Genomic DNA, 72,089 nt, shown 5'->3' with positions numbered 1-72,089 from the left:
ATCTATATCTTGTATGGATATCGAATGCTATCCTTCAAATTATTATACAGAACTAGCATCTGCATCAATAAATTCCCCTCCCCCCTTTCCCCTTTTATCATCTTCCAATCCCGAGCCAAAAGAATCTCACATAACCAAAAGAATTGAGAACCCCACAAAAAGGGGATCGAAAAAGGAACAAAAAGAATAACAATAAATACCGAGATTCAAAAGGCCATTTATACAGAGCGACATTTAACTAACCAAGCTCCAGTTATATACAATATTCAATGTTGAGAGCTCACTGCAAAACTTGTTTTCTTTGTCCCTCTCACTGGAATCAAAGATCACACCGATTCCTCATTGTCATCTCATATTGCAGCATTGAGGCCTTGTCTGCCTTTGCAGTTTATCCCACAGGCACACCATCTGCCTAGGCGATTGGTAATGGGCAGTGTAATAGTCTTCAATGCAACCAAACTGGCAGAACTTGAAGCTATGTGAGTAGTGTACTGGTTTTGAGCTGTTAAATTGCTGTACCCACATTCCCATACTCACATCTTCCATCTTAAACAACTGCATAAAGAAGAAATCAAGGAAACATTCAACCAAACAGAATTTCAAACGAAAGAAATTCAAGTATACATGAACGAGAAAGGTGCAATATATATAAAAATGTTCATTAACCCTTAATTTATGCATTTCAAATTCAGATACAATATAGCGTGCAATATCTGATGACAAGATATAACCCGGTCCATTTGCATAGGGTGGATAATCCTCTTCTGGCCACTCCTGAAACAACAGGCAACAAATAAATTAATAAGATACAGTATTTAAATACACCAAGATTTTTCCCGCACGTTTAATGTGGCAATAGTAAGAAAGTGAGGCCTAGTTAAATTAAGCACAATATGGCAAACACAGTCAAGGACCATGGTATACAGTCCATAAAAGAAAAGTGATGGTTGAATGCACCGCACAATACGAAGTGGAAGGGAAGAAGAAAACAAATAAGTTTAGGCATTAGTTGGATCAGAATATAAACTAATTGACACTAACATGAAAAACAAAATTATGATTTTTTTTTCCAGAGAACTCCCAATCCTTAATTATATACAAAAGCATCGCAATGGGCAATGGGTTCTGATTACCTCGTATGTCACTGCCCATTTCCCATAGCGCAAGGGTTTGTGGTAGTAGTTTATGTTCCCAATATAAAAGCTCATATCATCTGGAACATTCCTTGCTTCATTGATAACAGCATCCACCCTAACGAAAGTGTCATCATCACCTTTCATGATGTACTTACCAGAAACAGTATGAACCTATGAACAATAAAGCACATCTTATAATTCATAATAGAAAAAATAAATCTCACACATCACTGAAAAATGAGTATTTTCAATAGTCAATTTTTTTAATCAATCAAAAACTCACCCCATATTCACATATGGCCACTGTTTTCAACACAACAAGGTCATAATTATCCAAGTAAGGCACTATAACAATGTCACCAAAATATTCTGCTTCCTTCCTCAACTCTACATTAATTTCTTGTCGTGGGTGCTGCCAAATTTGGAATTAAATCTTAAGAAACCCCAATTGAAACACCAGAAATAAAATCATAAAATTTAAAACAAAAGGCCTATCAATTAGTAACCATTACCAGTGCCACAAAGAAACGAGAAACCACTAGTCCAGATTTGATGAGCCTATGCTGCATCCATGACTTCCTTACAGCCATCCGCTCAGCAAAATGGTTTCCAGCCGAGAGGACACCAATGAACAACTCTACACCAGAGCCAGGAAGTGGCAGGGCACGCCATCTGGTAGAAAATTCAAGGTGGCGCTGCGGGGCAAAACTGGGATGCGACGAAGGCAAAGAGGCTGCAAATACGGAGTGAACATCAATGTCTCCACTCAAAGAAAGCCCAGTGGCATCCTCAAGAGTAAAACCCTGTTGAAATTAAAAGGCAAAAAATTCAAGCAATTGCACAAATCAATCACAACTTCAAGCGAAAGTATACTCAATAGTTATTACTCACAGCGCGATAAGGAAAAGATGCCACATGCCTCCCATCAACAGTAACATGATACCCCTCCAACCCAGCACTAATAGTTAGAACAAATAGCTTGTTCTCAGAAAAGGGGAATGGCCAATCAACCGTTACTTTCTTCGAGCGCCCTATCAGTCTATTCAACCACCACTTTGCCTTAGACTCCTCCAAGTGATCTTCACCATCCTCAATCCACTTTTCACACTTCACCATCCTATCAACTGTACCCATTGCAACAGACAACTCAATTAATTCAAATAATTACAACTTCACAATCGAACAAAAAGTCACCAGTCAAAATTGGAATATCTCGCATTTCTTAACCGAAACAATTATCAATCCAAAGATGGAAAAATTAAAAAAAAAAAAAAAAAAAAAAGAACACACCCTTGAATAAATCAAAGTTACTAGTAAACTATCCACATCACATAACATTTCCTAATAATAACAAATTTTTCACGGTTCAGTTTCGAAACTCACCGGTATCTTCATCAGCCTTGGATTTCCAGCCATCGCACCTGAGAGCGGAACCCCACTGCATCCGGTAACACGTGTTGAGTTCAATCACCGGTTTCCCACTCCAATCACCCTTCAACCTCGGGTTGAAGTGAAAAACCCTAGGAGGCTCTTCACCATCAACCGTTTTCAACCCTTGCAACTCCACCACGAACTGCGACACCATAACGGCTTCACCGTCCTCCGTCACCACCGTTATCTTCGGCTCCAAATCCGGCTTAGCCGCCAACGGCTTTCCAACGACCGTTACGTGGGACCCCAATGTGAGTCCACAAGGAAGCGCCACCACGCCCGAAATATCCGAACCGGCCAGTGATATCGAAGCGGGACACGAACCGGACCGGTTCTCGGGCTTCGAAATAACGCTTCGCGAGTTGCCGGATTCGAGGTCTTCCCAGAGGTTCAGCCCCACCTCGCGCGCGTTTTTCACTAGCTTGTATAGCTCCAACGACCCGTCGTTGAAGCTGAGGTCGAACGCGGCGTCGTTTAAGACCAACGAAGAAACGATGTCGCGGCGGGCGAGTTGACTCGGCGAGGCGGCGTTGGAAACAGTTTTAAAAGGGCGAGTTGGGGATTGTCTTTGTTGCGAGTCCTCCTCGCTGAGAAGCCTTGGAGGGCGAGTGGTGACGGTGGTGAAGTCGGTTTTGAAGACGAAAGGGATTTCGACCGTGACAAGGATGAGGTACAACAGAGCCACTCCTATCAGAAACTGAATCGATCTTTTCCGCGTTAACCACATCAAGTTTTCGAGCTTCCTCTTCATATCTGAGATCTTTCTATTTTCGTTTTGTTTTTTTACAAACTGCTGAATCCTTAAAGATTCCCTTTCTCTTAATCTCTATGGAACTGTGTTTCTGCTTCTATCACCTCAGAGTTGAACGGTGTTGCGTTGTGTGCGTAGAACAGAGACAGCACAGAGGGAGATGAGAGAGAAGGAGGTGACCGACTAGGGAATAATATAATAATGGAGAAGAGAAACGGCGATGGAATTTGAATTTTTGAAAGGGAAAAAATGTTAATAATAATAATAATGTGGGCTTGAAATTTCGTTGAAGCGCCCTAGGGATGGCCCATCCTCCATTAAACTTAATGGCCAACGGATTCTTTTACTTTAACGAGTTATGTGGCGTATGAGACGACGAAATTTGCTGTTGTTATGATTTAGTGATGTCACTCACCAATTATAATTCGCCTAATACATGTTTAAGGATTTCTCTAATACGTTAAAAAACTACCCCACCCCAGCTAGGGATGGCAATGAGTAGGGTATGGGTAGGGTACTACAATACCCATTCTCATACCCGCGTTTTAAAAAAATACTCGTACCCGGTCCCATACACGCATGGGTATGAACATTAATCCCCGTATCCGTACTCTCTGGGTACCCGCATACCCGTCTTGTACCCATTACCCGCGCTTGTTTGAGAAAAAATATTTATAAAGAAAAATATGTTTATATAATTTCACATAAGTAGCATAATAATACAAAAATTCAATATGTAGTTGCCAAACAAGGTACAAATATAGATAAAAAACAAATATTCAAAGATCATAAATGTTAAATGTATCTTAATATAATAATTTTCTAAACTAAAATTCTTAGAAACAATAAGGAAAACTAAACACACAAGTTACTTGTCAGTGATAATCCTATCTTGTGTGAGATTTGATTGTTGGTAATGTCAGAACGACAACGAAATAGATTTGTACAATGGTTATCCCTTCGTGTGGGATCACTTAGTAACCTCATGTGACGACATTAACAACTAACTCTAATGAATAACATTTTATAGTTTTATTAAGTTTTATCGAGACAGACATTGAGAATGAGAATAGAGTTAGAGTCGAGAAGTTCAATACTAACAATAGAAAGTTGATACATAAAATATTTTTTTTAACTTTTGAATTTGAAATTGTAAGAAAAATAATAGATTTAATTAAAATAATATAATATAATTAATATATATATATATATATATATATATTAATACTAGTATTTTTTAACTCATATACTATACGAAAGTATTTTATCAAAAATATAAATTTTTGAAAAATTATTTTAGTGAATTAAATATTTATAATGTATATAAATTAAAAAAAAAAGAATTTAAATAAAAGATAAATAGTTACAATAAAATTTTATAATAAAGAAATATACGTGTATATTAAAAAAATTATACTTTTTTATCTTAAAAAAATTAACAAATAAAAATTAATAATAATTTTTTATATTTATATCTTTTCAAAAACTTCTTTGAATGTGAATAAATAGTAAGAATAATATTATTTAGATTCAACAGATTATAGTTGTGCTTGTAATACATATGTTACATAGAAAAATATTATTTTAAATTAAAATATAAAAATAAAATTTAAATATTATTAATAAATAATAAGTTTACGGTAATAGTAGGTGATTGTAAAATTTATAAAATATTTATAATATATTTATTATTTATCATTCACTTTATACTTTAAACATCAATATGATTTTATTAACAAAAATATTTGTGTAAAAAATATTTTATGTGTGTCATATATAAATAATATTTTAAAAAAAGTCAATCTTATATTAACTATGTAATAATTAAATTGTGTTAGCCTAATTAAATGATATAAAATAGTAAATAAATTTTTCTATTAAAAATATAAACCAAAATAAATTTTTTGGTTTATTTTATTATTAAATATATTTTTATATTAATCTTATATAACTTCACATAAGTAATATAATAATACAAAAATTTAATGCATAATTGTAGAATAAAGTTCAAGCATATATATATATATATATGTGCGGGTATGGGACGGGGTGGGTACATAGATACCCATACCCGCACCCATCCCCATTAAAATTTGTGGGTTTTTACCCACACCCATACCCGTACCCGTATAGCGGGTAAATACCCTACCCATTGTGGGTAAATTTTGCGGGTGCACATCGGGTACTTTACCCATTGCCATCCCTAACCACCGCGTCAATATATTTGCTACGGTTATTATTCTATATCTTAACACGTTATTTTACTTTTAGTGTTTAATGTCCTTATGTTAAATATTTTTTAAATAATTTGTTATTCACAGTGATTCTATTTTATTTGAAAATTATTATTTTTCATAAAAATCATTTGTAGTAAAGATTAAATATAATTTAATAAATATTTTAAATTATTACAACACATATTATTAATTTTTTTATAATTTGAAGATAATAACCCTAAATTTTCTTTATTCTTTTATTGCTTTTTAAGTATTTTGTGTTGTTCTTAAACTTGTAAGCCTCATTAAATATTAAAAAATTAATAAATATTTTTATTCCATAAAAAATTTATTTTTAACTTAATATCATAATATACATCTTTAGTTATATTAAAATAATTATTTTAATTTAAAAATTTGTATTTTTTAAAGAAGTATTTTTATTCAAATAAAAATATTTATAACATAATACTAATAAAAAATACATGAATTTTTAATTAAAAAGCATACTTTGTCTTATGATATATACAAAAGGAAATTTTATATTTTGTATCTATAAATAAATAATAAAAATTAAAAGTATAACGGTTTGTTGTATTTTACTAGAAGAAATAAAATATTGGATAAAATGTATGTAATATTTTAATATTATTTGTATATAAATAGTCAATAGATAACTTAAAAATTGAAAAGTAGCCGTATGCTATGAAGTATAAGAATTTTTATTTGTGAAATCGCATTTTTCTTTCTTTAATAGTTAATGTGAGAATGACTAATAACTCCTACCGAGAGGTGGGAATACGCCCAAATTGACAAAATTGTGAGTTGGTAGATGGCAGCATTGTTGAATGAATAGTGCTAATTTTGCTTATTACTGCCATTCTGTGAGAGGCAAAAACTTGTTTCACTTTCATTTGTTGTTCAAAGAGTTACATTAAATTCTTCAAAAATATTATCAGCAAAAATGTTATTTTGAAATAATATTTAATTGCATTGTTTAATTTAGTGTAAATTATTTACAAAACTCTTGTGAGTGTGTGTGTGTGTGTGAAAAGGTTGTAAAGCAGGTCAACATGGCATCTATCTCAGGCTAAGTACCCTAAACTAACCACTCAAGCCATTTTCCTCGTTGGCATGTTAAAATTTGTCGTTAATAATTTAACTATAACTAATAATTTTTTCATTCTTTGCACATATCTTTTATTGAATTAAAAATTATTTTTCAATAAATAAATAATTAAAAGTATTAAATTATTATTCTTAAATTTAATAATAAGTTTTTATAAATTTTAAAAAATAAACATCATAACTTATTAATAATAAATATTTTATTACATTAAATAAAATTAAAATAAATTATAAAAAATGGAATTTAATATTAAATTAAAAATAAATTATTTATAAATACTCTTAAAAATTTTATTTAAAAATATTTTCATTCGAGAATTAGTGTTTATAAATTATATATATTAGTTAGTATTTCGTATAATATTATTTTATTTATCATGATTAATTATAAAATGATTTTTTTAAATTATATATAAATTATTAATGTCATTATTGTTTAATCCCATGGGATTGATCAACTAAAGTAGAGAGAATAATTAGAAATAAAAATAGGTAAATTTAAAAAGGTTTAATTATTTGAATAGGTAAGATTTAAATTTAAAAAATTTTATTAAATCTAATTTTTACAATATATTAAATAAGTTTATATAAAAAGTATAATATAATTCTATATTAACTAAATTAAATTTTAAAATGAATAAAATTTTAAATTAAAAATTCTATTTTTTTTATTGGAGTTTGAGAATGTTTCTCTTAAATATCTTTAAGATAAAGCGTTACTTGATGGAGTTTTTTGGATTATTATTAGTTGATGCATTTTTTTCATTAATATATTTATACTTTACTTCAAAACAATATTATTATTTATTGATTTTATATTTTTGTTTGTTGCATTCGTTAATTTTAAATCTAAAACTTATTTAGTTATATTGTGTTTGTTGATTTAAAGTTTGAAACTTTATTTTATTACTTTGCTTAATCGTTTATATTTTGATGTTCATTTAATTGTGTTTTTTGTATATTTAATGATTTACTTATTTAAATTAAATATATAATTTGAAAGTGATAAATAGAAATATATAATTTTATCATAGAGATTTAAGGTACTGAACTATTTTTAGCTTATTTAAATATAAGCTTTATTATTTTTTATAAAGACATACTTTTTTAAATGATTTGATATCTTATTTATATAGCGGTTTAATAGCTTACTAAAGGTTTCAATTGTTAAAAGGTTAATAAGTCAAATTAAACTTTTAAAATTTAAACTTAATAAAAAAATTATGATAAATAATAAGTTAAATTCAGGTTTCAAAATCATTAAATAGAACAAATTACTTATGTAAAGCCTAACTTATTGTCATTTTTAGTAATAATCTAAAACATTTCAAAATGTTAAATTAATCAAAACAAACCAAAAATTGAAAAGCGTACATTTTCTTATATAATTTAATTTGTCAAATCAAAGTTGAATTTATATTTGTAACATCTTCAAATTTTTATTTAAAAATAAAAAAATTTATAGTAAAAAAAAAATAGAAAAATTTTATTCTATTTTATAGCTTAAAAAATTGAATAAATCAAAACTTACATTTCTTTTATAAAATTTTATAAGATTCAAAACTGGTTAAAACTTTCAAAAGTATAATTTTGAGATTTTAAAGTGATAAATAAAATTTAAATTTATATCTAACAAATTTTTTGTTTACAATACATACGTATAAATCTAAAACATGATAAATAACACTTCTCAAGAGAATAAATTTTGTTATTTAAAACTGATTGTGAAATACCATAAAATAACTAATTATCAATGTTACGGATACACTCCAAAATTATTAATTACAAGAAAATTTATTAAAGTATTATAAATTCTAAAATTGATATTTAAAATATTTACAAAATTTGGTCAACTGAAAATGTAAATATAATAAAATATTACAATTAATCAAATTATTCTAAACCCTACAAAGTAGTCCTTCCTTATAGTCCCACTAAGAATATAACTCTAGATTGGGTCAATTTTCTTTAATTTTCTTCGAAATCTATTTCTTGAAAATAGTTAGTAAGGGTGAGTATGTTTCATCCCACTAAATCCCTTATTTGACAGAAGAATTATATAATACTGAAAATATTATCTAATACATTTTTAACATACATTAGCTGACAATAATACACAAATCATACAAATCATTATCACAACAAAGCACATACATTTTCACACTAATTTGTATATCATAATACATGTATTATATCACATTAATCAATATGTCACAATACATATGTCTTAATCGCACCCATCGATGCATTACAATACATAGATCATAACAACACCAATCGATATGTTACAACACATATATTATAATCACATGATTATTATACTATTTCACATCTATCATAATTTTACAATTATTGCCTCTAGGATCCCTTGAAAACTTTACAGTATAGATAGTTGTTGGTTAGTCAATGCACACAGATACAACGTGTGCCAACTCAACCTCTTTTAGCAAAAGTGTAGTCAAGGATTTTAGCAGGAAATGATTGTGAGGCCTGTGATGTCTTTTTCCTATCGTCTTAAGGGTTAAGATTTCCTTGAGTACCACAAAACATAAAACTTTAGATCAAAGAAAACTGAGAAATAAGAATGAAGTTGAAGAATTAAGTTCCAAAAAACTTACTTGAATCTAAATGGAATAGACGTTTGAGCTCGGATCTAGAAGAGATTCAGAGTTCAAAAGAGTTTTCTTTGAGAAGAGAATGTGAGATGACAGAGAGTAAATGAGAGGGAAAGATGTTTTGATAAGAAAAATGAAAGTTTCAGTGTTGTGGTCCTTTAAATACTCCTCTAGATTGCGTGCTCTCACTTGAGCGAGTCCTATTCTCACCTGGGTAAGACCTTCCTAAGCTAAACGAGAAAACCAAACAGTAGTTTTTACTCAATTTTCTGCTATATTCTCGCCTGATCGAGAGGCTTTCACGCCTGAGCGAGAATGGGTCTAGAGAGCCCCCTGTTTTTCTGCGACTCCTTGCCTAAGCGAGCTCCATCTTTCCTGAGCTAAAGATTAGTTAGGGCAACTTTATCCTATCTCACTTGAGTGAAAGACTCTGCACCAAAATTCCTATATTTCATACAAGGGCAACATAATTTTGAGTGTTACAATTTTCACTTATGATTTATAATTTAGAATTATAATTACTAATAAAATTTGCTATTTTTAGTAAAGTTATATATTTGTTATTAAACAAGTATTATTTTTTAAATAAAAAATTAGCCACTAAAAATTATATATTGACATGAGACTTGTTTTACACTATAATTAATTTAATTTCATTTATTTGTTTAAAAAAATGAAATAATAAATATAAAACAAATACTAATTTTATTTTATAATTAGTTCAAATGGCTTTTTACTATAAAAAATGATTCAAACAAAATTGAAAATATCCTTAACAATGTAAACTTTTTTGCAACTAATTTTCTAGTCGAATGATTTTTCTTAATTTAAAATGAAGCTTTACCTTTTCTTTTGAAACTTTTGTAAAAAAAAATATTTTTATTAATTTTCAGGAATTTATATTCTATAATTTATCTATATCATATACATGTAAGATTTCACTACTGATATTTGTGAAATATACATATATATATATATATATATATATATTAAAATTAAAATAAATTTAAATTTCAAATCAAGATGAAATAAAACAATCAAATATTAAATGTAACAAAAATCATGTGATGTAATTAAGAAAATAATAACACTCAATTAAAATTTTTTAATTAAATATCACTTTACATATAATTTATGACCACAAATACTTAAACAATAAACATTTAATTATATAAATAAAAATAAAGATATAAAATTAACATTAAAAAATTATGAAAAAATCAAATTTTAATTTAACATTAAATTTTAAAAATGCTTAATGTACCCAATAGAAACCTACTTGAAATGATGAAAAATAAAACTAAACCCTAAAAGTGCTGTCATTTGAAAAAACATGAAAAATGCTTTTTTTTTCAAGAATTTATATAGATAATTTATATAAAGAGATTGATAAACTAAAAAAAATGATTAATGATTAAAAATCACTTAAATGATGAATACATAACTAATATCTAAAATTGCTCTCATTAAAAAGAAAAAAAATCCTTTCATTTAAAAAAAATACATATACATTAATTTCTAAATTGAAAAAAAAATACAATTTAACAAGAAAAAATAAATACTAAACGTAAAAAAATCACATTATATAATTAAAAATACAATAATACTTAATATAATTCTAGGAAAAATTAGTTCCATCTTTCAACTTAAAGGTTAAATTCAATTTTGTCTTCAAATTTTATTTTAGTTTATTTGAGACCTCTAACTTTTACAAATATTTTAAGTAATTTATTTTTTTGTTAAAAATATTAACATCATAAATATTTACTATCTTCTTCTATTACACATACTTTTGCACTATTTATTATCTTTCTCATATCTTTATGCATAACATTATCTTCGTATTCAAATCAATTGTAGTTTTCTCCTGCACTTCTTTTTCCTTCTTGCCCTTCCTCTCCTTCATCTTTATCTTCAATTTTTTTTTTCTCCCATTTCTTTCTTTCTCTTCAAAACTCTATATAGTATGAGAGGCCGTGATTATCACCCTAAGGCGTCACTATCCCAAGAGTGTTAGTGAAGTGCAATGAGAGAAGGAGGTGATGGAAGAGAAGGGGATGATAACAATAGTGGGAGTAATCGCCTAAAAATGAGGTTAATAAGATTGAGTGTATGTTAGATGTTTGCGGAGAAAGAAGGGAAGATGAGGAAGAGAAAGAGAAAGGAGGTGGAAAGAAAGCTAAATCCGTAGCTCTGATAATGAAGACAATAATACGCAGAGACTTTAAAAGAAGACAATGAATAATATACAAATAATATATATAAAAAAAGAAAAAAAAATTAATAAAGGTAACATTTTTAAAAGAAAAAACTTATTTAAAATATTTTTAAAAGTTAAAGAATTAAAATAAACTAAAATAAAGTGAAAAGACAAAATTAAATTTAACCTTTAAATTTACAAGACGACAACATTAACTTATTCATAACTTTACGTATTAATTTTTATATATGATTTATGAGTGTGAATTTTTTAACAATAAATATTTTCTTGTATTTAATAAAATTATATAAAAATATGAATTCTAAAAATTAATAGTAAAATATAAAAACTTAAAATTTAATGTAATATTAAATTAAAAAAATACTTAATCTAAAAAAAAAAATTGAAATGATAAAAATCAAAGCTAGTTCTTAAAATTGATCTTATTTTAAAAATACATAAAAATTTTATTCAAAAATTAATACTCATAAATTATACATAAAGATTGATTTTTTAACACTCTTTGTATTTAATTATGTTTCAAAAAATAATTTGAATTTTTTTTTTACTGGACAAGTACCTAAAACTGTTCCACCATATAAACATATATATTACATGGCTATCATATTTTTTCCTTCTACGTTTAAGAAACACTATTATATATTTGATTTTTATGATTTTGTTGTAATGCAGTGTTATATTCTGAAGTAAATGTCCCCTTCTTTCGTGCGTAAAGAAACCTTTATTTTATCTATGTATTGTAATAATAATAATAATAACATTTAATGATCTGGGTCTTGGTCATCAAAAAACAAAACTAACAAAAAGGTCATCAAAGAAGCATCGTTATGTCATCCGAAGTGGATTCGGGTTGGCTAGTTATTTGTACCTGTCCCTTAGCCTGCAAATCTTATATTTTTAATACTTCAATCCCCCAATTCGCTGTGTGCCAAATGTTATTTATAAACACAACAAAAGGAGTATATATGATTTATATTATGCAAAACATCAAATTATGCGGATTCTCACCCCTTCAAATATGCTGCTGTGCTGTGCAGATTCATGTGATTCAATCAATAACTTTCTTATATTTTAAATCAAAATCTTTTTTAAAATTATCTTTAAAAAGTTATTAAAAAAGTATTCTCTTCATTATTAGAATAAGTAATTTTTTGTTGGAATTTACTTTTTAATTATTTCAAATTTTTTTATTTTAAATTCTGATACATTTTATCACTTGATATGGTAAAGGCATAGACTATATTTAGCATTGTCTTTTTTATTTTATCTTAAATTTGAAGTGATAAAATTATTTTAGAATTTACGTAATAAAAGTTAGTATATATGTTTAGTTTATATTAAGATATGTAATATATAAAGGAAAAATTATTAACTAGTTAATTCAATTGTAAGTTTAAAAGTTATATTTTTGTTTTTTAAATCTAAATTATAGGCATCCTCTACTTAAAGCAAAGTTCTTTTTTCAAAGTTTTAACATAACTGCATTTATCAAATTTGAAGCTACAAATTAAACTAAAATAATTTTCTACTTCCACGTACTCAATGGTTTAATATGTGTAATTTGACTTCATATAATTGAAAATATTTTCAATCTTAAATTCAATGCTCTAAATCTTTATTTATAAAATATATAAGGATTCAGAGCATTGAATTTTAAATATAACTTTGTCTCAAAATTAGCCTATTAAAAAATTGATGTTAACACTTAATATGTTTGAAAAAATTATTTATTAAGATCCATTGTAAAAAGCAAAACATACTTAGGCTTAACATTTTCATAGTGTTCAAAGCGCTTTAATACTCGTGAAGTATTTAATGGTAAGATCATTTTAATTATAATCAAAATTTCTTTCTTTAATTAAGAAATTATGTGGTTATTCTTTTTGCTAGAAATTTTTTTAAATCTTAGACCATATTTAGTTGCATTTAAGTTGTCAACGACATTTGTTGGGATTTCTTGAGATTAAATTTTAAAGTTAAAGGCAATAATATTATTATTTTAATAATAAGAAATGAAGGATGCTTAAATTGAACCATTCACAAATTTAACTTTTTTCTATAAGTATCGTCATAATTGTTTGATGCCATGAATAATAATTAATATGTTGAACCTATATTTTCAATCCTACACTATTATTCATCTTTACATATCTCTGCTAATTGCATAAATTTTTTTTCCAAGCACAAAGTCTTGAACAATTATGTATTTGTTATGATTTTTTTTTAGTTTTTTCAAATTTTTGTTTCTAAATTTGATTCAATTTTTCAGTGTGAAAAGAATGATGTTCCAATGTTATTATTATTAATCATAGAAGAAAGTATTTCACTTGCATCATAACTTCTTTAAAACAATGCATAACATTGTTATTAAAATATTATAATTATGTCATTAGTAGAGTTGTTAAAATGGGCTACTCAGTCCATTTAAATTGATCAAGTTTAGTGTAACACCTTAAATTTAATTTCAATTAAATAATAATTTCACAAATCGGATAACCAAATTTTCATAAAAGATTTCGAAATAAGTGAAGAGTTACAATCTAATATCAAATAACTGCTACAGGACTAGTTCAATTATAATAATTTTAAAATAAAATCTAAATCCTATAGCAGTCCATTCGTCCCTTCACTGAGTTCGACGTTGATCGTTTTGATTACCTGAAAAATGAATGTAAGGGTGGGTACTCTATACTACCCAAAAACACACAGTCAACATAGAATATCACCTCTAGTACTTTTCCAATACATTAAACAATTACATTCACAAGTAGTATTCCACATCCATAAGTATAATTCATAAACTCATGAATATGCACGCCAGCCATATTCACTGCAGCACTGTGATCACAGATTTATACCATGAATGGTCGCCGGTTATCCCCGCCTCACGGATACCACATGGGCAGTCACGGGTCGCTCAACAAAGATAGTAGTCAGAGGTCTAGTTAGGAAGAGAGTGTGTGGCCCGTGGTGCACTCGTTCCGCAGTCGGTGTCACCACCACTCCTTCTTCCCCAAGGTATTTCTATCGTCTTCATCTCCCACATCTCCAGTGTATCGCTGAACCATTCCCAGCACATTACAACGGCGCTAACACGCCCATTCACACATATCTCATTCACGCATGCAATAGTTATGCTTACACACAGCACACAACCCACATGGCACTCAAATACACGGCACTAGGCCCACATTCATTTCACATTACATGGCACATAGCCCACATTTATTCACAATATCATTAATTCACCAATCAATGACATTTCATCACACACAATCACCCTCACGGGGTCCAATTATTCTATCACACATCACATTGCATATCAATTTCCATCAAACACACAATTTCTATCTTCTATCTCAGCCACATTGCATTAATCATCAAAACACAAAAGAATTACAATACATTAAGATAGGGTAGAGTCCCCCCTTACCTTGGATTGACGTCCTACATTCAGATTCGACTACAGACGTGCTCTATACACAGATTTCGACCTAAAACACGTGAAAAAACTTCATGAGAACTCCAAGAAATTGAGAAACAGAGAAAAAGGGATGAGAAACGGAATCCTAACCATTAAAACTCACCTCCAAATGTTCCCTACACGGATTCAACCTTCAATCAAGCTCCCGAACGACTTTGGAGGTAATTTAATCGGTGGAAAAGGGTTCTGGGTCAAGGGATTTGAAGGGATTTTTGAGAAATAACTTCTCAAACCCAAACTCCCTTTAAATCCTTTTCTGGTCGCGACACTCTCGCTACAACGAGATATTTAAACGAAACTGTACCCTGGTTTCTGCAAAATCTCGCTATAACGAGACCCTCTCGCTACAGTTCTCGCTACAGCGAGACTACACCCAGAAATGCACCCCAAAATGTTGCTCTGTCACTATAGCGAGAAGGCGACAGTTCTGGTCCTTCCTCCCAGGCACGCCCTGCACTTAGGCACTTAGCTCATCTCAGCTCTATCCAGTCATGCATACACATAAATACACACATCCATATACTTAATGACATAAACATCATTATCAAATAAATCAACACACATATGAATATATATATAATAATAATAATTAATATTACCAAAATTCGGGGCATTACATTTAGAGTTTAGTAAGTCAAGTTAAAAAAGTTTAAACATAATTTAGTTTGTAAAAATAATGTCCTAAAAAAGATAACATTTGAACTTTTTAGTCTTTTATGAGTTTTTACAGGATAAGCTCAGATCAAGTTAAAAAGTTCAAATGTAATTAAGGCTTAAAATTTAAAATCTAACTCTTACATTTTATAAGACTAGTTTGAGTTATAACACCTTCAATTTTGTGACTCTTGTATAGAAAAATATGAGTTTTGGGTGCAGGGTATCTTTCTATAGTGAGATATCTCTTTTTGTAGAGAGATATCTCTTGTTTTAGCGAGAAAGATGCATCCAGAATCAAGCATTCTAATGCTCTCTCACTGTAGTGAGGAGCTCTAGCTGTAGCTAGAATGATAAACAACAAAGAAAAATTGTCTAATTTTTTCACTACATCGAGAGAAGAGCTCATTGTAGCGAGAATATCATAAGTTAAGGAGTATTTAAGGGCATTCAACCTAAGGAACTTGGATTACAATCCAAAACCTTGATCTCTCCCTTATTCTCTTGACCTCTCACCCTCTCTTATCAGAAATCCTCCTCTAAACCTCAATCTTCCTTCGAATTGGAGCTTGGGAGCTCAATCATTTAGATCCAAGTAAGTTTCCTGAGCTTAATTCTCTAACTTCATTCTTATTTCTCCATTTTATCTGATATAAAGGTTTGTACTTTATGATACGCAAAGAACCCTTAAGATAATATTATCTACCGAGACGTTGTGTCTCTCCCTTGGATCTCTAAGAAAACTATCTGAAAGACCCATTTTCAAGTAAGGGAAGTGATTTCAAACCTTAACTTCTCTTTGGTATTTTGATTTGAAAACCCTATGATTATTTTCAGAACTATCTAAATATAAATTATAGCAAAAGCTCTGAAAAGAACCGTTTTGAGAATATTAAGATTTTACTAAGAAATGTGATTTAGAGATAGTAAGATTACTATTTTACATTTTTAGAATGATAAACTTACAGTGAATATTGGATGATGCCAAACTTTAGGATATGCGACTTTGTTATTACTGAGAAAATGTGTATGTTGAATTGTATGATTGGGCTGAGTCCAGAGGTGTCCGACCTTTGACATATTGTATTGGCTTATGTGGTGTGAAATTTGTCACGACCCCTTTTTGTAAGGAACCGAGAACATTGTTTGTACATCACATACTTATTTAAGATAAATAAATAATAGAGAATATAAGTATGAAATTCTCTTTCTCAATTAAAATAAAACAAAGTTTCTTACAACAAATATCCAACAGAACATAATATTACATTTAGTTCATAATATTCAAAATACCCAAAAATTATACTACGTAGCTCCCTCTACATGAGGTCTCAAGATATAAGGAAAAAGGACTTTGATGCAATATTACTCGACCCCAACTTCAATCATTTCTTCACTGGCCCCTCAGCCTGTGAAGTAGATGTAACACCTGCTACATCTACTCACGTACCACCGTACGATCATCGCAGTACACACGCACACAACGACATATAAAGAAATGCAAGGGTGAGCTTACCAAACTTAAAATAAAATCATATATATAGAGCAAAATATTTCTCACAGCAATAATTCCATGCATTTCTAGCCCATCTAATGCACAACATGAAACCGGTTCACAGCCTAAGTAATCCAGAAGGAAGCGAGCCGGTCCGGGAGCGACCCATTCCGATATCTGGATCCAGACAGCACAACACAGCAGCTCAGCATGAACTTACCGTTACACATCTACCCACCTAAACATGTAACTCAGCTCTATAATAATGCAAAACACATATCTCAGCATGATGCACACCGCCAAAATTATTTTAACAGCTCAGCTAAGGCAAGTTTATAATAGATCAGCCAAAATCTCAGCATTTTAAATCAATTAACAGCAGTTACAGCTTAGAAAATAACTTTTATTCAATAGATCTAATAAAATCATATCAAAACATCTTGAAATAGCATATTAAACCGTTCAAAACATAGTTCATAGGTTAAAGTAAACTCCCCTTACCTCAGAAAAATGATTCACATTAGATCTACTGAATATTACTTGTTTTAATGTAAGATTCACCGAAGATTCGGCTTTAGAACGAAGTTTCTCCTAAGAACACTATGAACTTCTATGAGAAAGAGAAGGAAAAGAGAAACGAATGGTAAATCTAGCTTCAAACTTAAAGAAACTTACTTCAAATCCTTCAGAATAGACGTAGAATCTCAGATCTGACAAGAAATCTAAGTTTAGGAAGGTTTAGTATGAGAGAAATGGTGGTATTTGGCCTTAGAACCTTTGAGAACCTTGGATAGGGGTGAAGAAATGAAAATTTCGTGTGAAGCCCTCTTTTTATAGAAAATTTTCGAAATTTACTATTCACCGCTGAAATTTACTGTTCATCGCCGAAAACACTGTTCACTGCCTTATTGTTCATGCCGGAAACACTGTTCAGGGCACTATTCACGCCAAAAATACTGTGCACGCGTACTGTATGCGTATGTGACGTCAGCCATGACGTCATAATGATGTCACTGATGACGTCAGCAGTCACTGTACATACGCGGTTTTCACTGTTCATACGCGGTTTGCACTGTTCATACACGATTTGCACTGTTCATAGGCAGTTTTACTGTTCATCTGACACTGTTCATACGGTACTGTTCATTTTTTTTTTATTTTTATAAATAATTTCAAACTCCATCTAAATCTATTCCAATACTAAATAATCCTTCAATTAACATTGAACAAATATAAAATATTATAGATTACTCAATAATAAATCTCTAGCTTGACAAAATTGTTTGATGATATTTCAATGTTAAATGATATATTGAATATATATGTTGTTTGATAACTGAAGTATGTCAAAATGGGTGAAACCATGTTATTGATGAAAAGTGTTCGACTGTTATTAAATGAAGAAAGAGTTTTATGTATGAAATGAAATGATATGTCATGATGATGGAATTGTGAGAAATGTAATTATAATACGTGAGCCAGAATAGATTGATGGATGTGTTATGGTGTATTGTGGTACATCAAAAGGTGTACTCATAATACATGTATTATAATACATTAAGTTATATGATCAAGACTTATGTATTATGACACGTTGATCTATGAGAAGGATATGTAAAATAATGATAATAATTGAGAAATGTTGAAAGTAAGTATAGATAGTTACAGAGATACACTGGGGTATAGAGTCCATAGAAGATTTGGGAAATCTTACGAAAATGAGGGTGGTGAATGCTAATTGTAAATGAGTGTACAATGATTTGCTGAAAGTGAAAGCATTTACAGGCCACATACTCATTTCTCAATGAGACTCCTAACTATACCTTTGCTAAAAGAGGCCGAGTTGGCACACGTGTATCCATGTTGCTGCGGCTAGCCAGTAACTATCTATGCTATGAAGTTCTCAAGGGATCCTAGGGACAATGAATATGAAAGTGTAATGAATGTGAAAGTGTGATGAATATGAAGTAGTATAAAAATTTTATGATTATAATATATTCATTGTAACATATCAGTTGATGTTGTTATGATATATGTGTTGTAATACATCACATGTATTGTGACATATTAATTGATGTGGTATAATACATGTATCATGACATATAAATTAGTGTAAAAATGCGTGCCATACATATTTACAAAGATGATTGATTAGTTTTCATGTATGTGCTCCGCTGTAATAATGATTTAGATACTCTAAGTGTTATTATTCCACTATATATATATATATGTGTGTGTGTGTGTGTATATATATATATTCAATATTATATTTGTATGTATATACACCTTTCTTCTGTCAAATAAGAGATTTAGTAGTGTGGAAGATACTTAACCTTTCTAATATTTTCAGATAATGAAAGTGAAGAGATAAAGATGACTGGTTTGTTCTAAGATCATAATCCAGTGGTATTGGAAGAAAAACTTCTCTATAGGGACTAGAACAGTTTGAGAAATTATAATATTTTATCCTAATTATATTTCATGTTGACCAAATTATGTAAATATTTCTTTAATGTCAAATTTTAGAAATTATAATGCTTTGGTGAATTTTGTTGTAATAAATAAATTAAAGATATTCTTAATGATATTTTAAACTTATATGTATATAACGTGAACCAAATAATTTGCTAGATGTAAATTTAAGTTTTATTTATTACTTTAAAATCTTGAAATTATTCCTTTGGAAGTTTTAAATATTGTAGAATTTTATACAATTTTAATAGAAAAAATGTAACTTTTATTTTTTTTCAATTCTTAAATCCATGAAATAGAACAAAATTATTTTATTTTCCTCCCTTTATTATAAAAATTTATTTATTTACCTTTATACAAAATTGATGATGTTACATGAATCAACTCGGTTAAACTAACCCATATTCACAACTATAGTTATTAGACTATGATCGTAAACAAATATTTATAGCACTCTTTAAGTTAAATTTTATTCTCTAGATTTGCCTAATCATGTAAATTATTGTTAATATTTAATTTGTTATTCATAATAACTAAATTTTGGCAAGTAAAATTATTTACTTATATTTTTTAATTTCAAATCAGTTCAAAGAAAAAGTACTTTTTTAATTACTTAAAATGGGCTATTAAACTTATTTCAAAGAATATTTATCAAACCTAATTTATAATTTAAATAAAAAATGAGTACTTTTTTTTATCTTAAATGAAAGAAAAATATATGAAGAAAGATTCAATAAATGTCCAAAAAATCCCTCCATGTTAAAAATAAGTATTTTAAAGAAGACTTAAATATATTTTAACTACCTCTAAATAAAGCTTATTTCAAATTATTACCTATTAATTTTTTTTTTCATTTTAATACCTAACTAATTTTTTTCAATTTTATACTTGATGTTAACCTTCGTCAATTAAATGGTAACGTGGCTTATAGTTTGTTACGTTACCCTCAATCTCTCTCCTCCACCTCATCCTTAAATTTTCACGTCACAAATCTGCATAAAAAAAATGAAACATAACTTATATGTTGCGTTTTGGGGAATGAGGGAAAGAAGGCCAAATCAAGAATCCTATTCCAAGAAGAAGAACACTAAGGAAAAAAACACGATGAAGGCGAACATGAAGGGAAGAAGAAAAATCATAAAATGAAGAAGAATGTTAGGGTTCCTTTTTCGTTAGTTGTCGTTGTCCATCTCGGTCTTCGTTTTTGTTCTTTGTCTTCACAAAATGAGTAGTGTGGGTGGTTCCTCGTGCTCATCTTCTGCATGAGCTGTTGTAACTTGCAAATGTAAGAAGCCCGCTATGATTTTCACCTCATAGAGCAAGGAAAATCCTAGTAGAAGGTTTTGGAGATGCTCTGATTGAAATGTAAGTTCAATTGGTTGTATTTGAGAATAGATTTATGTTTGTGTTTACAAATTTGTTTGTATTTGGTTTGCAGGAACCTAATTCTTGCAATTATTTTTGTTGGGTTAAAGAGCCTGTAGATGGGGACAATGAGTCTGTTATCTTAGGATAAATCCGCATAATTCAAGAGTTGAAGGCAAAAATTAGTAATTTACAGGTTGAAAAAGCAACTGAGGAGAAAATGGCAAAAACAAAGAAGAGATGGTGAGACTTCTGAAAGAATGTCATGATCTCCATCAATAACTTGCATTATTGAAGCTTAAAATATCCCACAAGAAGAAGAAGATTGTTGTTGAGAGGAATATGGTGAAGATTTTAGGATGTTCAATGATTGTGCTTTGGTTTTTCATTACCATTGTGAGCATTGCAGCAGTAATAAATGTTGTTAGTAGGAAAGTTTTAAAGACTAACAATTTATAATTCAATGTAATAAAAGTTGTTTTGATTATGGTTGAATGAATTCAATGACATAAGAATTAATGCTCGCCACACTATTCACTCTGTCATGATCTCCATCAACAACTTGCATTATTCACTCTGTTGAATTTGGTTGTATTCACTGTAAAAACTGATTCTAATTTGACATAACAATTGATAATTAAATGTAAAAGTTTGATTAGTTATTAACTACCTCCATAATTTTAGTATTTCAAAACATAACCTATATTTTTAAATCGTTTAAGATTTACTACCTCCATGAATAAATGTTTTCATATTACTACATTCACTACCCATTTTTTTTATGAGTAACAAATTAGAAATGTGTGAAAATAAGACTCAAACATACAAAATAGTGGTTCTAAAAGGTGCACATGCATGTTGCACATTGTTTATATTTAATTATCATCAAAAGGTATACCTTGTGGTTCATAAAAGATTCTCATTCACATGCTTCACAATTAAAATAAAGAAATTGTTGCTGCATATTGTTTAAAATATTATGCACTAACATTACTCCCAATATAAAATAACTCTAAACATTATGCCCCTTTAGAAATAGTTCCTAAAAAATATTGTTTCCCTTCAATTTACATCATTTGTCCATCTCCTTTGTTTGCCCTTGCTGCTGTACTTGCCTCCAAACTTGGTTGACTTGATAAAGGTGATGGAATTGGCCCTTCATTAGTTGCTCCTTCTGCTACAACAATGTCTTCATTCAAATATGCAACAATTGATCTTCCTTTTGGTTAAGCATTTGGTTGACTTGTTTGCTTCCGTCTTGTGGTTGGTCCTTTCAGAGGTCTTCTTTGCACCATTTTTGCCTGTAAAGGTATATCATTAGTAATTTTACTAAAGTCATAAAATAATGAGGTTAATACATATACCTTTTTCTGGACTAGCAAAGATTGTTGTGCATCTGCTGCTTTAGGTGGACCAAGTGCTGAGCTTTCAACATTTGCCTCAGGTTGACATTCAGCTATTTCAATGGCTATTGGTTGTGGTGGTGCTAGTTGTGGACATGTTCTTGTGTTATGGTCCTGTACACCACATTCTTTACACTTATACTTACCAATATCTCTTGTCAATGTTTTCTCAATTTTTTATGTCTTCTAGGACCTTTTTTATTTTTAGGGGTAGGATCTCATCAAATTCAGTTTCAGGCTACATGTCCTGCCCATTGGTGGTTGAAATCTTATGTGCATAACATATTACATAAGTATCTCGAAAATAATAATTATCAACATAGTTCATGAAGTCCAATTTTTTGAATTACAGGACAGCCACAATATGCCTGCATGGAATGTGTCACACAATTGGAGAACTAACTAGCAAATGTACTAGGTAATTGTAGTAAGTAATAAAATTTAGAAATCAATTTGAGTCTCAAGTATCGTCCTCAGGGATTAGGTCTATCAATTACCACTTCACAAATTAATAACTAGTTGAGCCAAACGAATTTGGAGTGTTTTAAATCATTTAACAAACAAAAGCAATAAAGTGCAGAAATATGAAAAATACAGCAAAAATAGAAATACAAATTTTGTATTAAAATGCTATATGAAAAATAGTTAGGAATCACTTCACCAGATTTTCTATTGCAATGTAATAATGTTATGGACTCTTAAGAATTCTAATTGATTAATAATCAATTTCACTTCTTTAACCAAAGGACAATTCTTTGCCTCATTGATCCTAATATCTAATTAAACTTCCTTAATTCCTTAGGTGAAATTCAACCAAATATTGCATCAAGTTCTAGAAATTATAGGATTACTAGATTATGATACTTATTCCTAAGATCTCAATAACCTAGGCATATGATTCAGATCTAAGAAATAAACTCAATTTCCATTGACGAAGATTTCTCTAAATTCAATTGAATGAAGGATTAGTTCACAACTGCATTAAGAACAAAATCACATACTTAATTCAATTAAAACCTCAAGGTCCGGATCCAAAATTTCATCACAATATCAAATTTGGATCCATGGATTCTTAACAAAAAGAAATCAGAACATGTTCCTAAAAGAAAAAGAGAGAGAAAGAGTAAAAAAAGAGAAGCTGCAAAATTTCTTCATAAATTCAATCCCCAACCTAATTCCTTAAGGTCTAGAGCTTGGAAGTCACCCCCAATCTTTCTCTCTAACTCTCCTAAGGTGTAGAAATGAAAAGAAAACAAAAAATAGCAAAAGACCTCCAATTCTGAACTCTTAACTTCTATTTATAATGTTTTCTCGCCTTTTCCACTTTCACGCTTTAATCTCTGAGGATTATAGCATGAAATGTCTTCTAGAAGCTTCTACAACTGAAATAGGAACTCAAATCGTCCAAAGTTGACAATTAGAAGTGGTTTTCAAAATTTTGTTATTTTGCGTAGACACTCTCAACACTTAGAGTGTCTACACGTAGCTTTGCGTAGCTACTCTCAATGCTTGGAGTGGCTACGCGCTTACTACGTAGCTACTCTGAACGCTTGAAGTGGCTACGCGCACTGTGCATAAGTGAATTGGTCTTGGGCATAGCTACTCTGAACGTTTGAAGTGACTACGCGCTTAACTGCGTAGCTACTTTGAACACTTGAAGTAGCTACTCTCTTGTTCTTCATGGTTTTTCTTTTTCAAAGTGTTAACTCTATGTATTCAGAGTGGTTACGCTCTACACATAACACTTAATTCTTCATCTTTAAAGCTCAATTCTTCTAGTTTCTTCACTTCAATCTTCAACTCAAATTCTCAGCTCAAGCTTCTACAATAGGATTAAGTCATTTTAAGTCAAATTGTTCAGAATTAGACCAAAAATCTAAGATTCTAAACTATTTATACAATTATGAATATTAATGCAATTTTTATGATATTTTCAAGTTTATTTACTATTTAACTCTTTATTTACTAACAAAAACTAGGCTAAAAATACAGTAAAATGCGAATTTATCAAAATGCTCACTAAATCCCTGAAATTACAACTACAATAGTTCCTATAGATGTGTATTATAAATTTCTCGCCATAATGTAAATGCCTCACTTCAAAGTCTCCATCCCGTCCCCAACTTGGTATCCAATTCTCTAACTTTTCAACCTCTAATCTAGTCTTTTTAAAGGCTTAGGCATAATTTGTCCTTTGTAACCTTTAACTTTGTCCCTAAGGTTAGAAAACCTATTTATCCAATACATCCTTATTTACTCAAACATTGTGATAATTGCTTTATCCCTAGCAATCAAAATTGTGCTGTTAAATGCTTCACTAATATTATTAATTAATAAATCAAATTTTGGGTAACACGAAAATTTATGCTTACACCATGCTTTCCTGTCTAGATTAAATAGCCACCAGTATGCAGTCTCATTCAAATCTCTGATTCTGCTGCATATAAGTCCTCCAAAGATGTTCATATGTTGCTTTGGTAGCACCCATCATGAGGTCTCTTAGTTAAACTCCTCCTCCAAACTTCTTAAAATTGTTATATAAGTGCCTCAAACAGAATCCATGTTCAACAGGTACAAAAAATTCTTCAAAAACTTGCATCAAGCTATGTCAAAAATTTCAATTAAGTCAGCACAAAATTCTAAGGTAGAATTTGAAAATGAGTTAAATTAGAGGTAGTTAAAAGCAAACACCTTTACCTTTTGTTGGTCGCCTATAAAGACCCACTTGCCTCAATAGAACCAATATCTTCTAAAAGCATATTCAAAAACCCATGATCAATATCATCTACTTTTACTATTTGTGCCTTATGTAACACTCTACTTTTTAAATTCTGAAAATAAATAATATTTTGTTGTAAACTAACAGAATAGATCAATTCTTCATTAAAACAAGTAGTATAAATATTTTGAAATTAAATTTTCTTGCTCGAATATATTCACAATGAATTTAAATAATAAAATAATCAAAATTTAACTGCCCTTTTTATGATAACAACTAAATTTAAATAATATTAAGTGTCTAAATATTAAGTTTAAGTTATATTTAAAAGTATACTTTTTACAAACTATTAACCCAAATACATATTTGATTTAGAATACATCATTATATGACCCAAATAAGCAAAAAAATTTCTTCTTAGAACAGTTCTGATCTATGCCCAAACGCTAAGAATTTGATCCTAATCATCATTTCTGTTCCCTGAAATATTTTGTAAGGATGAGTTCCTTCCTCATCATTAAAACATAAACAACAAATATATTTTTAATACATATGTAAATCTATTTATATCTTTGTATGCAAGGATGAGTACATCAATCTCTATAATAATATCTATATAGAACTCAAATAAACCACCATAGCATTAATTATAAATCAATCACATCATCACTTTCATATACATTAATAACATATTCAATTCACTTCATTATCAGTTCCATAAATTTTCATACTATGTGATCACATTTCATAGTTGCCTCCAGCATTTCATGAGGTCTTACACAATATGTGAATAGCTGCCGTTAACCCATGCATATAGATACAATGTACACACTTATAGAGTCCCTTAGTAAAAGTATAGTTATGAGTGCTAGTCAGAAAATAAGTGTGTGGCCAAATTATGCATTCACATTTCATAAATGTGTACACTCAAGCAAATGTCATCTATCACCCTACATTTTCCCTAGACTTTCATAATCGGCTCCATATTTCATATTCTCAGTATATCGCTGTAATTATTCACACTAATTTCTTTCTCATTAATCCATATACCATTTACAGATCAGTGTGTTATAATACATGTGCTATAACCATATAATCTAATGTATTACGATACATATATTGTAAATACACCTGTCGATGTATCAAAATACCTATATTATATTGTAAATTGGTGTTGTTAAAGTATGTTAAATATTTTTAGCTCAATTCATAAAAAAATAATAAATATTAGTTAATTTTTATTAAAAAATTAAAAATAATTAATAAAATTTTATAAAAATATTTAAATATTATTTTTATATTAATAATAACAATTAATAATTAATTAATAAATAAATAAATTTATTTTTCAATAAGAAATAAGTCCAACGGGTCTACTATTAATTGGCGTTTTGATAGACAGAAGTGTGGTGGGCTAAGTCTAAGCGAGTGTCCCGATATAAATATTTTTCGTAGTCTACCATTTTAGGTTGACTGAAAAGTTCAACCTGACCGAATTTATCATCTCTAAAAGAAATTTCCATCTAAAACTCAACTAACGGTGAACGTTGACTTAAACAAATATTTGATGCATATTTGCATGCGACACATTCCGACCAATCTAATCTTATGGTGGATTTGATTCTTATAAATTAAATATTTATTTTGGGATACAAAATGAAAAATTATAGTTATTATTTGAAATACACTAGGTAGATTGTGATTAAATATATGTAACAACAAATTATGTCATTATTTAAATTTTAACCATTAGTTTTTTAAGAGGAGATATTCAATTATATATGTATAACTTACTATTTTTACATTGGATAATAATTTTTTATTAAATAATTTTATTCTAAAATTAAGTAGTTATTGGATTAAATATGTATATAAATTGGGTTTGCAAAAATTAAGATCAACTTAAAATTATTTAATATTTTCTTTACGCATGTTATAAGCTTTTGAAGTATATAAAACAAGGATCCTTTAATTATATTTTTATAATTATTTAATTTTGTCAAAATTTTACGCAAAATCAAAGTAATATATTTATAATTCAGTAGTTAAATTGATAAAAAAATATTCTCTAAAATAAATTATTGTGAATTTAAAAGTTAATGTAATTTGTACAAATGTAGTTTAATCTTTTCTAATTTTTTAATTATAATTTTTTATTTTATTCTCTAAACTAAACCATTTCCTTTAAAGGAATTAAGTCCAATTTGATTAAGGTTATTTGAATAATAGTAGACTCTAACTAATTCAAATTAAGTTACAAGCCCAATTAACATACGTTTTATTTATTTACAAGTCTAAATTGAATGGGAAAAATAAACTCCTTATAAATATTTCAATTAACCTTGAATTTGGAAATTATTTGAACTAGTACCATGAACTTAAAACAATAATTTATTCTTAATAATTTGTACTATAAAATGCTCATGATTGCAATCATTTAAAGGTTTTTTGTATTATAACATATCATGCAGAGTTGGCGGTTTAAAATTTAAAAGAATACTCTTGGAAAGGTCTATATAATTATCAATACAAATTAGTTGAATGTTTAGTTTAATTAAATGCTCTCATCAAACTTGTGAGGACATAACAAAAACCAGAATTAGTCATTTACTTTTAGATGATGAACCAATCAATCTATTTCAATTATACTTTAATCCACTTAAATTCAATCTAAGTTTAACCAAATAATTCACCAGATTTGAACCTGATCTCAAAATGCTTATGGGACAAACGTGTGGGGGGTTCAGAGATTGGTGTTCTTTATTTGATATCTGTCTTCTGAAGTTGTTTGTTGCGAATGATGACAATCATCATGCAAAATAAGTTTAATTCATAATCAAGTCTTCATGCTTTCCTTGCCTCCATATGTGTTACCTTTAAACCCATCTCCTCCATTCTCTCTTTCCTCACAAAGAGTGCTTGTAGAAGAGTTATTTGAAGCTACATAAGACACCCCTCGCTGTCCTTGGCTCACACTAGCCATTTTCTTTTCCTTTCATTTGCTTTTCTAAAGCCCTTGATTAGCATGTGATCTTGGATCAAGAGATAAGATGGTGAGATCTCCATGCTATGAAAAATTCAATGCCAAAAGGGGTGTATGGACTCCAGAAGAAGATCCAAAAATGCTTTCATTTGTCTCCAAGCATGGATCTAGTAATTGGACTTCTGTCCCCATAAAAGCAGGTAAGAGATTTTTTAGAACTTTGAGCTAATAGTAATTTCTGTATCTTACTTTTCATCTTCTTAACTATAAGTTTTGCATTTGAGACCATTAACATAGGGCTCAAGAGGTGTGGAAAGAGTTGCAGGATTAGGTGGAGTAATAACCTCAAGCTTGACCTTAAGCATGACAATTTCACAACCCAAGAAGAAGATCTAATCATTAAGCTTCACGCAGCCATAGGTAGCAGGTGAATAATGTGGGCTAATCGTTCCACTAACTCTTGCTTCCTCTACTTTTGGATAATTTTGTAATTACATAATGTATACCTTTTTTGAGACTATCCTGGTGTGCTCATTCTAATGAATTTTTGATAAGTTGGATTATTTTGTGATTACATTATGTTATCTTGTTGCATAAGCAAATAAATAGATCATATACTTTTCATTAATTTTCTGTGACTATGGAGTAACATTCCAAGTCCTGTCATAATCTCCTATAGGTATCTCTTGGTTGCTATTATAATGTTCTATGTAATCTGAGTTTTGTACACTATTATTGTAGACTTAATTCTTGGTTAGAGACAGACGCGCTTGTTAAGAAAAAACTGTAGAGTTATAGCTTGGCTGGTTTGTTCTATGTCTGCCTCATGATTTTACCCTTTTCTACTAGGCAAAGTATACCATTTTTATTAATTTTTTTTTATGGATTTCATGATTCTTATAATTGTCAATCTTTTCAAGTTATGTTTGGGACATTAGAATGATGCCAATCTTAATATCTGTCTCAGGTGGTCTATAATAGCCCAACAAATTCCTGGGAAAACAGACAATGATGTAAAGAACTATTGGAACACAAAGCTGAAAAAAAAACTGTCTCAAATGGGGATAGACCCTGTTACCCACAAGCCTTTCTCTAAACTCATTGCTGATTATGGAAACATAGGAGAGTGCCAGAAACCAAGTACCCGAATTGGGTCTGTCAATAAAGACTTCAAGAATGCAATGATCTTAAAATCAGAGCCACATCAAGCCTTGCCACAAGGATTTGGAAATTTCCTTGACCAACCAAAGCAACTATTAACATCACCTCCTAAAGAAGAAATCCTTGGAAGTAACTTTTTATTTAATAGAAATCATAATGATATTGATAACTTCCCAACTCAGCTTCCTCATCTCCAAGCCATACCAATAGTGACAAGTGCCTCAAATGGCATAGACTTTGAAAATGAGACCATCCTAACATCTTTATTAGGGGAAGGTTGCTTGTCAAAAACTTCATCACCATCTACTTCTACTTGTTTCACTTCAGGTCAAGAAGAATTACCTGTGCCCTTTAGTTGGAATGATTTTCTTCTAGAAGATGCTTTTATACCACCTAGTGATAACCAAGAAGAAGAAATGGTGAGTCAAGTGGAGAATGTGATGAGACAAAGTTGGAATATGAAAGAGGTCCTGTCACAACAAGCCTCTACCAGTGATGTCCATTTTTCATCATCCTCTAATATTTCATTCGTAGAAGCCATGCTTGATCAAGAAAATGAGATGTTTTTAAGTTTTCCTCACCTCATGGAAGAACCATCTAATTATTAAGTTAAATTTTGAAATAATAGTTTTGCCATCAGATAGTATGATTGGCTTTATTGTAGACCACCAATATTATTGTTTTGTTCCTTTTTAAACTCAAACCATTCATCATGTACCAAGGATCTTCTTCCACTAGAAGCTAACTGGGAATGATAATAATTTGTCAATGAAGTTTTGTTTGCTGTATCAATGAGAGTTAGAGAAAGATAATGTCTATCATAACCATGTTTTGATGATGTTCTCCGATGAAAATGTAACGCTTAAATTAGTGAATTGCTGAACAATATTCAATGGTATCAATCCAATCACCGTCTAGAATAACAAATGGGAACACTAACAAAATTCTACAATTATTAATAACTAATGAAGTCCACCACTTGAAATTAACTTTATTTTTTGAAAATATAATCTTTGTAATACAGGGATGAATACATAACCCAAGTGAGGATCTCAAAATAAGACTTCGATGTGTTGTATTTTATTTTTAATATGTAGCAAAGATATCTTTATTAGTTAATTCATTAAAAAAAAATCATCATTTACTTACATTAAAAATTCTGTTAAGTGTCAGAATAACCTTATTAATATAGGCTTTGTTTAATGAACATTAAATTATTAGTAAAAATACTGAAGGCCTACATTAACAAATAATATTGTACTATCTAACATTTGTATTATTGATAATATATATTAATATTCTACGCTAACAATTGCAGAATTTGATCAATATTTTAGAGGAGGAAAAATAATTAAGTGAGGTGCTCAAAATTATAAGTCATATAATTATTTAGGTGCTTATTCTAGTGTTTGAACATTTGAGAGGGTATCTAATGCTCATGTAAATGAACCAATAAGGTAGTTTTAATTAATTTAATATTTATTTTTATTATAAAAAAAAGTCCTTTAATATTGCTTTTATTGCAAAGAGGTCTTTTAAAAAAAATTTCCTGCATTGAAGACCGAAGAGTTTGAGGTTGGTGATAGGATGATGTCTTACTAACGAGTGGTAAATGTAACGTATGCTAAAGATGGTGGAAAAGATAAAAATAAATAAATTTTTTTTGACTCTAAACGTAAAATTAGAGTTTTAACGGATAATTTATCACTTTGCATTTTTTTTCCCTAACAAAATCATTGAAATATATATTTTTTGCTTGTTTTCTTCACTTTCGCACCACTGCACTTCTAATTTAGGATCCTTTTATTGCCTAAAACACTAAAAAGTTAACGTAAAACTGAACAGACAAGATGCTACACTTGCTTCAAAAAGCTCATTAATAACAAACAGTTGCACAACATATGACTACTACTATGTTTTGAGAATATGCCACTACTGCAATAAAATCACACCAAAAGAGATAAACCCATGAAAAAAATTAAAAAAAGCAGAATCTTTAATTATCAAAAAGCCATAAGATTAAAAAATCTAGGAGTAAAAGTCATGGAAGCAATTGATCAAGCAGTAAGAATGAACTGACATTCTAAGAGTCAAACCAAGGACAAAACTAGGTCTGACAGGGAAATTTTTCATCTTACTCTCCAAATTAAGGAAATGCTTAGATTATTGATGGCTAAAGAAGAACACCTATCTTCATATTTAACCCAAAAAAGTAGAAAAGAATCACCAAAAAATCAAAAGGTAAGGCCTTTCACTTTGACATCCAAAAGTCATGGAAAGTATCCAATGCTTCTGTCATTAGGTTTTTAATTTATGGAGTCATATTTAAAACCTTAAGCTAGATATAAGGTGCAAAGTAAGAATTAAAAACATGTTTCTATGGTCAAGTAATCTTTATCATATTTATATGTTCATAATTAAAATGCAGCTTATTAACTAAAGAATTGTTTTTAAAGATTGATATGCAAATAATTTTTTAAACCTTTAAATATAAATATAAATTTATTACATTTTAAAAGGGCATTACATGTCCCCTAAATAAGGTAGAATTTAATAGTCATTTATATAAAAGTGAGTAAAAAATGAAATGAATAAAATTCGAAGTTACTGTCATTGATATAGAAGCAAGTATAAATTAAAATATAACTTTTAACTCTTACCTCTTTGTGTTCCTCTAAATGGTTGAACTCGTCAACAAATCTTCATAAGCTTTCATTACATTGTTATGAGTTGAGCCAAAATTATTTCAATATGTTTTAAATCCTTGTCTACCAAATACGTGTGGCCCAGGATTACCGCTTGGTTTTTGATTGAAGGGACAGCGTAGCATACAATAAGCTGCATCACCAATAAGATAATATTCTAATTATTAAACCAAGTACAATGACTTGAATGTTTTCTCTTTCTTTCTTTCTTTTTTTTTAAAGTGAGGATATATAGTCTTCAAGTTGTATTTGATATGTACACCATTTCAATAAGCTCTAGCAATTTTTATCACTTTGATTCATTTGGGTGTTCCATGTTTGAGGGCATTTTCTTAGGTTGTGTTCTAAGGAATTAGCATTAAACTCATCAACTATAATTCTACGAATCTTGGAAGAGAGCTCCATTGGTTGAATAAACTTGGATATTAGGATTATGATCTTGAAGAGGTAAAGAGAAGCTATAGCTATATTAGTTTCACTCGTCTAGTGCTTTCCTCTTAAAAAATGCATATATTCTTTAATGCTTAATCACTGCACCTTTTAAAAATATCACTTTTAAGTTAATATAAAAACAATTACACATCTCAAAAAGTCATAATATTAACAAGAAAGTTTTAAAAAAAACTATAAATTGATTAAAGAAAAACAAATAAAAAGCCAGAATGTATATAATAAAATTGATAATTAACCTCAAATATAAAAGATTCATGTATTCACTTATATTAGTTACGTAGAATAAGCCTTTTTTTTTTTTTCCTTCTTCCAATACGCTAACCAAATTCATTAATAAAAAAACACAAGCAATATCCCAAAAGATTTGCAGATTTCAAATTAGACAAACACCCCAAGTTGCCCCACCTATACATGCATAACCAAGTGAAGACAAAGTAGAAACAATTTTATAACCCACAGCCACCAAAAACTTATTACATTTAGCATTGTTATTCTAATTGTCGTGAGCAGTAAAATATTATAAGCTAAATAATAAATAACATCACATTCTTATTTTCTTTGAAAATATTATTTTTGTTTCTTTATTTCTTATTTAAAAATTCATGAGATCTATTCATGAGCAAACTGACTATTCAACTTCTTTTAATTTTTACTATAACTTAAAATGAGCATTTTTTTTTTTTTTTTGCAATTATACCACAAATAATTTTTTTTAATTGATAATTAGGCTTGTGTTTTGCCTTAACATGATAAATAATAAAAGTTGAAATATATAATGGATTTATGTTAAAAATAATTAATCTTCTTAATATTATTAATTGTGATTTAATTTTTTAGGTGCCAAATATTAAAATTAAGTATAGTCATTAAAAAAATCTTCTAGGAGTTCCATGGCTCCCCCTACTGCATCAAACATAAACATTGTATACTGATAAAATTATTTGTTAATATAATTTATCATGTTATTAGTATGAAATGAAAATGTTTATATTAATAATTCAATCTACACATAGAGAAGCTAGTTCCACATTAAGTTTTTAGTAAATGATATATATATATATATATATATATATATATATATATATATCATTTATATATATATATATATATTAAAATGATTGTTAAATTTTTTATTTAAAAATAAATATATTAAAAAACTTAATCATCTATTAATTATGCTAATCTTATAAATATATAATTATATTATTAAATTATATATATATATATATATATATCAAATTACATAGATAGAAATTATACTCATTTTTTATATTATTTAATAACTTTTATGAGATAATTTAATTTTAAAACAAACTATAAATTTAATTTAAATTTTTAAATATTTAAATCAAAATATTATTTTCAATTGAAAATTACTGCTTTTTTTTACTATTTTATTTTGCAAATCATCTTATTCATAGAAAAGTGACACATATTTTTTTTAAATATTTATTTTATTTTATTTCTTTCTTTTAAAATATATGTATTCCTTTTATGAGATTAGAAAAATCTGGAAGATGAAATAAGAATTCTTTTCAATTTAATTAATCTACTTTGTAGTAATATCATACCATAAATATAATTTTATTTTCTATTTTACTGTGTTATAATGTTAACAAAAATCCGAAATAAATTTGAAAATACTTACACATGTAAAAATTAAGTTAATATTTTACATAAAGATGAATGTTATTGCATGAAGAAAAATAACATCTAAACCATTTAAAATAGCTTGTAATAATTTTGGAAACCTATATAATTGAATGTGGGTTGGGGAAGAAGAGGCGAGAAAAGTGAAAGAGGTGAGTATGGTAGCAATTTCGCTTTACAGAGGAAATCTTCACAGAGTAGCGGACGTTCCTCGGCAATGGCTTATGCCAAACCCCAAAATCTCTCTGAAAGATTTCAAGTCCCTTCTACATCGTCGCTCCAAGGCACTCTCTCGCCTTAACGCTACCACCTGCTCCATCCCTAACCCTAACCCTAACCCTCTCTCCAACGGTTCCCAAGCCCAACCACCCAAAGTTTCCCCCAATCACGGCGAAGGCCCATCCGCCACCGCCCACCAACCAGAAGATGACCATCGCATAGAAGCCCAACTCGTCGCTGTTTCTTCCGCCAAGAAACCCGTTGATGGATCCCATTCCAAGCACGATGCCTTGGAGAGAAAAACATCTGACGCCGTTGCCACTTCCAAGGAAAAACAGACTGAGCCGGTAACCAGTTTTCGGCTATTATTATTATTATTACGGTGTTTCTAAGGAGTGTCTAACGGTATACAGTGAGAACTTTAATGTCGTTAAATGTAATAATTTTGAATAAATTTTGCTATTATTGAATTCTTATTAGACATTAGAAAAAATGTTGTTTTTAAGCTGCTCAGTTTAGGTGATTTTTATGATTGCCACATGTTTTTGTGCTAGGTCGCTGACAATGTGGATCTGTTTAACGAAAAGGAGAAAAGGAAAAAGGAAGTTGAGGATAAGTTGGAGGTTTTGAATGTGAAGAAGCATAATTTGGTGTTAGTGTTGAAGGAGGTAAATGATGATTTTTGTGTTTGGATGTTGTGTCATGTGTTTGTGTGTTCCTTGCATTTAATGAATATTGGTTGGCTTTGTTAATTGGCAGATATTGAATGCAGAAGAGGAGTTAAAGAGACGAAGTATGGCCAATATGCAAGGGGTTGCTATGCGTGCCCCTTCCATTCCCCTTCAAGGGGAGGGAATGAATGATACTGGTTCTATGACCAGGCATATGGCCCAGAGCTTGGGTTCTGAGGGAAATCTCCGGGGTGATGTGGATGGCGGTGAAGGGGATGATTTTGCTAACCATACTATGCATTCTCGCCATGTGCTTCGCCCAAGTAGCATGTCGCCTTCTTCAGAGTCCCCTCTTAGGAGGACCCCTAGTGTTCAACAGAACGTGGTAATGTATATTGCTTGTTATAATTTGTTTCAGTTTGTTTAACTGCCTCTTGATTCATTTTTAATGAGAGTTGGTTCTATAACTCGTGTTTTTGGTATGAATGTGAGTATATACGTGAATTATAGGCTTCTTGTAGGATGGTTGACTATGGCAGGCTGGTTGAGTTATTTGTGTTTAGATAACTAATGATGAGTGGAATAAAGAATTCCATTTTTTGGTTGTTTTATGATAAAATTGGGGGCCAGGGTTGAAGGATCATCTGCACCCCTAAATTGGAGGGTGAGAAAAAGGGGTTTTGGATGGAATGGATTGGAATGCATTCCGTCAAGTTCCATTTCATTCCATTCTATTTTCGACAATCCAAACCATAGAACCTGATATCATTCCATCCCAATTCATTTCATCCTTTTACAGCAGAACATAGCCTAATTAAACCCAAATACACACTGAACATTGAATGTCACTGGACACACTTTTTAGCCCCCCTAGTTGTAGACTCAGTTCTGGACACTGTTGAATGCAGTATAAAAAATATGTTGAATTTTATAAATTGGAATTTACAGAGGCTGAATTGAATTTTTTTGGCCGTGTTTCACGTACTGTGTTGTCTGATACTTTTGGTTATAATGCTACAAACTAGCTTGTATTTGTTTGGAGTATGAACATATATATGCTTGCTGTTTTGTGTAAATTGTCTAGGCTGCATATGTTCCCCTCAGCTTAACGTTAGCTGTTTAATCCTCTCTTTCTGCATCTTTTGCTCGATACTAACTATAACTTCTCCTTGATACATATCTACACATCTCACTGCAACAATTATAGATTATATTTGAGTAGATGATGCTTTGTTCAACTGAATATGAGTGAAGGTAATGCTGGAAAGAGGAGGAATCCATAAATAGAACCCTACTTTGAGTTGCCTTGTTTCTGATCATATATATGATATATAATTTTGTATGGTTAATTGATGCATTGTCTATGAAGGTTTCACACCCTTCTCGAGCAAATTTGGGGGCCACTGTTAGTCCATCACGCTTTGCTCTCTCAGGACATCAGGGAAATCCCATGAACTTACCTTCAGTGTCTGTGTCGGGAACTAGTTACATTGCATCATCCCCTTCCCCAGCAGCATCTGGTGGCACTTCTGTTTTCAGAGATGCTCGGCAGCCTAGTCCGTGGAAGTAGAAGCTTTCATCCTCTTCCTTATGACACAATATTGATATATTATCATTCTGAATTTCTAAACTCTAGTTTCTTGTATACAGTATTCAGAATGAACAATGCTAGGACGTAGGAAGACTCTGCCCATGTGTACCGAGAATTCTCTGTATTTTTTATTTCTTCAACTTGAGGGGAAATAACACTTATAGGACTGCCTAGCATGATTGCCATAATGCCAGATTCTTTATATCTTGCTGTTTTCTTGAACAGGATTTCTAGTTATAATATACTTATCCTTTAATAACTTAGAAATATGAATGTGTTAGATCTATCAGCAGGTTTAAGCTGTAACTTAGGAAAAATGTTAATAGAGTCGAAATATCCAGAATTGTTTGGTTCAGACATTGTTCTCATCATTTGAGCTACTAATCACTTATGTTTTGGTCTTCTCTTCTGGCAGCAATTTTTCATGTAGGACGATTTATACTTACAAATTGGAGCTATGCAACCCATTTATGATTTCACAAGCGTGCAGCAAAATAAATTACTTCATTTTTGTTTTCTCTAATGGATACAGGTTATAAAATTGAATCATTAGTTAATTTCTTCTATTAGTCTCCACTTAAAATTGTATGTTACGTTGTTATGCATATCACTTTTCCTGTTCTGAGTAGTTGAAACATTCAACAATCAACATTTATTGAAGCAATATTTAACAATAAACATGTTCAAAATTGTGTGATCAATTTATTGAGGCAATATTTCACAATGAGCATGTTCAAGATTGTGTGGTCAATTTATTGAAGCAATATTTAACAATAAACAATGTTTAACATTTGTAAGCTTGATGCACTCAAAAATAATTTATTATCACTTTTACTTATTTTCTCATTACAATAAGCAAAGAGGATAACGATTTGTCATATTTAAGCTAAAATAGTAGATTGTTTTATAACTCTAAATTTTGTTTTGGTTTACTTTTTAAATTTTTTTTTTCCCTTAACTTATAAAATATTTTAAATATTATTTTTTATAAATAATATAACACTGTTAAAAAATTACTATTGTTTTTTCTTTTCTTTTGAATGCAAATAAAAGTACAGTACATTTTAGTGAATTTTTTTAATGTGTGTCTTATCTTTCCTCTCCTTTTTTTTTTCTTCTTCTCCATCAAATTCTGATAAAAAGTTCTTTTTGTTGGTTTTTTTTTATCAGGTTAAGGGGTATGAATTTTTTCCAAATAAGATATAAAAGTTGATTCCTCCCATTAAATTACATTACACATTATTGGCAAATTCAAACATCACAATTTGCTTGAAATTGAAAGGAGAGAGACAAATAAAAGAATTTGGAGTTTTATCGTTGCATTGCCATTTTCTATGAATAGTTAAGTATACTTATCACTCCTTTTTAGATTTTTCATCCTCTTCCTAGTTCTCTTCTTCTTCCCCCTCTAACTCTAGCTTTTGTTTTGTTTTATTTTTAAATTTGGGTCTCTCTTTTATCCCTTTGTCCTAATCCTAAAGTAAAGTTTTAATTATTGTTAGTTGAAAATTTTGGGAGACTAATAAATAAAATTAGTAATTAGTTGTATATTCTTTGTCATAATTAGTCTCTTGATAAACTTACTCACATTCATTGTATCGACCTTTATATAAGTTTATTGTTTTACTAATAGGACCAAGGTTCTCATTATTTAATTACATTCCCACACAAATAAATAATTTCTTATTCTAACAAATTTCTAAAGAAATAAAATACCATCACGGACTATAAATGAAAAAAATACTCTTTGTTGCATTAATTTTAGCTCACTTTTCTATAATTGCTTAAAATTGATTAGACTTACGAAATTATGCGAGTCTCACTTTTTATTTAATAGGTTTTATGTATAATTTTGTTAATTTTAACAAATTTAGATTATTAATAAAAAATGTTGTTGACATTTTTTAACCAACATGAGATAAGGATACAAGACAACAGTCTTATGTGAGTATGACAATAAAACTTAATAAATTTGTAAAGCAAAAACACAAAATTACCATATAAATAAAATTTCAATACAAGCTTTAGTATTTTATAATTACATTTATTTAATCTAAAGTAGAAAAATTAACTTAATTATTGTTAAAAAATATTTGGCTTTAGCTGATCAGCGAGATATAATGTGTTATTTCTTGATTTTTCAAGAGATAGGAAAGTAATTTGTTCATTGTAACACTCTAAAGTTTGTAAAGATATTATATATATTTATGTGAATGTATGTGTGCTAAATTATGTGGCTGGTTTGGTTGATTTGGAAAATTGGCTAAGTGTGTAGTGCAGGGGTGCTCTTGCTATAGCGAGACGACCCTGGAAGGAAGGCGCGAGACAATTGCCTTCTCGCTGTGGCGGAAGAGCGACAGTTTAGGATGCATTTCTGGGTACAGTCTCGCTGTAGCGAGCGTGTCGCGGTTAGATGAGTATTTGAAGGGTTTAAGATTAAGAAAATTCATTTTCCATCCTTCCTTTTGAAATTCTTTCGATTCTCTTTACTCCTAACCCATTCTTACTGATTAAATTGCCTCCAAAGTCGTTTGGAAGCTAGATTGAAGGTTGAAACCGAGTTTGGAATGCTTAAAGGTAAGTTTATGAGTTAGGGTTTTCAGTTTCTCATCCTTCTTTCTTGTACTCTCAGTTTCTCATGGGGATTTCCATGTTTTAGGGACGAAAATCCATGTGGGGAGCTATTTTATCATGGATTTCTAGAAGGGTCATCATTCCAAGGTAAGGGGAGTTAATCCCAAACCCTAATCTCCCTTGGGTAGCTTAAAATGGGAAACCCTTAACTATTTTGATAACTATCTAAAGGTAACTTGTAATAAAGGCTCTAAATAAAACGGTCTTTGAGGAACATTATGATTCTACTAAGTAAATATTGTTAGGAGTAGTTGGAACATGTTATTTAATGTTTTTGGAATAAGGGATTATGCTTGACCTTAGGATAGGTGACTTTATTATTGTCGAGAAAATGTGCAAGTTAAGTTGTGCAATTGGGCTGAGTCTGGAGGTGTCTAACCTCCGACACATTATATTGATCTGTGTGATGTATGAACTGTTTGAAGATTTTCTATGTCGAGTGTGTAACACCTTAAATTTAATTTCAATTAAATAATAATTTTGCAAATCGGATAACCAAATTTTCATAAAAGATTTTGAAATAAGTGAAAGGTTACAAATTAATATCAAATAATTGCTACAAGACTAGTTCGATTACAACAATTTCAAAATAAAATCTAAGTCCTATAGCAGTCCATCCGTCCCTTCACTGAGTCCGGTGCTGATCGTCTTGATTACCTGAAAAATGAATGTAAGGGTGAGTACTCTACACTACCCAAAAACACACAGTCAACATAGAGTCTCACCTCCAGTACTTTTCCAATACATTAAATAATTACATTCACAAGTAGCATTCCACATCCATAAGTATAATTCATAAACCTATGCATATGCACGTCAGCTATATTTATTGCAGCACTGTGATCACAGATTTACATCATGAATAGTCGCCAGTTATCCCCGCCTCACGGATACTACGTGGGTAGTCACGGGTCGCTCAGCAAAGATAGTAGTCAGAGGTCTAGTCAGGAAGAGAGTGTGTGGCCCGTGGTGCACCTGTTCCGCAGTTGGTGTCACCACCACTCCCTCTTCCCCAAGGTATTTCTACCGTCCTCATCTCCCACATCCCCAATGTATCGCTGAACCATTCACAGCACATTACAATGGCACTAATGTGCTCATTCACACATATTTCATTCACGCATGCTATAGTCATGCTTACACACGGCACATAGCCCACATGACACTCAAATACACGACACTAGGCCCACATTCATTTCACATTACACGACACATAGCCCACATTTATTCACAATATCATTAATTCACCAATCAATGACATTCCATCACACACAATCACCCTTACGGGGTCCAATTATTCTATCACACATCACATTGCATATCAATTTCCATCAAACACACAATTTCTATCTTCTATCTCAGCCACATTGCATTAATCATCAAAACACACAAGAATTACAATACATTGAGATAGGGTAGAGTCCCCCTTACCTCAGATTGAAGACTCATACTCGGATTTGACCACAAACGTGCTCCCTACACAGATTGCGGCCTAAACACATGGAAGAATTCCATGAGAACTCCAAGAAACTGAGAAATAGAGAAAAATGGATGAGAAACGGAACCCTAACCATTAAAACTCACCTCCAAGCGTTCCTCACACTGATTCAACCTTCAATCAGGATTCTGAATGGCTTTGGAGGCAATATAATCGGTAGAAAAGGGTTTGAGAATGAAAGGATCGAAGGGGATTCGAAGGGAAAGGGAGAAATAACCCTCCCCGAACCCTAACTCTCTTTAAATCCTTTCCTGGTCGCGACACTTTCGCTATAGTGAGATATTTTCGCTGCAGCGACACGCCCTCACGCTGCAGCGAAAATATTAGACGAAACTACATCCTGGTTTCTGCAGAATCTCGCTACAGCGAGATCCTATCGTTACAGCGAGACTGTACCTAGAAATGCACCCCAAACTGTCGCTATGTCGCTACACCGAGACGTCTCTCGCTATAGCGAGAAGGCGACAGTTCTGGTCCTTCCTCCTAGAGCCCTCTCGCTACAGCGAGAATCCTCTCTATATAGCGAGAACAACCCAGTATCACGCCCTGCACTTAGGTACTTAGCCCATCTCAGCCCTATCCAGTCATGCATACACATAAATACACACATCCATGTACTTAATACACATAAACATCATTATCAAATAAATTAATACACATATGAATATATATACATATGTAATAATAATAAATAATATTACCAAAATTCGGGGTGTGACAACTCTCCCCACCTTTAAGGAATTTCGTCCCTGAAATCTAATCTAACACGTACTAGTTACAAGAATAAACCTGAATGTAATTCTCTCATTCTAGTTTCTGTTTCCCATGTGGCATCTCCTTCATCACTTGTACTCCATATTACCTTCACCAATGAGATGTCCTTGCCCCTCAACTGCTTAACACGGTGATCCGCAATCCTCATCGGGTACACATCATACGACAAGTCTTCTTTTGCTTGAACCGGGTCAAGATCAATCACATGGGAAGGATCTGACACATATCGCCTAAGCTGTGACACATGGAACACCAGATGTAGATTCGAGAGGTTCGGAGGCAACATAATCCAGTATGCAGCAAGACCAATTCTACTCAGCACTTCGAACGGTCCAATGAAGTTAGGAGATAGTTTTCGAGACTTCAGAGCTCTCCCTACTCCGGTTACAGGTGAGACCTTCAGGAATACGTGGTCACCCACCTGAAACTCCAACGGTTTACGCCTTCTATCATAATAACTCTTTTCCCTGTCTAGCGCAATCTTCATTTTATCTCTGATTATTTTGATATGCTCATTCTGCCTTTGGATCATGTCTGGTGCACACAGAGTCGCCTCTCCAGTTTCATACCAACACAACAGAGTTCTGCACCTCCGCCCATACAAGGCCTCAAATGGTGCCATTCAAATACTGGCGTGATAACTATTGTTGTACGTGAATTCCACTAGCGGCAAGCACTATTCCCAAATTTCCTGCTGCTTGAGCACACAAGCTCTTAGCAAGTCCTCCAATGATTGGATGATCTGCTCAGTTTGACCGTCAGTCTGTGGGTGATAAGCCGAGCTTAGTCTCAACTTAGTCCCCAATGCCCGTTGCAGGTTCTCCCAAAACTTCAAGGTAAACCTCGGATCTCTATCTGACACCACACTAGTCGGCACTCCATGCAGCCTAACTATCTCCCGCACATATAACTCCGCAAGTCTTTCCAACTTATACTTCATGTTGATTGGAAGAAAGTGTGCATCCTTAGTTAACTGATCCACTATCACCCAGATGGCGTCATGGTTGTTCTTGGTCTTAGGCAGCCCAGAAATAAAGTCTATGGAAATATTATCCCATTTCCACTCAGGGATCTCCAGCGGCTGTAACAATCCAAGTGGACGCTGGTGTTCTACCTTTGCCTTCTGGCAAGTTAGGCATCTAGCCACATATTCAACCACGTCCCTCTTCATTCCATTCCACCTAAAACTCTTCCGAAGATTCTGATACATTTTAGTTGCACCGGGATGAAAACTCATCCTGCTCTTATGCGCTTCCTCAAGCACCATCTATCTCAGGTCATCCACTTGAGGAATGCACACTCGGTTCCGGAACTTAACCACCCCGTTCTCATCATGGTGGAAATCCAAGTCCTTTCCCTTATCCTTCTGTTTCATCATGTCTTGCAAGAAGGCATCTCCCTGCTGAGCATCTCGGACGTACACCAGAAAGTCGTTGTGAATCGTCGTCACTCCGAGATATAAACTCTCCGGCCTCACCTTAATGGCCAAATTCATGTCCCAAAATTCCTCAATCAACTCCATCTCTTTCACCATCATCGCTGCCACATGCAATGATTTTCGGCTCAAAGCATCGGCTACCACATTTGCCTTAACAGGACGGTAAGACAATGTGAAGTTGTAGTCCTTGAGGAATTCCATCCATCTTCTCTGCCGCATATTCAGCTCTTTTTGATCAAATAGATATTTCAAACTCTTATGATCACTGAACACCTCGAACCTCACCCCATATAGGTAATGTCTGCATACCTTAAGAGCGAAAACCACCGCGGCCAATTCCAGATCGTGTGTCGGGTAGTTGACTTTATGTGGGCGTAACTGTCTTGAGATATAGGTGACCACTTGCCCGTCTTGCATCAAAACACAACCAAGTCCTTGCCCGGATGCATCACAATACACATCAAATTTCCGCTCCGGGTTGGGCAGCGCTAACACCGGCGCCGAAGTCAGCCTTATCTTCAGCTCCAAGAAATTAGTTTCACACCCCTTAGTCCACTTGAACTCCTTTCCCTTGCGGGTTAACTTCATTAAGGGCAATGCTATCTTAGAAAATCCCTCAATGAATTTCCTATAATAGTCCACCAATTTGAGGAAACTGCGCACCTCTGTAACATTCGTCGGCCTCAGCCACTGCTTCCACTTTTGCAGGGTCTACCATGATCAATCCTTCGATAATACATGTCCCAAAAATTGGATCTCTGACAACCAGAACTCACATTTTGAGAATTTCGCATGCAGCTGTCTCTCCCTCAGAATTTGCATAAATTAGGATGTTGTCAATGAACACCACCACAAACTTATCCAAAAACTCATGGAAGATCCTGTTCATGTAGTCCATGAACACCCCCAGGCGCATTGGTCACCCCAAACGGCATCACCAAATACTCATAGTGACCATACCATATCCTGAACGCCATCTTAGGCACATCTGCATCCTTCACTCGGATTTGATGGTATCCCGATCTCAAACAATCTTCGAAAACACTGCTGCTCCCCTCAGCTGATCCATTAAATCGTCGATCCTTGGAAGCGGATACTTATTCTTGACTGTTACCTTATTCAACTGCCAATAATTCACACACATCCTCATGCTTCCATTCTTCTTGTTAACCAAGAGCACTGGTGCTCCCCACGGTGACACACTCGGTCTTACAAACTGTTTTTGCAATAGATCCTCTACTTGTTTCTTGACCTCTGCCAATTCCACCGGTGACATCCTATAAGGCGCCACAGAAATTGGGCTTGCTCCCAGAATGAGGTCGATAGCAAACTCTATCTCCCTCTCAGGTGGCAGCTCGGAAACATATTCAAGAAACACCTCCAAGAAATCCTTTACCACTGGAATATACTCCGGCTCCACCACGCTTTCAGTTTCCATTGAGAACGTAACCATGAAAGCCTTGGCGTTTACCGTGTCCTCCCACGCTTCTTGGCTCATAAGCTTTGGAACCTCTGCCATTGTCGCACCGAAGATTATAGTCTTCTCCCTACAGTCCAGCAGCACATGGTTTGCAACAAGCCAATCCATTCCCAGAATTACATCCAGTTGAGAAAGAGGTAAGCAAATCAACTCCACCTCAGACTCCCTACCATGTACCATCATTGCGCACCCCAAACACACCTATGACGTCATAACCGGCTTACCCGTAGGGGTAGTCACCACAACATTACATGACAATTCAGTTACATACAAATTCAGATTCTTCGCACAGTCCACAGATACAAAGGAGTGCGTAGCACCCGAGTTAAACAACACATCAAGTAGTCTGCCTTTAATTATACATTTACCTCAGATCAGCTCCCCAGATTGTGAAGCCTCTGCCCCACTCATAGCAAAGACTCTACCTGAAATGCTCGGCTTCTGCCCCGTACTCGGTCCTGTACTTCCTCTCTATTCCAGCCTCTGAGCTGTACTTGTACTGCCTCCCTTCTTGGCGGCCCAACACTCATTGGCAATGTGCCCCGACTTCCCACAGTTGCTACAAGTTATCCTCAGCTGTGGGCAATCTTTCACTATGTGTGGCCCTCCACACCTGAAGCACTTAAGCAGTCCTCTAAAAGAACTCGTTCTAGAGCCACTCCCACTACTCCTCTCTTGAGAAGAACTTCCTCGGGATTGAGAACTATTCGAGCCTGAATACGGCCCCTTTGAGAACCTCGAGGGTCTTCTATCATGTCTCACTGGACCAGCTCCCCTAGTGTCCACTGTCTTCCCTCTTGAGTTAGCTTCAAAGATTCTGCTCTTGCTTACCAGAGTGGGCAAGTTCGTCAGTTGAAACACACTGACTGCAGTCTGAATGTCTGACCTCAATCCATGCTCAAACTGAGCACACAGATCCTCTTCTCCATCACCATGCTGATAGTGAGGCCAGTATTTCATTAACTGTTGGAACTTAGCTGCATACATGTATTATAAGTACACTATTTAATATATTATAATACTTGTATCATAATCACACTCATCAATCTATTATGACTCACATATTATAATTACACGCCTCATAATTCTACAATCATGTCACATTATTCACTTTTGTACATAATACTCTTTCTTCATTCAAGAACAGTCAGACATTTTTCATCAATAACCCAAATCTACCCATTTCAACATATATCACTTATCAGACAAACATTCATTTTTATTGTATCATATCAATCTAATATAGAGAAATTATCAAACAATTTCACACCACATATATTAATATAATGTGCTAAAGGTTAAACACCTTTAGACTCAACCTAGGCATACAATTTAATATACATATTTTCTCGGTATTAATAAAATCGCCTATCCTAAAGTTTAACATTATCCAATATTCATAGTATGTCTATTATTTAGAATATTAAATAGCAATCTTAACTACACCTGAATAATATTCAATACTAAAATCATAATATTTCTCAAAATTGATCCTGTTTATAGCTTTTATTATAAAATTATATTTAGCTAGTTCTGAAAATAATCATAGATTTTCATGTCTAAAAATCTCTATTCTTACACTTGAGATTTTAAGAAAACATTAGGATTATAGGGTTCTAATAGAAAAATTTAGTATTTTGAAACCAAAATACCTAAAAAGGAGTTAGGGTTTAGGATCAACTTTCCTTACCTGGAAATGGATTTCTTAGATTAAGTTTTCCTAGAGATTCAAGAGAGAGGTAAAACGTTCTTGATAGGATATAGTCTTAAAGTTTCCTTGAGTACTACAAAGCATAAAACTTTAGATTAAGAGAAAACGAAGAGATAAGAATGAGATTAGAGATCTGAATTTTGAGAAACTTACTTGGATCTGAATAGAATAGACGTTTGAGCTCGAATTTAAAAGAGATTCGGGGTTCGAGAGAGTTTTCTCTGAGAAGAGAAGGTGAGACAACAGAGAGAAAATGAGAAGAAAAATTGTTTTAATAAGAAAATGAAAGTTTCAGCATTGAGGTCTCTTAAATACTCCTCTTAATTCACACGTTCTTACTTGAGCGAGCAAATCGCTCAAGTGAGAATAGGCTCGCTCAAGCAAGAAAACCAGACAATAGTTTTTATCCATTATTTTGCTATTCTCACTTGAGCGAAAGACATTCTCATCTAGACAAGAATGGGTATAGAGAACTCCCTAATTTTTCTGCAACTCCTCGCTTGAGCGAGCTCATCTCGCTTGGACAAGGTCACTTCTCACCTAAGCGAGATCCCTTCTCCCCTGGATGAGAAGATAGTTGAGACAATTTTACCTTATCTTGCTTAAGTGAGAGTGCTCCAGAATAGTTGGCCCAGAAAATTTCTATCTCGTCTAAGCGAGACATATCTCACTTGAGCGAAAAACTTGGTATCAAAATTTCTATTTTTTCCATACAAAAGTAACATAATTGAGGATGTTACAAATTACATTTAATAATTTAAAATTAAATACATAAAACTTAATTCTATTGAACTTTATATTTAAAAGGATACTTAATCTTATTATGAGTTGGTCAAACTTAAATTATGATTTGACCGCTTTTTGCAGTAAAATCGTTGATATGATAACTAGATTTTCGGAATAAGTCAGCTTTAAAATCTAATGACCACGTAATTATATCCTTACAATTATGGTATCTTCATTTTACGTTTCTTCACAATTACTTTCAATTTATTCATATATCAAATCATAATTTTGAAAATCAAATAATTTATATGAGTATAAATGGGGTGCAATAAATATTGTGAAACTCTTATTTTGCTTATGGTTAATTATATAATAAATTAATTTAATCTTTAAAAAAAATTATTTGACTTAATTTAATTCTTAAAAAAATAAAATCACTAAATAATTTGTTAAAATTATAAGAATCAAAGTGTCTCATTATTCTTATAATTTTCACAGATATACTAAAATGTTTACATTCACTTTCAAAGATCAAATTGTACTTGACATTTTTTTGGGTATTCACTTCTAATTATACAAACACAGACATTTCACACGCAATGGCGGGAAGTCGGCAACCTTGTTTGGGAAAGAGTAAATCTAACGGGGCATTTGGCACGACACGAAAAGCTATCTTAATTTGGCAATCTTATCTTTGAAGAACTTGTCCTATAAAAACAAGCTTTAATTAATGATAGTGCATGCTAGGGCCACAAACATGGACCAAGATTGACGTTTGACAACCTTATCCTTGTTATTCAAGACATCTCATCTCTCACATTCACTGCTTCCTAGTTTTTAACTTGCACACAATGCTTTGTGGCCATCAACGACCAAGTTTCAGACACATCCCTTTTCTTTGCAATTTCTCAACCCCTTTCCACCGATCAATTGATTCACACACAGCTACAACAGGACTTATGGTTGCGTTAGTTTCAAAACAAAATATAACAAATAACACTGAAAACTGAGCAAGAATTCGTTCGTGGCAGATCACTTTTTATTCGTATATTTTGGGGTCTTCGGCTTTGCCAGGCTTGTAACATACTTTTATCTTAATTAAGACGTACTATTTAAAAATAATGTAAAATATATATTTAAATAATGTGTTCTCTATAAGAATTGCTGATTTAGAATTAATTCTTAAATAAATTTTGTTAAGATTAATTTAGTTCTCAATAATTAGTACACAACTATTACAAGAAGAAGTGATTATGTACAATCATGGTTGAATAAGATCGTTAACATGAGAATAATTTGCTATGATTGATTGTAGGTAAGTTATGTAAAGGAAATGAACACATTGAAAAAGAAGATTAAAAAAGTTTACTTCCCTAGCACAACCACATGTAAGTATTCATTTTAAAATGCCTTTAACAATTGTGTGCTGATTAAGAGAAGGATATACTAATAACTTGTCATGTGATAATGTTGGGTTAAAATTTTATTAGCCAACTCAATACTTAATTTGTTAAGGGTTAAATTTTAACAAAACTTTATAGGAGCTACTTTTAAATACAACACTTTAATAAGGCCAAAAAATTTATTAAAGCATTTATTTAAATATACTTTTAAATATTATGTGTTAACTAGACTGAATATTTGCAATTTGTCAAACATACGGCAGTGTTAAGTTAAATCTTTGTTTATGTATTATGTATTAATATTTATAAAAAATAATAGAAGTGTTTGAAAGAATAATTAATTAACTTCCATCTCTAAAATCTAACTACCAAATGTATCTTAAAAATGATCAATATACTTCTACTTAAACTTAGTATATTCTATGCAATAGAAGTGTTTGAAAGAATTTATTAAAATAATTTTAAAATTGATTTTAATAAATTTTATAATTAAATTAATGTCATAATTATTTAGATATATGATTTTTTAAGATAGTATAAATTTAAAAAAATTTATACTTGATTGAACTTTTCATTTAACTTACATTTAACAGATTATAATTTATTACTTCATTAATTGTTAGATATAAATTTAATAAAAAATTCAAATTGAATATAAATTTTTTTATACTTAACCTGAGGATAGATAAATAATCTATTTATCGAAATGCACCGGCATTACCCGTATCCTCTTTGGTTTCTGTAATGACGTTGGTGATGGATGGTGTTATCCCAGCTCTCTAGCAACACGTGCACAATTCTTAGGAGAAAATGTAGAAACTTTGGCACATGTCTATTACAAGGTCTTGCGTTGGGAGGGGAAGGGTATATTTACGCTCTTACCAAACTTCGATGTTACAGAGGAAAAGGCTCCAAAGCATGCATGTGATGCTAAAATGAGCTGGAAAAGTTTTTGAGCTTCACAGTCGATGCAATGCAAATGCCTTATTTCCAAATTGGGAATCATTTTAAGCACGTTTATAAGACCAAATCACCATTCAATAATTAATTACCCACACTCTGTCCCTCTTCACAATCCCATCGGCGACCCACAACACATTCTCCACTGCCTTTCATGGGTCTTTATAGCCATACAATTTCTCAATTATATCAATACTAACTCTTATTTAATTCTTTTTCTAAATTATTTGTTTGATTAATAAAAATAAAATACACTATTTTAAATAAAAATTAATTAAATAGTGATAAGAGTATATATCTATAAATTTTTTCCATTAAATATGAATTAAATAAAAAGTTTACATTAAACTTAAAAGTTTTTAAATTTACACTGCAAGAAAATCTTTTTCCATATATATATATCCTAAAAATATAATCAACTTGAGAGAGCATGAAACTGATAAACCTTGTATGGGCAGTGCAAACAGAGACTTTCTCGGATTTAATTAGTTTTCTTGGCTGATTATCACTTTTTGACTAAACAAGTTAGGCAATGGCGAGTGTTGGTTGTGAGTGGAGAAAACTTTCTAAAGTGACTGTTAGGCAGAAATGTTGTACTGTGACTGGAAACTAGTCCTCTTCATGATCAACTCTTAGCTAGCTAAAGCTACTGCTTTTCACAAGGAATATAACTCTTCTACACTCGTTCAATATATATAAAATTAATTTAATTTAATTTAAAATGTATTCTTATCTTAATCATTAAAATTTAGAAGCATGAAGTGTTTTACTTACATCTTTAAAAGACAAATAATTTTTTTATCGGATCGATGTCAATACTGTTATGTGTATCAATATTTGAAATTTATATTAACTAACAAAAATATAAATTATTTTTTTCATTGAAAATCAAGATGTTTTATTTTATTAATACTTAAATATATTTTTAGTCTTCACATTTTAAAAATTTTTCGTTTCAATTTCTTAAAATATATACTTTTTGTTTTATCTTTATTCTTTTTTGAATTTTTATTTTTATTTTCTATTGCTGATATATTCCATTAAACATTGCCAATTAGTTTTTAGTTGGAACACGTAAGTTAAAAAGACTTAAAACAATAAGTTACTAAAATATAAAGACTAAAACACAAAAATAAAAATAAAAAAATTAAAGAAATCAAAACAAAAAAATTCACTAAGATATAAAAATTAAAACATATATAAGCCTTTCATTAAAATACAAAAAAAATATGATTACTTAACTTTCCAAATAGAAATAACCTTTGAAAATTAATTGAACAAGCTTTGTCATTTCAAAATTTTCATAAGAGTTTTATATTCATCAGAAAAATCGTTAAAATAAAAAAATTAATTAATTTGGTTACAATGTTTCTTTTAAGATATTAAATTTTATCAATCTTTTAACTAAATTGAAAGTCTACATTTCTATATAAATTTATATAATTGCATACAATTATTATTATTATTATATATATATATATAATTTTTAATTTATCTAAAATTTAATATATAAAATTATTGAGATAACATCATATAATTTAATAATAATTTTTTTATTTTTATTAAAATATTATTAAGCATATAAATGTTGAAGACCTATTTTTAAATAAAATTTTAAGGAGCCGTATTCATCACTATTTATAGATAGGTTTTATTTAACTAAAGTAGAACTCAAAATAAAAAAGTAGAATTGCTTATAAGGTGGATATTTACCTAGCTCTCGACTCTATTTGTATCCTTCAAAATAATACTATCACTTTGATTCAATCATAAATTAATGAAAAATGAAAAGACAATGCAACAGAAACAAACGTCAAATGAAAGAAAAAGAGCAATGGAGATTATCACTTCCCTTGTTAATTAATATCATGATGCGTACCCCTTTCATCTATCTACTTTCATGTTCATTCAATTCAAAAATACATTAAAAAAAAAAAAACTAAGAGAGAACAGTCATTTAAAATTTTTTTTTTATTACATTTATTTTATTAATTTTCATGTGTTGTGTTGAAAATTAATCACTCTCAATATAACTTTAGCTAATTAATTGGCTACCTATTGTACTATAATTAATTAATCAAATGATAAAGTATTTATAGTTTAAATTTTAAAAGGATGAACAATAATTTTTTATTTTAAAAAAATTATTAAATTAATAAATTTATTCAGATTCATATTTTTTAGATTATTTCCATTAATAATCATTAAATGTTTAAAGGTAATAATTTGAAAACAATAACATATATACTAATAAACTTATTAATAATTAAAAAAAATAAAATAATAAGGTAATTTTAGTGATAGCAAATGTGAAGTCAAATGTCATAAAAAAAATTTAATTAATAGAAGACAATAAAGATTTTAAATTTTTTTTTGTTGAATATTTGTATGTAACTCATTCTCTTCTACCTTCTACATGAATGTATCTTGATTGTATAGACTTTTGATGACATGTTTACATTAGACCTAACCATCTATTCAATAGACTTAACCAAATTCTTTTTTGAAAAGATAACTATCTCAATCAAAGTACATTGGTAGTATTTTTAGAAAAATTAATAAAATTAGGATGTTGGAACAAGAAAAATCATTTCACACAAAGAAACACTAAATTCAAGGGAAAAAACATTATTTTAAAAAATGAGTCTTTAAATTTAATAATGTAACCATTGATAAGTAATTATAAAATTATAAATTACTTTTTGTTTATAATTTTTTAAAAATTGAGCAAAATCTATGCTCACAAAGAAAAAGAACAAACAAAAAATTTGCAATAAAAACTCATTATATCCATAAAGATTTTGTTGAGATTTCAAGTGTGAGTGCTAAAGATAAGAATATCGAAGAGACCAATAATAATGCCAAAATAAATATTATTTCATTATTCTTGAATAGTAACATTGTCATAAGCTACATTTATTATGTCACCTCTCGTAAGGCAAACATGAGAAAAAAATGTTAAAAATCTAGTCCAAAGTTGTCTAATATAGGTAAGGTAGAGTAATCATTAGGGTCAAAACAAACTCAATAACTAGTGGAAAAGAGTTATTAGACTCCATCCTTGTGTAATGAGAATTCATGTTTAAGAGTTGAATAAGAAACTTAAATTAGTTAATGAAGGTTCTTTCAAGACAATCATGAATTGTTTCAATGGAAGGAGATAGATTTAAATTATTAGATACAGAGATAAATGAAGCTTCTAAGCAAGTGCTTAAGCTTTCCAAAAGGTATTCCATGGATTTGGAAAATTGACACAAGGCCCAAGCACATGAATTCACAAGTTACATATGCAATACCACTAACCTACGGCATAACCAATTTGCTTTTCTTCCTCTCAAATTAATATATTTAATGATAGGATTTAAATAATTTAATATGTTGATTTGGAACATTCGTGGAACAGTGACTGAAGTAGGTCATATGCACACACATAATATTGTTGGTATGTATTATCTAATGATGGTTATTTTGGTGAAAATTCATTGCAATTTTTCCAAAGCTCACCACTTTTTGAGTACACTTAGATATAAGGATTGTTACATTGTTGACGTGCAAGGTCATTCTAGGACTATACAAGCTCTTCTTAATAAAGACGGTAGTTGTAAGTTTAATATTTTAGACACCCATGATCAGGTTGTTACACTTGGTATTTTTAAGAGAAATGGTTGTTGAGCTTATTGTGTAATTCATGTAAAACTCGGTGCCCACACTTTAAGATAATTTAAGTTATATAAATTGATAAGTATTATTAATATCCCGTAGGCTCTATTGAGGGGCCTTAATAAAATTTCAGTATCCTTATAAGTTTGAGAAATCATTTTTATGGTCAGAACTAAGAAGTTTGTTCAAATGATTGATTTTTGTCACTATGAAAATAAGAGTGTTGAAAAATAAATTTACTTAGATAAAGAAGGTTAATGATTACCAACACTTCTTGATTGGGGAAATTAAGTTGGAAAGTTTGGAGTGAGGATGATAACTTGTGGGTGAGTTCTTCGACACAAAAATAATTTGGAAAAGATGACTTGCACCAACTCATCCATAATAGAACCCACATTTGGAAATAGCTAGCGAAAGGAGTAAAACTCCAAATTAGTCCTTGAGATTGTGAGTGTTGAGTAAATTGGTCCTTAAGATTTTAAAATAAATTCATTTATCCTCAATATTATTAAATGTCTAATTAACACTTTAGTCCAACAAACATTTTCTATCATAATATGATCGATTTCTGTCATCATTGTTGCTATCATCTCTAACATTCTCATCCATGATGTTTCCAGCCTCTACTGCCACTAAGCTCAGTGTTGTTACCAAACTCATCGCATCACTGCCAAAAGGATCATCACTGTCATCACTAAAGAACCTCTCATTTCTAAGTACGTATAGAATACAATGAACGACACACTCCCTATCCTTACATTGAAGAATCCTTTGTTCCCAACTAGATCTCAACAAAGAATAATTCCACTGTCACTGTGAAATACACCAAATGCGAGTTCCATGATGGTGACAATAGCAATGGTAAGATTGAGAAGGTTATGAAAAGGATGAGGAATGTGAAGATTCAAAACGAGAAGCGAGGAAGGGGAATGTGTGATTTGTGGTATCCTATACATACTTAGCTTCACTAGTGGTGGTGCAACAATGTCATAATCATTGAGATCTAGTTGCATAGAAGGGGTTCTTTGATGATGATGGTGATGGTTCTTTTATTAGTAGTAGAGGTGGCAAGTTTAGTGACAATGGTTGTTAGGGATGAAACTTTGATGATAGCAATGATGGTCCCTTTGGCAATGGTGGAGATGTTACGTTTAGTAACATTGCGAGTTTGGTGGCAATGGCAATTGAAACGTTGTGGGTGAGGAAGGAGGGGAATGTTGTAGGTGGAAATGTTAGAGATGGAAGCATCACTAGTGACGAAGATTGGTCACACTAGTGTCTGAGATTATATAAAATGATGTTGTTTTGACATTTCATGTCTCTTAACAAAAGTTAACACCATTATAATAGAAACGGCTAGTTAGACTAAAATGTTTCAATTTTGACAAAGTCAAAGATTAATGAGTTTATTTTAAAATCTCAGGGATCAATTTACTCAGTGCTCACAATCTCAATGACTAATCTGGAATTTACTCAAAGCAAAAATATTTATTCACTATATTAATGCATCACATGGCATGTAAGGTAATGGTCTTCATCTATTTGGTATGATAGTTGGTTGGGTGAACGCTTACTTTGCAACAAATTAGAGTTGCTTCATATTTTAAATACTTGCACTTGAAAGATATTTGGATCAATTGTATATAGAACTTAGGAAACTTATATACCATTATAAGTACAAATGTTAAATGATTACTTTTAAGTTAAATTAGCCTCTCAAGATTGATGACTCATGAAGGTTTATTTTGGGAGGTTCAAACTTAAGAAAGCACACAAAACCTAGTGGTTATGCTTGGTTACTTAAAAGGATAAGGAATTAGGATTGTAATTATATATGGTCTTAGTGTTAGAAGTAGAAATTTCTAAAGAAATTAAAACTATTCCTTGGGCTATTATTACATCAAATCCACCAATGATCTCATATTTAGTAGGAACATGATAGAGACTTCTGCTCATTCTTGTTGTAGTAACACGAATGAATTACACTTCCATGTTTATGGGTAACTTGTATACTCATATATGATATGAGTAGCCTTTATGGTGCAATATTATAGTAGATTTGGCATTAAAGGAATAATAACCTTCGCATGGATTCAATTAAGTAGGACATTAATTATGTTATAAAACTTTGTCTACTTATGGCCATAAAGGCTAATCTTTTCTTGCAACAAAAAACTTAGACTTTGTTTGGAAGTTTGGAGAGAGAGGGAATGAAAAAGTTTAAACGATTCAGGAGGAGAGAAGAAAGGTGAGAAAAAAATAATAAACTCTTCTTTTGTTTGGATGTTTAATATTGAAAAGCAAAGGTAATCGAGGGTTTAACATGTAAATAACATTATTATTCTTTTATATTTTTATTCATATATTTTTAAAATTTCTATTTCTATTTTTTATAATTTAAAAAAATTCTCACTCTAAAAACAAATATTTTTGAATTTTTTTTTATTTTTTATTTTCTTAATATTCTAACTCTAGGTCATGCTAAATATTTTATCTAACAAATAAAAATATAAATGATAAACCCTACTACATGAGTTACTAAATCTTTTCAAAATAGAGAATTAAAAAAAAAAGGTTAGAAAGGTTTTTGAGGTTTAGAAAAACTCCTAACCCTTCTCCTTATATTTAATTAACTTTCAAACAAGGGTTAGTGATCACTAATCTCACAATGTTGATGATAGTTGGAACTCCTCCTCTACAATGATAGGGTGTGACAATAACGTATTTTGTTTAAGTTCAAAATGTTAGTTATTGAGTTTTCGAGGTCACTATGGTACATGTAGCATACTACTAGTTGAGTTAAATGTTATTTGTAACACCTTAATTTTAATTTTCAAATAAATAAATTTCACAAAAATAGGAATAATAAAAATTTTCATTTAAATAGTTCTAGTACATATAGTTTAGTAAGGTATTTCAAAATCAAGAGAGGGTTACAAGTTTGCATCAAATAAGTGCTACAGGACCAAATTAAATACATCAAATTTTAAAACTCAATTTTCTAAGTCCTATAGCAATTTCATCCCTCCCGTTCACTGAATCCGGTGCTGATCGTCTTGGTCACCTAAAAAATAAATGTAAAGGTGAGTACTCTATACTATCCCACGCAATCACAGAGACTCACCTTGCATGTTTCATAGCAATCACTAATATGATAAAATCATATTCAAACAAACATTAATCCATTCTTTTCAATAGTACTCACACACATTTGCATATAAATTCACACATAGGTGTGTTCACTGCATCCTCAATTATTTCAGACTCACACATGCGCTCATTGCACGTAGCCATGCTCACTGTGGTACTATGGTCACAGATTCTTAATGCCTTCAACCTCAGGAACTTAGTTCATACCATGGTGTTACCACTACCCTTTCTTCTTCAAGGTATTACTACCGCTCTCATCTTTTACACCTCTAGTGTAGCATTGAACTATTCATAGTTTTCAATCATTCCAAACATTGTCACAATCACATCCAACATGTCATTCACACATATTTCCAACTATTTAAATTATTCGGCATCAATCGATGACATATTAACACACACATTCACTCATATTCTCAATCAAGGGCATGTTGACCCATGTTCAACTACATTATATCCAACCACACAATTTTTATCCTAATCTCATCACAATCAAGTCAGTTCATCATGCATCAAACACAACATCAATCATATTTAAATTTCACACAAGGTTCTTGATGTAACATATTTTAGGATTACATTTATAGTTTTATTTTGATTAATAAACACTTTTCATATGCTTTATTTTTAGAGTTTTTATCATTTTCTAGTTATTTGAATAAATTGGGCTTGTTATGCTTTAATTTCGTATTTTTTATTATTCTGACATCTAGCTACTCTTTTGACCATAACTTTTTCTATAGATATCATTTTTGGCTGATTCCAATTGCATTGGATTCTAAACATCCAAGGCTTCAAAATGAATATATGGATCGGTAGATTTGGAGTTCTTTTCAATTTTTTATGATTTTTTTAAGTTGAGACAGATTTGTTTAATATTGTTGCGGGATTGCATTTGGACTCTTGTTATTTAATAATTGTATTGGGCTTTTAGATATTATTGAAGCCCACATTTTGGGGAGTGATTAGACACTTTGAGATTTTAAAACTTAGCCGAAATAAGAATATTTATTTACTTTCCCTCAAACTCCCTTGTTCTTTTCTCATTCTTGCATGGGGTAAGTGTTTCGATGGAAGGCTAAACCTCTCATTCAATCTGTAGAATCCAAGCGTTGTAATTTTGACTTGAGTTCTGCGCTAAATTGCTCTGAATTTGTTCTCTTTTCTCTCTAATATCAGAATTGTGTATTGCGATCGTAATTAACTTTTCTGTTGTTTGATGTAATTTGTAATCTCTTTCTTTATTTGAAATGTTTGATGAAACTTGGGTTGAAAATGAAAAATTTATTATTTTAAAAATTTGTGAAATTCCTTATTTATTGAAACTAAATTAAGGTGTTACAAATGGTAGTGCAGTTAAGGACCCTCATAAGTATCTAAAGGAGTTTCACATAGTCTGCTCAACAATGAGACTTCAAGGAGTTCCAAAAGACCACATTTAGCTGAAGGCTTTTCCATTCTCCTTGGATGGTGCAATGAAAGATTCCTATAGTTAGGGTCTGTCATTTGCTGGATAGACATGAAGAGGAGGTTCCTGGAGAAGTTCTTCCCTACTTCTAGAGTAGCCACAATCAGAAAAGAGATTAGTGGCATCAGCATGCCTACACTGATCCTTGTTAGACTTTTCCTGAAAACAGCTATGACAAAGATTGATATGCACTCAAGAATTCTATCCATAGAGTTTGGAGATGATGTTGTGCAATTCAACATCTTTGAGGCCATGAAACATCTATCAAAATTGCATAGTGCATTTCATATAGATATCATTGATGTTTTAACTAAGGAGTTTTATATTGATTTTTCTGATATTTCTAGTTGTACATGCACTATAGGAAATTTGCGTAAAGTTTGTGCTAAAATAGATGCATATTTAATAACTGATGATATTTCATGTGATGCAGCAATAGGTTTGGAAAGTTCTAGCTTGATTACGACAAGTACACATACCCTTGAACCTGCTCAGATACATGCTGCAGAATTAGACTTTTCTACCAGGATACTTTCCTCTATTATGCAGGCACCTTCACTCGAATTGAAGCCTCTGTCCAAGCATTTGAAGTATGCATTTTTAGAGGCTGATAACAAGCTAGCATTGATTATTTAAGCAGATTTGGATGTTGCACAAGAAGGGAAGTTGTTACAAACTTTAGCAATCCACAAGCAAGCAATTGGGTGGACTTTGGTAGACATTCTAGGAATTAGCCTATCCACTTGTATGCATAAAATTCTGCTGGATGAAGATGCAAAACCTATGAGACAAGCCCCAAAGAAGGCTGAATCTCACCCTTCTAGAGGTGGTGAAGAAAGAAGTTGGCAAACTCTTAGCTGCTGGTATGATATACCTGATCTCTTATAGCGAGTAGGTGAGTCTGATCCATGTTATACACAAGAAGACTGACATAACAGTCATAAAGAACTAGTTTGATGAGCTGATTTTGACCAGAATTCAGAATGGGTGAGAAGTCTGTATTGATTATAGGAAGCTAAATCAGGCCACTCGCAAGGACCACTTTCTTCTGCCTTTTATTGATCAGGTCTTAGAGCGGATAGTAGAGAAATCCCATTACTGCTTTCTAGACAAATTTTCTGGTTACTTTCAAATACACATAGCCCAGAAGATCTGCATAAGACTACTTTCACTTGTCCTTTTGGTACCTTTACTTACAGATAGATGTCATTCGAATTGTGTAATACACTTGACACTTTTCAAAGGTGTATGATGAGCATTTTTGTGGACTTCCTAGAGACCTCACTTGAAGTATTGCATGTTTAGATAGCTTGTCTAGAGTATTAGCTAGGTGCATACAGTTCAATTTGGTTTTAAATTACGATAAATGTCATTTTATGGTGATCGAAGGAACTGTACTAGGGCATGTAATGTCAAGTAGGGGTATTGAGACTGATAGAGCCAAGATTGATGTAATTGTTTCTTTACCTTACCTTACTTTTGTGAAAGAAGCGCACTCTTTTCTTGGCCATGCAGGTTTCTATAGACACTTCATCAAAGATTTCAACAGAATCGCGTCCCCATTATCTACCCTTTTGCAAAAAAAATACTGATATCATCTTTGATCAAACTTGTAAGGACATTTGTGATGAGTTGAAGAGGCGCCTCACTTCTACTCCTATCATTCAGCCTCTGAATTAGGAGATTCCGTTTGAGCTTATGTGTGATGTTTCAAACTTTGTAGTTGGTGCTGTCATTGGTCAAAAAGTAAAGAAGCAACCCCATGTCATAGCCTATGCTTCTTGGAAATTGGATAAAGGACAAGCAAACTACACCACTACAGAAAAAGAACTTTTAGTTATTGTTTTTACTTTAGATAAATTTAGTTCATATTTACTTAGCTCTAAAGTAATTGTTTTCTCTAACCATGCAGCTTTGAGGTACTTACTTAAGAAGTCAGATTCTAAACCAAGATTAATTCACTAGATTCGTCTTTTGCAAGAGTTTAACATTGAGATTAGAGATAGAAGTGGTGCAAAAAACTTAGTAGCAGACCATTTGACCATAATTCAGCAGTCACTGGAGGATCTCCCTATTAGAGACACCTTTCCAGATGAGCAACTTTACTACATTGGAGGGTATGATCTTTGGTATGCTGACTTGGTAAATTATTTGGTTGCCAAGGAGATTCTTATATACTTTTTCAAAGCTCAAGCTGTCAAGTTAAAGAGTGATTCTAAATATTACATTTGGGATTATCCATATTCGTGGAAGATATGCAGTGACAAGATCATCAAACGATGTGTGCCTGAACCTGAGTTCCAGTCTATGCTTAGATTTTTCCATTCCTTGGCTTGTGGTGGATATTTTGGACCTCAACATACAGCCCAAAAGATTTTAGATTATAGACTATATTGGCCTACTATATTTCGAGATGCACATAACTTCTATAAGACATGTAAGCGATGCCAAAGGATTGGGAACATCTCATGCCAGAATGAAATGCCCCAACTACCTCTCGTTTTCTGTGAGGTGTTTGATGTATGGGGTATAGATTTTATGGGTCCCTTTCCTGTTTCATTTGGCTATACCTATATTTTGTTAGCAGTGGACTATGTCTCCAAGTGGGTGAAGGCAAAGGCCACTTGTACTGATGATACTCGTGTTGTTGTAGATTTTATGAAGTCACATTTTTTTACAGGTTTGAATTTTCCAGAGCATTAATCAGTGAGCAGGGATCACACTTTTACAATCACACAATGACTGCTTTACTTCAAAAGTTTGGGATTATGCATAAAGTTTCCATACCATACCACCCTCAGACTAACGGACAAACGAAGATTTTCAATCGGAAAATAAAGCAAATTCTGAAGAAAACTGTCCAACCCAACAGAAAGGATTGGAATCTACGCTTGGAGGAAGCTCTATGGGCTTACAGAATCACCTACAAAACACCCATAAGAATGTCTCTTTATCGGGTTATTTTTGGGAAGACATGTCATCTACTAGTAGAAATGGAACATAAGGCATTTTGAGTGATCAAACAATGTAACCTAGATATAGAGGCAGCTGGCTCGCACAAGAAGCTTTAATTACAAGAGTTGGAGGAGTTTTGTAGAGAAACATATGAGAACTCCAATATCTACAAAGAGTGCACCAAAGTTTTTCATGATAAGCTAATAGGGCGTAAAGAATTCTACATTGGATATGGGATCATAAAGAAGCTTCATGGTTAATTGGCATTGGCTCAAGATTTTTCATGAGGGCTTGGAGAAACATGAATAAGAGGAGGCCACTTTTGATTTGGCCACCTACCCGGATTTATAGGAAGTTTTCTTACCTTTTTCTCACTTATTAGATTGTTTGAATTGTCCTTATGCTTATTGAGTTTTCCATTGAGGATAATGTTAATTTCAAGTGAGGGTGAGTACTATATTTTTGGTGTGTTTTGATTTGATAAGTGAACTTTGATATCTTGTGTGTTTGATTATTTGTGATAGAATATATACCTTATGAGGTTTTGAGCCATATAGATGACAATATCATGTCATTTTACTTTCCTTCATTGTGTGATTGTACTCATGGTTGTATGACACTAAAACTTGCCTTGAGCCTTTTTGAGACTATATTTTTCATATGCTTGCATTAACATGATAGAGGCATAATTTCTTTCTCGCAAACTACTAACCAAAAAGCCAACCTTGCATTATTTCCATTGTTTAAGCCTCCTTGAGCCTAATTGTCTTATTTCTTGTGATCTTAGCTCATTTCAAGCCAAAGGTGTAAAACAATAAAATGATAAAATGACCCAACCTTAGGGGATACAAGAAATTTGGAATTGTTTTGGGAATGACATAGAAATAAGTGTGGGAGAGATTACCTTAGAAAATGCAAGAGAAAAGAAAAACCAGCTCCTTAAAAAAAAAGGAGAAACAAAGAAAAAGAAAAAGTAAGCAATAGGAGCATTGAATGGCTAGCAAAAGTAAAAGAGGATTGTTTTTGAATTGTATTACATCTTTGTTTAGGAAATTTACTTTCATGCTTATTTTCTTTGGATTCATTTCCCATTATTCTTATATCTTATTAGGTTTTAGCTTGATTACCTTTGTAATTTTTTCACCTTCACCCTGCCCCTTTATAACCTAGCTAAGTCCTCTTGATTTTTGTGTGTATGTGTGAATTCTAGTGGAGAAGTAGGAAATTGGAAAGCTTATGGATGATCATGCTTCATGTTGTGCATTTTGAGTGACACACTTTACCTTATACACTTGAGTGATTGAGAGTATATCATGTTCTATCTCTTATGGTTCATTCACTTGATTTGATAAATTCATTTGTCAATTTGAAGTGTGAGGATTGATTTCCTTTCTAGCCATAATATTTGAACTTGATGGGCTTTGTACATAACCTAATTTGTTTTAGGTCCCCTATGGATTGATTTTGTGATTTACCCCGGAGGACAAAATCTTAAGTGTGGGAGAATTTGATGTAACATATTTTAAGTTTATATTTATAATTTTATTTTGATTAATAAACACTTTTCATATGCTTTATTTTTAGAGTTTTTATCATTTTCTAATTATATGAATAAATTAGACTTGTTACAAATAAATGCTTTAATTTCATATTTTTGGTTATTCTAACCTCTAACTACTCCTTTGGCCATAACTTTTTCTACATATATCATTTTTGGCTGATTCTAGTTGCATTGGATTCTAAGCATCCAAGGCTTCAAAATGCATATATGGATTGCTAGATTTGGAGTTATTTTTGATTTTTTATGATTTTTTTAAGTTAAGGCATATTTGTTGAATATTATTGTGGGATTGCATTTGGACCCCTGTTATTTAATAATTGGGTTTGGGTTTTTAGTTATTATTGAGGCCCGCATTTTAGCCACTTAATTTACCCTAATCAGAACCTATAAATAAACTAATAAGTTTATGAATTAAGGGGGAGTGATTAGACACTTTGAGATTTTGAGACTTGGCTAAAATAAGAATCTTTACTTTTACTTTCTCTCGAATTCTCTTATTCTTTTCTCATTCTTGCGTGGGATAAGCATTTCGATGGAAGGCTAAACCTCTCGTTCAATCTGTGAAATCCAAACGTTGTAATTACGACTTGAGTTCTGTACTAAATCACTCCGAGTTTATTCTCTTTTCTCTCTAATCTCATAATTATGTATTGCGATTATAATTAACTTTTTTATTGTTAGAATTTAAATTAGGACTCGATTGATGCTCTGATTTGATAATTAATATGGATTAGGTTAAATGATTATTTGATTTAATTCGTAACTCTATTCAGTTAGGATTTAAAACTTTAGATACTGTGATAGTCAGAGTTACATGCAATTGGTATTCTATGAATTGATGTTTCTTAATTTATTTTTACTCACTTTAATTCGGTTCGTAATTTAATTTAATTAATTTGTAATTTTTAAAACCCCAAAAAACTTTATTTGCATTCTTTAAAACAAAACCTAAAATTGAATTTGACTGAAAACATATCTACATGAATCAACCTAGGTTTGGCTCTATACTACAAAACCTTTAAAAAACTTAGTTGTTTTGAGAGCGACTCAGCATCGTCTTTTAGTCCCTATTACAACCCAATTACAATCAAACCATTTTCTCACACATAATATCGACCGACGCTTAATACGTCATGTCCAGGATGAAATCCATCAAAACACACATGTTCCTACGTCCTATCTCCACGACATTACAACATATAGCAAATAAATAGATTTTCAAGCAAAATGAGATAGGGTAAAGTCCCCCCTTACCTCGGAATGAAGACCCAACATGAAACTCAACAATGGAAACGCTTCTCACATGGATTTCATCCTAAATATATGGAAGAATTCCATGAGAAACTAAAGAGAACCGAGAAAACAAAGAATAGGGACGAAAATTGAAACCCTAGCCATCAAAACTTACCTCCAAACGTGATTCCAACCTTCAATCTTGCTCACCAACAGTTTTGGAGGTAGTTTAATCGGTGAAAATGGGTCAAGAGTCGAGAGAATCAAAGAGATTTTAAAGAGAGGAATGAAAAATAAATTTTCTAAACCCTAAACCCCTTAAATACCCTTCTGATCGCGATATTCTCGCTACAGCGAAACTACACACAGAAATGCACACTCTTTTGTCTCCTTCTCGCTACCTCGAGAAGCCTCTTGCTGTAGCGAGAATGCAACAAAATCACCAAACTCGCCCAAGACTTTCTCGCTATAGCAAGAACACCCTGCAACACACACTTAACTTATTTTATCAATCAATCTAAACCAACCACAGTCAAACATTCTCAATACAGAATCAACATTCACATATTCGTACATGTTCACGTCATCATATATATTCACATCATTCCATACATCAAATACACATTCAAATAAAACTCCACAATTTATATTAATATAAAAAATATCATTACAAAATTCGGAATGTTACATTATTCATGATGATTTATGGTTAACATAGACTAGATGTTAAGGAGATTTGTTGTGAATATGACTCACTCAAAGCAATTCAATTGTTCAACTCATATTTGCTTGCAAGCTTTAACATACATGAAAAGTTAGTGTCAAACATTTGAACATTAGTACAAAAGTCTTGGGTAATTTGCTTAAAACATATCTTCAATATCATTGCATATGGTCTTGTTAAGATGATTTTTAGAGCTTACTCAATTTTTAGAATTTTAAAATCTTCGCCTTATTCTTTATATGAAATCTTTATGAGAGGTAATAATTTTTTTTATTATGTAATTAGTTTTTATTTTTCAAGAAAAAAAACTTATGTTGAACATTGATTCTTAGAAAGATAAAATATATTGATTATTGAAATTATTATTTAATATATGTAAAATTATAAAATTTGACAAAAATATACTTATTTTTAAAAATGTATCTAAAAATATTGAATAATAATTTAAATTCTTTAAATTTGAATAAAAAAATTTCTATTTTAAATAAAATTTATTTAATAAATTTAAATTATTTTTTATTATTAAGAAATATAGTATGTTTATGCTAAAATAGAAAAAATACTTTTTATTAAATAAAAATTTCCTCAGGTCATAACATTGATTAATTAAATTTGATAAGAATTATATATATATATATATATATATATATATTAATATAATTATATTATAATACTCAACAACGTCAAAGAAATCAGATTTTTATTTAATCACCATTTCTTGTTTGAAGATCTAATTGTACAGTTAATCTGCTCAACACAACATTCATAAAAGAGAAAAAAAAAAAAACTCAAAACAACGTGAAGGTCAACCTTATGGGAAAGGTCTTACAGTTTTATAATTTTATTAGCATCAATTGTTAAAATTTATTTTAAATATATGAATATAATAAATTTATTAATAACATCAATTCTCATAAAAAAATATTATTTATAATTACATAAATAATGTAGAAACGAATCGAAAACAGGTCAAAGGATTCACATGTTTTAGATTTAGGACAAAGCGAATTAAAAATAGGAAGCAAGCTTAATCGGGATCCGAAGATTACGAAAAGTGTTATAATATTATTATGCTTAATAAAAAGGCGATTATCTAAATTTTATAAACAAAATTATAGTACCCTGACGTGTAACGAAAAACGTGTAGTATCCTATGGAATTGTAGTTGGCGATTTAACGATTACGGTTACGGTGGGTGAGGTCCACGGAAAATATAAGAAGCGCAGTGGGCGTAATACGCCACACTCCATCCGAAAAAAAAAAAAAACGATGACTGTCACAGTGTGAATGGTGGATGCTCTTCACTCACTCGTTTTAGTTTCTCTCTCTTTCTGTCACGGTCATCCATTAACAGTGTCCAACTCCATATCTATGTTCATTCACTCTTCCTCTTCTAATTACAACAATTAATCAATTAAATAAACGATTCCGAACCTCGCTCACTGACTCACTCGCTGACTCGCTATTTGGGAATTGAATGATAGTGTTTCCGAATGGACCCTCCTCTCATCAACGATTCCACATTCTCCCCCGCTTATTCTCTCGCCGAGATTTGGCCATTCTCTTCCTCTGCAGAACCACAAATGCCTATTCCCTTTCCCCATCTCCCAGATGCCTCCGCCGAGGACTCCACCGTCACCGACCACAGCGCCACCGCACCAAATCACTCCAAGAGGAAGCGCCTCTCCTCCGATGAACACTGCTCCAAGATTCTCTCCACTACCACCACTGCTAATGACTTGGTTTGCCTTTACTCTCTCGCTGTCTCTTTCAATTTTTTTGGCGTAAACGCGATGAGTTATTAATATAATTTTAATTATTACTAAATTAGTACCTTTTTTTTTGTTATGTAATTACTAAATTAGCATTTGAAATTATGATTACTCTTGAAATTGCAAAAGTCATTATTTGTCGAATTAATTTTCGGCTCAATTATGATGTTTTTGTAATTTTGAAAATAATTTGAATGGTGGTTAGAATTTTAATTTTAAGAATTAATTTAGTGGTTTATACTTCAATGTGCACTAAAATAATAATAAAAATGTGCCAAAGTTTGTTTTGAAATTATTTTATTATCTTAAACTTTTAATTGGATGCGTTCGTCAAGGGATTGTTTTTGATTGGTTGATTGTATATGTCGATTCGAGTCCAATACTTTGTAGGTTTTGCAATTCCCGAATGTTTGGAATTTCGTTACGTTGTATTTCTGTTCAAGGACAAAATTTAGGTACAGGATATCACTAATTAAAATAGGAGTTTGACTTCATAGTCGATACAATTTTAATAGCGACGGATATTACACGAAAAATTTTAATTTAATTATAAAATGATATTAACAACACTTAAATACTACATTTATGCTTTGTTTTTTTTGCATAAAAGAGTTACAATTGTTTTGTCCAGTGATAAACTCCGGGGGTATGCTTTGAATCTGTTTAGCGTTTCATGAACTAGCGTTGTTAAAACTAGTATTGTGAAGCTGTGTTCTGATGGCACGAGTGCAAATTTTAACAGAATGATTCTGGCGATAAACGGATGAAATTAGGAGGGTCAAGTGTTGAAAATGATAGTTTGAAAGCTGAGGCAGAAGCTAGTTCAACGGCTGCTATCAAATCAGTTGAACAAAGCACTAAACCTTCAGAGCCACCTAAGCAAGACTATATTCATGTGAGAGCAAGAAGGGGTCAAGCTACCGATAGCCACAGTCTAGCAGAGAGAGTAACACTTCTCCCACTTTTTGTTTCTTACAAGTTATGAGCTTTGTGTGCTGTTAGACGTTTTTCTTTGTGTATTATTTGTTCAGTGGCATGCCATTTAACGACGCCTGTTTTTTGGCAGGCAAGAAGAGAAAAGATCAGTGAGAGGATGAAAATTCTTCAGGACTTGGTCCCGGGGTGCAACAAGGTAAATGCAATATTCTGTTAGATCATTGCAAGATTATGGATTCTGTTTTTTTCCTTTTTCATTTTCTTTTTTTATGTTCAGGTAATCGGTAAAGCGCTTGTCTTGGATGAGATAATCAATTACATACAGTCGTTGCAGCGTCAGGTTGAGGTGGATATCTTCATCTTTCTATCTCTATTGAGTATTTCCACTCAATGATGTTTTCTTTTTAAACTAATGAATCGAATTAAGTACCATACAAATTGGGTTTTGTAGTTCCTTTCAATGAAGCTTGAAGCAGTTAATTCAAGAGTGAACATGAGCCATACTATTGACGGGTTTCCTTCAAAAGATGTAAGTCTACCAACTTTGATGATGATCACGTAGACTTCTAATATGTAATCCGTTTCCACTTATATAATTAAGATTTGAATGTTATGTGTGACATTGTCTGCTCTTGATGCTATCAATTTTTGAACTACCGTAGGGGAAGTTGCCCTGGTGCTCTACCTGGAATTATTTTAATCTAGATGATTTGTCTTATAGCAAATTATTCTTCTTGGCTTAGTTTTTCAAAGAACCAATAAAACAAAGTGATCTATAAGTATATTGGTTCATTTGTGGCATCATTCTCTCTTATCAGTTGACAAAGCTCAATTGAAGTCAGGTTGGTATGGAACAAGTAGAGAGGAAGTGAAGAAAATAGAGAAAATATTGGTGATGTTCAATTTATTATCAAATTCAAGTCTGGGTATCCAGAACTCGGTTCACTACAATCCATAAATGGGTAAAACCAGATCAACTACCGAACACTCTAATAACTGAATGTTTATCTGGGGAAGGGAAGGATATAATTAGCGCATAATCTCCCCGCCCCCAGTTTTGTACCGGAGAAAACATCCATTTTAGATGGAACAATGGTCATCCTTCATGGAGAGGACAGGAGATTGAACTTTCAACTGCTTCATCTAAATCGTATAAAATTTGAGTCACAACCACAATGGCAAATCCCAAATTAGCTCAATTAAAAATTTGATTTGAACACCTTTGGAGGGAACATCATCATAATTTCCATGAGATTTAGAGTTCAATTCATTTTTTAGATGTGATTAAATGACTCACAGGGATAAAAATCAGTATAGCAAGCATGATCATGAGTTAAAAGTAGTGGGAACTACAGATGTTTGACCTCGCATATGATATGAAAGCTGGTACCTTGATTTCAAATTCACGTTCTCGTGATGGTTATATGTCTTGAAGCTTTATTATCATGAGACTCATAACATTCATTCTGCCTGGCACTTTAATACCAATAAGTCATTATATACTATCACTAGGAATTCAAAATAGCACTAAGCCATCCAAATTAATGTTCAAAACATTGAAAACCCTAAAAGTATGCACTACGGAGCTTCGGGCAATAAAAATAATATTGCATTTTATTTAGTTGAGAAGATCCAAAATACGTGAAAATGGTACCCAGACTGCTGAAAGCTGTGGTCACTTCCCTAAATCCAACAAACTGATGTGGAGGTTCTGCTCTTGAAAACTTCCAGGAAGGGACTTAGTTGACAAAAAGTTAGCCTAAAACCAAATTATGGACACACACACACACACGTCTAAAACTCTATTTGCAATTTTGCAGTGGAAAACAGTGTTTGACTCACATGAATATCGTCAACTGGAACTATACTTTCTTGTGTCATAGTATTTTTACCAAATTACCTAGACCTACATTTTTCTAATGAATCGTAGTTACTGGAGGACTGTTTATTCGCATAATATCATGATTTGAAACAGCTGATCTATTGTTTCAGGTTGGTGCTCAGCCATTTGACGTTGCTGGGATGATATTTGGATCACAGGCAGCAAGGGGGTATGCTCATGGATCACATCCTGGATGGCTGCATATGCAGCTAGGTGGTGGTTTTGATAGAACATAATTCAAGGAACATAATGCTAAAAATTGGGAATGACAAACCAGTCAGTGGGACTTGCATATGCATTTTTAACGACTTAGTCATCGCTGCAGAATGTTGTAGATTTACATGTCCATTGTTATAGTATGATATCCTCATTAATAGGAAGTGCATCTAATTGCACGTGCTTCACTATATTAGCAATTAGCAACTAGCAACTAGCAACTAGAAAATGGTCCTAGTGTGGTTTTCGTTTTTAAACTCTGCTGTGAGTGATAGGATTCATCTCTCCTGATTTGTTTCATAAAACAGTGTATGTTGCAGATATTTATTTGTGTTTTTTGAGTGAAGACTGTTTGAAAATTATGTCAAGATTCAAAGTTTGAGAAATTGACAAAGTAACACCAATGTGATTGAAACCATGGCTGTCAAACTGAAGGACACTTGCATCTTATGCCGTCATATTTTTTATAAACAATAGTCGGCAAGCCCATAATACTGCTTATAATAACTATTCACACATTCATTAATAACATATATACCTGCTCTGGTGTAGAACCTCATATGGCGATAGTACAATTCTGATATGGGGTCTCACGGTGGCCTTAGTGGTGGTGTTCATATTGGTTAAACAGCAACCGGTACTAGTAAGAAGCATTCCGACGTTCAAGTTAAAAGAGTATTTTAGCATAGTAACAGTATGGTGAGAATGAATTATCCTAACGGGGTTTGGCTTCTTCTACTTGTAGACAAGTGTGTTATGGTTGGGTATATCTCTTCACCCTTGACTGAAGCTTTGTTTAAGAGTGTTTAAGAGAAAAGGGAAGAAAGGGAGAAGATTTATGTGATGGTTATTTTTGTTTGAGAGTTTTTAAATAAGAGGAAGATGGTGTATAAATATTTTAAAATCTTTCTAATCACATCTTTTTAAGTTTATCCAATTTAGGAGGTTTTTATATTAACCCTCCTTCTTCTTCCCTTCCTCTCTTCTTCATACTTTTTAAATTTTTCATTTCCTTTTCCTTCCAAACTCTCAAGTAAGGCCTTCAAAGAGGTAAAGCGAATATGCTACAAGCATTTGAGGTTTAAGAGAAGGGAATAGGGGTATAATTTTTACATTTGACACCTTTTGAAGTCTCTTCTTATATTTTATTTTCTTTAATTTATCACTAATCTACCGTGAGAGCGATTGAGCCATTGATTTAGGCTAAAGTCAAGTGTGGCTAAGTTGAGGATCAACAAATTAGAGTATATTTGGAAGACAGTTTTTGAAAGAAAAGAGAGAGAATATATTTTTAAATTTTAATTTAAGAAAATTATATATAATTTATGATAACAAATGCATGATTAATACATTAAGTTTATTTTAATATAAGAATTTATATTTTTTATTTTAAATAATATTAATTTTAAATATATTTATTTAAAATAAAATAAAATTCTCTTTTTTTGCCTCCTCTCCAAATAACATTGCAAACAACTCATTTAAGGTATCTAAAGCTTTGTTTGAAGTTTGAAATGAAGGAAAAAGAAAAGGTTTGAAAGATAAAGCAAGAAGGAAGATAATTAATAAAAAAAATTTCAAATTAGGAGAACTTAAGAATATGAATGAAAGGATGGCTTTGAAGAGTTCATAAAACATTATCTTTTCATCTAAAAAATTTTAAACAAAGATAGTCATTAAATAAGTTTTTTAATTCCCTTTTTTTCCTTTTAAAAATTAATTCTCAAACAAAATTTTACAGAGAGAGAGAAGGAATAAGTTAAGAGAGGAGAGGAGAATAGAGGAGGAAAAAGTGTTAATACAAAACTCTCTCAAATTGTGGAAATTTAAAAACATAGAATTAAAAAGTTTTCTAGAGTCGATAAATCTTCCCCTCTCATTTAACAACTCAAACAAATATAACCATCACATAAATCTTCTACTTCCCTCTCATTTTTCCTAAAAAATGGAGATAAATAATTTAAGAGAAATAATTGCAATTATAATAATTACATTTTAAAAAATAATCAAGGGCTAGGCAAATTTTATTCTAATGTTTAGCTGAAGACAAACAATAACAATAATTATTATAATAATGATTTTTTTTTAATAATTACCACTATTGTCTAAATACTTCATTCATGATGAAAAAGAATAAAGTTCCTCTTCATTATTAAGGGAGTGAATGAAATGGTAAGAATTATAAATACTCACTTCAATTAATTTATAATTAAAAAATAGTAAAAATATATTTTATTTAACTATAATAATAATAGAGCCGCCCCCAACTCATGAGAACAATAATTGAGTCACACAATAATCCAATTTCTAGTTCCATAAACTTTTTCCAGTGACTGCACCCCATATTTCAGATTTCATTAGAAATTTATGATATTTTAACAGTCACACTGAGTAGAAAAAATGAAGATAATGAAATAATAAATAATAGTGTATAGCATGCAATTATAAGGATGATGAAAATTTAGAAAGGCTTAATTGGATACATGTTTCATAATATAGGAGTGGAGAAGCAAATGAATTGGCATGAATACTAGAAAAGGGAACAAATCGTAAGTAAGTAATCCAGCAAATAATTACTATCCTTGATCACAATTGTTGGCAAGTTTTCCAAGTTCATAAATCAACTTTTGAAAAAGAAAGAAAGAAAAGAAAACCATTAAGCTACGCAATTTCCAGTAGATGAGGACGCTGTCGTATCCTAAATCAACATTAACATGTTTTAGTTCAGTATTGGTTTTCAAGGATAGGTCCAAACTGAAGACTTGACAGTTAAGACTCAAGAGTCAGTTCTTTTATGGGAACTTAGCACTGTCATGAGAACGTGAGAGTAGAGACTAGAAGGAAGAGGCACAAGGAGGACATTACCAAGGAATCACTGCAACAGGGGGCTTTAGTTTATATATATATATAGAGAGAGAGATGAAAAGGTGATTTAATAAATATTGTAAGATTCACGTTTAAATTTTATCACATGCAAAAATCACGTTATTTCCCTCTTCCAATTCCTTTCCCCTAATAACAAGAGTCAAATTTGTACAATTACACAATTTAATAACATTTTTTTATAGTATATTAGATTTACTAATCCAATTATTGGTTTGATTGTTATTATTATTTAAGTTAACTTTATAAAATTCTATAAAAAAATAAAATTATTAGATATATTTTACATTATTTTATTTCAATAAATAATATGTTAAAATATAAGTAAATATCAAATTTTGAATAATATACTTATAATTGTTTAAATTATATGAAATTTGGTATGCATGATTAGAAAAATAATATAAAATAATTTAATAGTTGAATTAAAAATTTTACATTATATAAAAAATTACTAAATAGTAAAAAAAGTATGTTTGATGAACATAATGAGATAAAAGAA

At 31.3% G+C, this 72,089-nt stretch overlaps 5 protein-coding genes across 7 annotated transcripts in view; 3 read left to right on the top strand and 2 right to left on the bottom strand.

Moving 5' to 3' along the window:
- The window catches only part of LOC113848373 (hydroxyproline O-galactosyltransferase GALT6-like), a 3,584-nt gene extending 37 nt beyond the window's left edge, over positions 1 to 3,547 (bottom strand). Inside the window, exons 1-7 of one of the 2 annotated variants that reach the window (XM_027477863.1) lie at positions 2,520 to 3,519; positions 2,028 to 2,260; positions 1,649 to 1,939; positions 1,420 to 1,548; positions 1,134 to 1,307; positions 667 to 774; positions 5 to 555 (exon numbers count right to left, since the gene is read on the bottom strand). In XM_027477863.1, coding sequence (XP_027333664.1) covers positions 346 to 555; positions 667 to 774; positions 1,134 to 1,307; positions 1,420 to 1,548; positions 1,649 to 1,939; positions 2,028 to 2,260; positions 2,520 to 3,318 — 1,944 coding nt within the window. In that variant the 5' untranslated portion in view covers positions 3,319 to 3,519 and the 3' untranslated portion in view covers positions 5 to 345. Of the gene's footprint in view, positions 775 to 1,133; positions 1,308 to 1,419; positions 1,549 to 1,648; positions 1,940 to 2,027; positions 2,261 to 2,519 lie in introns of both variants that reach the window. The other variant, XM_027477854.1, reaches the window with a different exon arrangement.
- Positions 3,548 to 28,140: 24,593 nt separating this feature from the next.
- LOC113851618 (transcription factor MYB35-like) lies at positions 28,141 to 29,842 on the top strand. Its single transcript, XM_027482154.1, has 3 exons — positions 28,141 to 28,273; positions 28,371 to 28,500; positions 29,041 to 29,842. Exons 1-3 carry the CDS (start codon positions 28,141 to 28,143, stop codon positions 29,840 to 29,842), a joined length of 1,065 nt encoding a protein of 354 aa, XP_027337955.1.
- Positions 29,843 to 34,147: 4,305 nt separating this feature from the next.
- Positions 34,148 to 37,085, top strand: LOC113852454. Of its 2 annotated transcripts, none has more exons than XM_027482733.1 (4): positions 34,148 to 34,608; positions 34,816 to 34,929; positions 35,021 to 35,317; positions 36,939 to 37,085. In XM_027482733.1, exons 1-4 carry the CDS (start codon positions 34,156 to 34,158, stop codon positions 36,951 to 36,953), a joined length of 879 nt encoding a protein of 292 aa, XP_027338534.1. In that variant the 5' UTR covers positions 34,148 to 34,155; the 3' UTR covers positions 36,954 to 37,085. The 2 variants fall into 2 exon arrangements, with proteins under 2 accessions (XP_027338534.1, XP_027338533.1); XM_027482732.1 differs by lacking the exon at positions 36,939 to 37,085 and adding an exon at positions 36,302 to 36,902 and having other exon boundaries at positions 34,151 to 34,608.
- A 4,345-nt stretch (positions 37,086 to 41,430) lies between these two features.
- On the bottom strand, positions 41,431 to 42,051 carry LOC113851611. The gene has a single exon (XM_027482142.1). It carries the CDS (start codon positions 42,049 to 42,051, stop codon positions 41,431 to 41,433), a length of 621 nt encoding a protein of 206 aa, XP_027337943.1.
- A 23,091-nt stretch (positions 42,052 to 65,142) lies between these two features.
- LOC113846492 (transcription factor bHLH79-like) lies at positions 65,143 to 68,775 on the top strand. The gene is made up of 6 exons (XM_027474841.1): positions 65,143 to 65,640; positions 66,413 to 66,616; positions 66,737 to 66,802; positions 66,884 to 66,952; positions 67,058 to 67,135; positions 68,599 to 68,775. The coding sequence occupies exons 1-6, from the start codon at positions 65,392 to 65,394 to the stop codon at positions 68,722 to 68,724; spliced, it is 792 nt and encodes a 263-aa protein (XP_027330642.1). The 5' UTR covers positions 65,143 to 65,391; the 3' UTR covers positions 68,725 to 68,775.
- The last annotated feature ends 3,314 nt before the right edge of the window (positions 68,776 to 72,089 follow it).

Source organism: Abrus precatorius, unplaced genomic scaffold, assembly GCF_003935025.1.
Source record: "Abrus precatorius isolate BTA unplaced genomic scaffold, Abrus_2018 Scaffold10, whole genome shotgun sequence".
NCBI classification, from domain to species: domain Eukaryota; kingdom Viridiplantae; phylum Streptophyta; class Magnoliopsida; order Fabales; family Fabaceae; genus Abrus; species Abrus precatorius.
The sequence above is the reverse complement of the archived record's forward strand: the minus strand, read 5'-3'. Positions and strand labels throughout refer to the sequence as shown.

Excerpts from the sequence above, each read along its gene's own strand:
- LOC113851618 (XM_027482154.1), top strand. The coding sequence starts at position 28,141 with ATGGTGAGATCTCCATGCTATGAAAAATTCAATGCCAAAAGGGGTGTA. Across the intron at positions 28,274-28,370 it reads TTCTGTCCCCATAAAAGCAG|GGCTCAAGAGGTGTGGAAAG; the intron begins GTAAGAGATTTT and ends CCATTAACATAG. Across the intron at positions 28,501-29,040 it reads CACGCAGCCATAGGTAGCAG|GTGGTCTATAATAGCCCAAC; the intron begins GTGAATAATGTG and ends TATCTGTCTCAG.
- LOC113852454 (XM_027482732.1), top strand. The coding sequence starts at position 34,156 with ATGTGGGTTGGGGAAGAAGAGGCGAGAAAAGTGAAAGAGGTGAGTATG. Across the intron at positions 34,609-34,815 it reads AGGAAAAACAGACTGAGCCG|GTCGCTGACAATGTGGATCT; the intron begins GTAACCAGTTTT and ends TTTTTGTGCTAG. Across the intron at positions 35,318-36,301 it reads CTAGTGTTCAACAGAACGTG|GTTTCACACCCTTCTCGAGC; the intron begins GTAATGTATATT and ends TTGTCTATGAAG.
- LOC113851611 (XM_027482142.1), bottom strand. The coding sequence starts at position 42,051 with ATGGCACCATTTGAGGCCTTGTATGGGCGGAGGTGCAGAACTCTGTTG.
- LOC113846492 (XM_027474841.1), top strand. The coding sequence starts at position 65,392 with ATGGACCCTCCTCTCATCAACGATTCCACATTCTCCCCCGCTTATTCT. Across the intron at positions 66,617-66,736 it reads GCCACAGTCTAGCAGAGAGA|GCAAGAAGAGAAAAGATCAG; the intron begins GTAACACTTCTC and ends GTTTTTTGGCAG. Across the intron at positions 66,953-67,057 it reads CGTTGCAGCGTCAGGTTGAG|TTCCTTTCAATGAAGCTTGA; the intron begins GTGGATATCTTC and ends TGGGTTTTGTAG.